Source organism: Doryrhamphus excisus, linkage group LG15 (assembly GCF_037039965.1).
Source record: "Doryrhamphus excisus strain RoL-2023G ecotype Guam linkage group LG15, RoL_Dexc_Guam_v1.1, whole genome shotgun sequence".
NCBI lineage: Eukaryota > Metazoa > Chordata > Actinopteri > Syngnathiformes > Syngnathidae > Doryrhamphus > Doryrhamphus excisus.
The window spans coordinates 18192151-18262553 of NC_136371.1; the positions used below are offsets into that span (position 1 = coordinate 18192151).

Consider the following 70403-nt stretch of genomic DNA (forward strand, 5'->3'; position numbering starts at 1 on the left):
CTTCAAATGCTCTTTTCTGGTGAACAAAACAGAGGAAACCTCACACACACTCAACAGGGGCCCCAGGAGCACCCAGAAATTGCATGAAATGCCAAAATTTTAGGGTGTCAATTTTTGAAAAAAAAGGTAAGGGGTTAGTATGTCGTTTTTTTCATTTTTTCAACTTGCTTCAAATGCACTTTTCTGGTGAAAAATATGGAGGAAACCTCACACACACTCAACAGGGGCCCCAGGAGCACCCAGAAATGGCATAAAATGCCAAAATTTTATGGTGTCAATTTTTGAAAAAAAACGTAAGGGGTTAGTATGTCGTTTTTTTCATTTTTTCAACTTGCTTCAAATGCTCTTTTCTGGTGAACAAAACAGAGGAAACCTCACACACACTCAACAGGGGCCCCAGGAGCACCCAGAAATGGCATAAAATGCCAAAATTTTAGGGTGTCAATTTTTGAAAAAAAACGTAAGGGGTTAGTATGTCGTTTTTTTCATTTTTTCAACTTGCTTCAAATGCTCTTTTCTGGTGAAAAAAACGGAGGAAACCTCACACACACTCAACAGGGGCCCCAGGAGCACCCAGAAATGGCATAAAATGCCAAAATTTTATGGTGTCAATTTTTGAAAAAAAACGTAAGGGGTTAGTATGTCGTTTTTTTCTTTTTTTCAACTTGCTTCAAATGCTCTTTTCTGGTGAAAAAAACGGAGGAAACCTCACACACACTCAACAGGGGCCCCAGGAGCACCCAGAAATGGCATAAAATGCCAAAATTTTAGGGTGTCAATTTTTGAAAAAAAACGTAAGGGGTTAGTATGTCGTTTTTTTCATTTTTTCAACTTGCTTCAAATGCTCTTTTCTGGTGAAAAAACGGAGGAAACCTCACACACACTCAACAGGGGCCCCAGGAGCACCCAGAAATGGCATAAAATGCCAAAATTTTAGGGTGTCAATTTTTGAAAAAAAACGTAAGGGGTTAGTATGTCGTTTTTTTCATTTTTTCAACTTGCTTCAAATGCTCTTTTCTGGTGAAAAAAACGGAGGAAACCTCACACACACTCAACAGGGGCCCCAGGAGCACCCAGAAATGGCATAAAATGCCAAAATTTTATGGTGTCAATTTTTGAAAAAAAACGTAAGGGGTTAGTATGTCGTTTTTTTCATTTTTTCAACTTGCTTCAAATGCTCTTTTCTGGTGAAAAAAACGGAGGAAACCTCACACACACTCAACAGGGGCCCCAGGAGCACCCAGAAATGGCATAAAATGCCAAAATTTTAGGGTGTCAATTTTTGAAAAAAAACATAAGGGGTTAGTATGTCGTTTTTTTCATTTTTTCAACTTGCTTCAAATGCTCTTTTCTGGTGAAAAAAACGGAGGAAACCTCACACACACTCAACAGGGGCCCCAGGAGCACCCAGAAATGGCATAAAATGCCAAAATTTTATGGTGTCAATTTTTGAAAAAAAACGTAAGGGGTTAGTATGTCGTTTTTTTCATTTTTTCAACTTGCTTCAAATGCTCTTTTCTGGTGAACAAAACAGAGGAAACCTCACACACACTCAACAGGGGCCCCAGGAGCACCCAGAAATGGCATAAAATGCCAAAATTTTAGGGTGTCAATTTTTGAAAAAAAACGTAAGGGGTTAGTATGTCGTTTTTTTCATTTTTTCAACTTGCTTCAAATGCTCTTTTCTGGTGAAAAACACGGAGGAAACCTCACACACACTCAACAGGGGCCCCAGGAGCACCCAGAAATGGCATAAAATGCCAAAATTTTAGGGTGTCAATTTTTGAAAAAAAACGTAAGGGGTTAGTATGTCGTTTTTTTCATTTTTTCAACTTGCTTCAAATGCTCTTTTCTGATGAAAAAAACGGAGGAAACCTCACACACACTCAACAGGGGCCCCAGGAGCACCCAGAAATGGCATAAAATGCCAAAATTTTATGGTGTCAATTTTTGGAAAAAAACGTAAGGGGTTAGTATGTCGTTTTTTTCATTTTTTCAACTTGCTTCAAATGCTCTTTTCTGGTGAACAAAACAGAGAAAAACTCACACACACTCAACAGGGGCCCCAGGAGCACCCAAAAATGGAATAAAATGACAAAATTGTAGTGCGTAAATTTTTGGAAAAAAATGGCATAAAATGCCAGAGCTTGGGGCGGTGATTTTGGAAAAAAAAAACGTAAGGGGTTAGTATGTCGTTTTTTTCATTTTTTCAACTTGCTTCAAATGCTCTTTTCTGGTGAAAAAAACGGAGGAAACCTCACACACACTCAACAGGGGCCCCAGGAGCACCCAGAAATGGCATAAAATGCCAAAATTTTAGGGTGTCAATTTTTGAAAAAAAACGTAAGGGGTTAGTATGTCGTTTTTTTCATTTTTTCAACTTGCTTCAAATGCACTTTTCTGGTGAAAAAAATGGAGGAAACCTCACACACACTAAACAGGGGCCCCAGGAGCACCCAGAAAAGGCATAAAATGCCAAAATTTTAGGGTGTCAATTTTTGAAAAAAAACGTAAGGGGTTAGTATGTCGTTTTTTTCATTTTTTCAACTTGCTTCAAATGCTCTTTTCTGGTGAAAAAAACGGAGGAAACCTCACACACACTCAACAGGGGCCCAGGAGCACCCAGAAATGGCATAAAATGCCAAAATTTTAGGGTGTCAGTTTTTGAAAAAAAACGTAAGGGGTTAGTATGTCGTTTTTTTCATTTTTTCAACTTGCTTCAAATGCTCTTTTCTGGTGAAAAAAACGGAGGAAACCTCACACACACTCAACAGGGGCCCCAGGAGCACCCAGAAATGGCATTAAATGCCAACATTTTAGGGTGTCAATTTTTGAAAAAAAACGTAAGGGGTTAGTATGTCGTTTTTTTCATTTTTTCAACTTGCTTCAAATGCTCTTTTCTGGTGAACAAAACGGAGGAAACCTCACACACACTCAACAGGGGCCCCAGGAGCACCCAGAAATGGCATAAAACGCCAAAATTTTAGGGTGTCAATTTTTGAAAAAAAACGTAAGGGGTTAGTATGTCGTTTTTTTCATTTTTTCAACTTGCTTCAAATGCACTTTTCTGGTGAAAAATATGGAGGAAACCTCACACACACTCAACAGGGGCCCCAGGAGCACCCAGAAATGGCATAAAATGCCAAAATTTTATGGTGTCAATTTTTGAAAAAAAACGTAAGGGGTTAGTATGTCGTTTTTTTCATTTTTTCAACTTGCTTCAAATGCTCTTTTCTGGTGAACAAAACAGAGGAAACCTCACACACACTCAACAGGGGCCCCAGGAGCACCCAGAAATGGCATAAAATGCCAAAATTTTAGGGTGTCAATTTTTGAAAAAAAACGTAAGGGGTTAGTATGTCGTTTTTTTCATTTTTTCAACTTGCTTCAAATGCTCTTTTCTGGTGAACAAAACGGAGGAAACCTCACACACACTCAACAGGGGCCCCAGGAGCACCCAGAAATGGCATAAAATGCCAAAATTTTATGGTGTCAATTTTTGAAAAAAAACGTAAGGGGTTAGTATGTCGTTTTTTTCATTTTTTCAACTTGCTTCAAATGCTCTTTTCTGGTGAACAAAACAGAGGAAACCTCACACACACTCAACAGGGGCCCCAGGAGCACCCAGAAATGGCATAAAATGCCAAAATTTTAGGGTGTCAATTTTTGAAAAAAAACGTAAGGGGTTAGTATGTCGTTTTTTTCATTTTTTCAACTTGCTTCAAATGCACTTTTCTGGTGAAAAATATGGAGGAAACCTCACACACACTCAACAGGGGCCCCAGGAGCACCCAGAAATGGCATAAAATGCCAAAATTTTATGGTGTCAATTTTTGAAAAAAAACGTAAGGGGTTAGTATGTCGTTTTTTTCATTTTTTCAACTTGCTTCAAATGCTCTTTTCTGGTGAACAAAACAGAGGAAACCTCACACACACTCAACAGGGGCCCCAGGAGCACCCAGAAATGGCATAAAATGCCAAAATTTTAGGGTGTCAATTTTTGAAAAAAAACGTAAGGGGTTAGTATGTCGTTTTTTTCATTTTTTCAACTTGCTTCAAATGCTCTTTTCTGGTGAAAAACACGGAGGAAACCTCACACACACTCAACAGGGGCCCCAGGAGCACCCAGAAATGGCATAAAATGCCAAAATTTTAGGGTGTAAATTTTTGAAAAAAAACGTAAGGGGTTAGTATGTCGTTTTTTTCATTTTTTCAACTTGCTTCAAATGCTCTTTTCTGGTGAACAAAACGGAGGAAACCTCACACACACTCAACAGGGGCCCCAGGAGCACCCAGAAATGGCATAAAATGCCAAAATTTTAGGGTGTCAATTTTTGAAAAAAAACGTAAGGGGTTAGTATGTCGTTTTTTTCATTTTTTCAACTTGCTTCAAATGCTCTTTTCTGGTGAAAAACACGGAGGAAACCTCACACACACTCAACAGGGGCCCCAGGAGCACCCAGAAATGGCATAAAATGCCAAAATTTTAGGGTGTAAATTTTTGAAAAAAAACGTAAGGGGTTAGTATGTCGTTTTTTTCATTTTTTCAACTTGCTTCAAATGCTCTTTTCTGGTGAACAAAACGGAGGAAACCTCACACACACTCAACAGGGGCCCCAGGAGCACCCAGAAATGGCATAAAACGCCAAAATTTTAGGGTGTCAATTTTTGAAAAAAAACGTAAGGGGTTAGTATGTCGTTTTTTTCATTTTTTCAACTTGCTTCAAATGCTCTTTTCTGGTGAAAAACACGGAGGAAACCTCACACACACTCAACAGGGGCCCCAGGAGCACCCAGAAATGGCATAAAATGCCAAAATTTTATGGTGTCAATTTTTGAAAAAAAACGTAAGGGGTTAGTATGTCGTTTTTTTCATTTTTTCAACTTGCTTCAAATGCTCTTTTCTGGTGAAAAAAACGGAGGAAACCTCACACACACTCAACAGGGGCCCCAGGAGCACCCAGAAATGGCATAAAATGCCAAAATTTTATGGTGTCAATTTTTGAAAAAAAACGTAAGGGGTTAGTATGTCGTTTTTTTCATTTTTTCAACTTGCTTCAAATGCACTTTTCTGGTGAAAAATATGGAGGAAACCTCACACACACTCAACAGGGGCCCCAGGAGCACCCAGAAATGGCATAAAATGCCAAAATTTTAGGGTGTCAATTTTTGAAAAAAAACGTAAGGGGTTAGTATGTCGTTTTTTTTCATTTTTTCAACTTGCTTCAAATGCTCTTTTCTGGTGAACAAAACGGAGGAAACCTCACACACACTCAACAGGGGCCCCAGAAGCACCCAGAAATGGCATAAAATGCCAAAATTTTAGAGTGTCAATTTTTGAAAAAAAACGTAAGGGGTTAGTATGTCGTTTTTTTCATTTTTTCAACTTGCTTCAAATGCACTTTTCTGGTGAAAAATATGGAGGAAACCTCACACACACTCAACAGGGGCCCCAGGAGCACCCAGAAATGGCATAAAATGCCAAAATTTTATGGTGTCAATTTTTGAAAAAAAACGTAAGGGGTTAGTATGTCGTTTTTTTCATTTTTTCAACTTGCTTCAAATGCTCTTTTCTGGTGAACAAAACAGAGGAAACCTCACACACACTCAACAGGGGCCCCAGGAGCACCCAGAAATGGCATAAAATGCCAAAATTTTAGGGTGTCAATTTTTGAAAAAAAACGTAAGGGGTTAGTATGTCGTTTTTTTCATTTTTTCAACTTGCTTCAAATGCTCTTTTCTGGTGAAAAACACGGAGGAAACCTCACACACACTCAACAGGGGCCCCAGGAGCACCCAGAAATGGCATAAAATGCCAAAATTTTAGGGTGTAAATTTTTGAAAAAAAACGTAAGGGGTTAGTATGTCGTTTTTTTCATTTTTTCAACTTGCTTCAAATGCTCTTTTCTGGTGAAAAAAACGGAGGAAACCTCACACACACTCAACAGGGGCCCCAGGAGCACCCAGAAATGGCATAAAATGCCAAAATTTTAGGGTGTCAATTTTTGAAAAAAAACGTAAGGGGTTAGTATGTCGTTTTTTTCATTTTTTCAACTTGCTTCAAATGCTCTTTTCTGGTGAAAAAAACGGAGGAAACCTCACACACACTCAACAGGGGCCCCAGGAGCACCCAGAAATGGCATAAAATGCCAAAATTTTAGGGTGTCAATTTTTGAAAAAAAAGGTAAGGGGTTAGTATGTCGTTTTTTTCATTTTTTCAACTTGCTTCAAATGCTCTTTTCTGGTGAACAAAACGGAGGAAACCTCACACACACTCAACAGGGGCCCCAGGAGCACCCAGAAATGGCATAAAATGCCAAAATTTTAGGGTGTCAATTTTTGAAAAAAAACGTAAGGGGTTAGTATGTCGTTTTTTTCATTTTTTCAACTTGCTTCAAATGCTCTTTTCTGGTGAACAAAACGGAGGAAACCTCACACACACTCAACAGGGGCCCCAGGAGCACCCAGAAATGGCATAAAATGCCAAAATTTTAGGGTGTCAATTTTTGAAAAAAAACGTAAGGGGTTAGTATGTCGTTTTTTTCATTTTTTCAACTTGCTTCAAATGCTCTTTTCTGGTGAACAAAACGGAGGAAACCTCACACACACTCAACAGGGGCCCCAGGAGCACCCAGAAATGGCATAAAATGCCAAAATTTTATGGTGTCAATTTTTGAAAAAAAACGTAAGGGGTTAGTATGTCGTTTTTTTCATTTTTTCAACTTGCTTCAAATGCTCTTTTCTGGTGAAAAAAACGGAGGAAACCTCACACACACTCAACAGGGGCCCCAGGAGCACCCAGAAATGGCATAAAATGCCAAAATTTTATGGTGTCAATTTTTGAAAAAAAACGTAAGGGGTTAGTATGTCGTTTTTTTCATTTTTTCAACTTGCTTCAAATGCACTTTTCTGGTGAAAAATATGGAGGAAACCTCACACACACTCAACAGGGGCCCCAGGAGCACCCAGAAATGGCATAAAATGCCAAAATTTTAGGGTGTCAATTTTTGAAAAAAAACGTAAGGGGTTAGTATGTCGTTTTTTTCATTTTTTCAACTTGCTTCAAATGCTCTTTTCTGGTGAACAAAACGGAGGAAACCTCACACACACTCAACAGGGGCCCCAGAAGCACCCAGAAATGGCATAAAATGCCAAAATTTTAGAGTGTCAATTTTTGAAAAAAAACGTAAGGGGTTAGTATGTCGTTTTTTTCATTTTTTCAACTTGCTTCAAATGCACTTTTCTGGTGAAAAATATGGAGGAAACCTCACACACACTCAACAGGGGCCCCAGGAGCACCCAGAAATGGCATAAAATGCCAAAATTTTAGGGTGTCAATTTTTGAAAAAAAACGTAAGGGGTTAGTATGTCGTTTTTTTCATTTTTTCAACTTGCTTCAAATGCTCTTTTCTGGTGAAAAAAACGGAGGAAACCTCACACACACTCAACAGGGGCCCCAGGAGCACCCAGAAATGGCATAAAATGCCAAAATTTTAGGGTGTCAATTTTTGAAAAAAAACGTAAGGGGTTAGTATGTCGTTTTTTTCATTTTTTCAACTTGCTTCAAATGCACTTTTCTGGTGAAAAATATGGAGGAAACCTCACACACACTCAACAGGGGCCCCAGGAGCACCCAGAAATGGCATAAAATGCCAAAATTTTATGGTGTCAATTTTTGAAAAAAAACGTAAGGGGTTAGTATGTCGTTTTTTTTCATTTTTTCAACTTGCTTCAAATGCTCTTTTCTGGTGAACAAAACGGAGGAAACCTCACACACACTCAACAGGGGCCCCAGAAGCACCCAGAAATGGCATAAAATGCCAAAATTTTAGAGTGTCAATTTTTGAAAAAAAACGTAAGGGGTTAGTATGTCGTTTTTTTCATTTTTTCAACTTGCTTCAAATGCACTTTTCTGGTGAAAAATATGGAGGAAACCTCACACACACTCAACAGGGGCCCCAGGAGCACCCAGAAATGGCATAAAATGCCAAAATTTTATGGTGTCAATTTTTGAAAAAAAACGTAAGGGGTTAGTATGTCGTTTTTTTCATTTTTTCAACTTGCTTCAAATGCTCTTTTCTGGTGAACAAAACAGAGGAAACCTCACACACACTCAACAGGGGCCCCAGGAGCACCCAGAAATGGCATAAAATGCCAAAATTTTAGGGTGTCAATTTTTGAAAAAAAACGTAAGGGGTTAGTATGTCGTTTTTTTCATTTTTTCAACTTGCTTCAAATGCTCTTTTCTGGTGAAAAACACGGAGGAAACCTCACACACACTCAACAGGGGCCCCAGGAGCACCCAGAAATGGCATAAAATGCCAAAATTTTAGGGTGTCAATTTTTGAAAAAAAACGTAAGGGGTTAGTATGTCGTTTTTTTCATTTTTTCAACTTGCTTCAAATGCTCTTTTCTGGTGAAAAAAACGGAGGAAACCTCACACACACTCAACAGGGGCCCCAGGAGCACCCAGAAATGGCATAAAATGCCAAAATTTTAGGGTGTCAATTTTTGGAAAAAAAAGGTAAGGGGTTAGTATGTCGTTTTTTTCATTTTTTCAACTTGCTTCAAATGCTCTTTTCTGGTGAACAAAACGGAGGAAACCTCACACACACTCAACAGGGGCCCCAGGAGCACCCAGAAATGGCATAAAATGCCAAAATTTTAGGGTGTCAATTTTTGAAAAAAAACGTAAGGGGTTAGTATGTCGTTTTTTTCATTTTTTCAACTTGCTTCAAATGCTCTTTTCTGGTGAACAAAACGGAGGAAACCTCACACACACTCAACAGGGGCCCCAGGAGCACCCAGAAATGGCATAAAACGCCAAAATTTTAGGGTGTCAATTTTTGAAAAAAAACGTAAGGGGTTAGTATGTCGTTTTTTTCATTTTTTCAACTTGCTTCAAATGCTCTTTTCTGGTGAAAAACACGGAGGAAACCTCACACACACTCAACAGGGGCCCCAGGAGCACCCAGAAATGGCATAAAATGCCAAAATTTTAGAGTGTCAATTTTTGAAAAAAAACGTAAGGGGTTAGTATGTCGTTTTTTTCATTTTTTCAACTTGCTTCAAATGCTCTTTTCTGGTGAACAAAACAGAGGAAACCTCACACACACTCAACAGGGGCCCCAGGAGCACCCAGAAATGGCATAAAATGCCAAAATTTTATGGTGTCAATTTTTGAAAAAAAACGTAAGGGGTTAGTATGTCGTTTTTTTCATTTTTTCAACTTGCTTCAAATGCTCTTTTCTGGTGAAAAAAACGGAGGGAACCTCACACACACTCAACAGGGGCCCCAGGAGCACCCAGAAATGGCATAAAATGCCAAAATTTTATGGTGTCAATTTTTGAAAAAAAACGTAAGGGGTTAGTATGTCGTTTTTTTCATTTTTTCAACTTGCTTCAAATGCTCTTTTCTGGTGAACAAAACAGAGGAAACCTCACACACACTCAACAGGGGCCCCAGGAGCACCCAGAAATGGCATGAAATGCCAAAATTTTAGGGTGTCAATTTTTGAAAAAAAAGGTAAGGGGTTAGTATGTCGTTTTTTTCATTTTTTCAACTTGCTTCAAATGCACTTTTCTGGTGAAAAATATGGAGGAAACCTCACACACACTCAACAGGGGCCCCAGGAGCACCCAGAAATGGCATAAAATGCCAAAATTTTAGGGTGTCAATTTTTGAAAAAAAACGTAAGGGGTTAGTATGTCGTTTTTTTCATTTTTTCAACTTGCTTCAAATGCTCTTTTCTGGTGAAAAAAACGGAGGAAACCTCACACACACTCAACAGGGGCCCCAGGAGCACCCAGAAATGGCATAAAATGCCAAAATTTTAGGGTGTCAATTTTTGAAAAAAAAACGTAAGGGGTTAGTATGTCGTTTTTTTCTTTTTTTCAACTTGCTTCAAATGCTCTTTTCTGGTGAAAAAAACGGAGGAAACCTCACACACACTCAACAGGGGCCCCAGGAGCACCCAGAAATGGCATAAAATGCCAAAATTTTATGGTGTCAATTTTTGAAAAAAAACGTAAGGGGTTAGTATGTCGTTTTTTTCTTTTTTTCAACTTGCTTTAAATGCTCTTTTCTGGTGAAAAAAACGGAGGAAACCTCACACACACTCAACAGGGGCCCCAGGAGCACCCAGAAATGGCATAAAATGCCAAAATTTTAGGGTGTCAATTTTTGAAAAAAAACGTAAGGGGTTAGTATGTCGTTTTTTTCATTTTTTCAACTTGCTTCAAATGCTCTTTTCTGGTGAAAAAAACGGAGGAAACCTCACACACACTCAACAGGGGCCCCAGGAGCACCCAGAAATGGCATAAAATGCCAAAATTTTAGGGTGTCAATTTTTGAAAAAAAACGTAAGGGGTTAGTATGTCGTTTTTTTCATTTTTTCAACTTGCTTCAAATGCACTTTTCTGGTGAAAAAAATGGAGGACACCTCACACACACTCAACAGGGGCCCCAGGAGCACCCAGAAATGGCATAAAATGCCAAAATTTTAGGGTGTCAATTTTTGAAAAAAAACATAAGGGGTTAGTATGTCGTTTTTTTCATTTTTTCAACTTGCTTCAAATGCTCTTTTCTGGTGAAAAAAACGGAGGAAACCTCACACACACTCAACAGGGGCCCCAGGAGCACCCAGAAATGGCATAAAATGCCAAAATTTTAGGGTGTCAATTTTTGAAAAAAAACGTAAGGGGTTAGTATGTCGTTTTTTTCATTTTTTCAACTTGCTTCAAATGCTCTTTTCTGGTGAACAAAACAGAGGAAACCTCACACACACTCAACAGGGGCCCCAGGAGCACCCAGAAATTGCATGAAATGCCAAAATTTTAGGGTGTCAATTTTTGAAAAAAAAGGTAAGGGGTTAGTATGTCGTTTTTTTCATTTTTTCAACTTGCTTCAAATGCACTTTTCTGGTGAAAAATATGGAGGAAACCTCACACACACTCAACAGGGGCCCCAGGAGCACCCAGAAATGGCATAAAATGCCAAAATTTTAGGGTGTCAATTTTTGAAAAAAAACGTAAGGGGTTAGTATGTCGTTTTTTTCATTTTTTCAACTTGCTTCAAATGCTCTTTTCTGGTGAAAAAAACGGAGGAAACCTCACACACACTCAACAGGGGCCCCAGGAGCACCCAGAAATGGCATAAAATGCCAAAATTTTATGGTGTCAATTTTTGAAAAAAAACGTAAGGGGTTAGTATGTCGTTTTTTTCATTTTTTCAACTTGCTTCAAATGCTCTTTTCTGGTGAACAAAACAGAGGAAACCTCACACACACTCAACAGGGGCCCCAGGAGCACCCAGAAATTGCATGAAATGCCAAAATTTTAGGGTGTCAATTTTTGAAAAAAAAGGTAAGGGGTTAGTATGTCGTTTTTTTCATTTTTTCAACTTGCTTCAAATGCACTTTTCTGGTGAAAAATATGGAGGAAACCTCACACACACTCAACAGGGGCCCCAGGAGCACCCAGAAATGGCATAAAATGCCAAAATTTTATGGTGTCAATTTTTGAAAAAAAACGTAAGGGGTTAGTATGTCGTTTTTTTCATTTTTTCAACTTGCTTCAAATGCTCTTTTCTGGTGAACAAAACAGAGGAAACCTCACACACACTCAACAGGGGCCCCAGGAGCACCCAGAAATGGCATAAAATGCCAAAATTTTAGGGTGTCAATTTTTGAAAAAAAACGTAAGGGGTTAGTATGTCGTTTTTTTCATTTTTTCAACTTGCTTCAAATGCTCTTTTCTGGTGAAAAAAACGGAGGAAACCTCACACACACTCAACAGGGGCCCCAGGAGCACCCAGAAATGGCATAAAATGCCAAAATTTTATGGTGTCAATTTTTGAAAAAAAACGTAAGGGGTTAGTATGTCGTTTTTTTCTTTTTTTCAACTTGCTTCAAATGCTCTTTTCTGGTGAAAAAAACGGAGGAAACCTCACACACACTCAACAGGGGCCCCAGGAGCACCCAGAAATGGCATAAAATGCCAAAATTTTAGGGTGTCAATTTTTGAAAAAAAACGTAAGGGGTTAGTATGTCGTTTTTTTCATTTTTTCAACTTGCTTCAAATGCTCTTTTCTGGTGAAAAAACGGAGGAAACCTCACACACACTCAACAGGGGCCCCAGGAGCACCCAGAAATGGCATAAAATGCCAAAATTTTAGGGTGTCAATTTTTGAAAAAAAACGTAAGGGGTTAGTATGTCGTTTTTTTCATTTTTTCAACTTGCTTCAAATGCTCTTTTCTGGTGAAAAAAACGGAGGAAACCTCACACACACTCAACAGGGGCCCCAGGAGCACCCAGAAATGGCATAAAATGCCAAAATTTTATGGTGTCAATTTTTGAAAAAAAACGTAAGGGGTTAGTATGTCGTTTTTTTCATTTTTTCAACTTGCTTCAAATGCTCTTTTCTGGTGAAAAAAACGGAGGAAACCTCACACACACTCAACAGGGGCCCCAGGAGCACCCAGAAATGGCATAAAATGCCAAAATTTTAGGGTGTCAATTTTTGAAAAAAAACATAAGGGGTTAGTATGTCGTTTTTTTCATTTTTTCAACTTGCTTCAAATGCTCTTTTCTGGTGAAAAAAACGGAGGAAACCTCACACACACTCAACAGGGGCCCCAGGAGCACCCAGAAATGGCATAAAATGCCAAAATTTTATGGTGTCAATTTTTGAAAAAAAACGTAAGGGGTTAGTATGTCGTTTTTTTCATTTTTTCAACTTGCTTCAAATGCTCTTTTCTGGTGAACAAAACAGAGGAAACCTCACACACACTCAACAGGGGCCCCAGGAGCACCCAGAAATGGCATAAAATGCCAAAATTTTAGGGTGTCAATTTTTGAAAAAAAACGTAAGGGGTTAGTATGTCGTTTTTTTCATTTTTTCAACTTGCTTCAAATGCTCTTTTCTGGTGAAAAACACGGAGGAAACCTCACACACACTCAACAGGGGCCCCAGGAGCACCCAGAAATGGCATAAAATGCCAAAATTTTAGGGTGTCAATTTTTGAAAAAAAACGTAAGGGGTTAGTATGTCGTTTTTTTCATTTTTTCAACTTGCTTCAAATGCTCTTTTCTGATGAAAAAAACGGAGGAAACCTCACACACACTCAACAGGGGCCCCAGGAGCACCCAGAAATGGCATAAAATGCCAAAATTTTATGGTGTCAATTTTTGGAAAAAAACGTAAGGGGTTAGTATGTCGTTTTTTTCATTTTTTCAACTTGCTTCAAATGCTCTTTTCTGGTGAACAAAACAGAGAAAAACTCACACACACTCAACAGGGGCCCCAGGAGCACCCAAAAATGGAATAAAATGACAAAATTGTAGTGCGTAAATTTTTGGAAAAAAATGGCATAAAATGCCAGAGCTTGGGGCGGTGATTTTGGAAAAAAAAAACGTAAGGGGTTAGTATGTCGTTTTTTTCATTTTTTCAACTTGCTTCAAATGCTCTTTTCTGGTGAAAAAAACGGAGGAAACCTCACACACACTCAACAGGGGCCCCAGGAGCACCCAGAAATGGCATAAAATGCCAAAATTTTAGGGTGTCAATTTTTGAAAAAAAACGTAAGGGGTTAGTATGTCGTTTTTTTCATTTTTTCAACTTGCTTCAAATGCACTTTTCTGGTGAAAAAAATGGAGGAAACCTCACACACACTAAACAGGGGCCCCAGGAGCACCCAGAAAAGGCATAAAATGCCAAAATTTTAGGGTGTCAATTTTTGAAAAAAAACGTAAGGGGTTAGTATGTCGTTTTTTTCATTTTTTCAACTTGCTTCAAATGCTCTTTTCTGGTGAAAAAAACGGAGGAAACCTCACACACACTCAACAGGGGCCCAGGAGCACCCAGAAATGGCATAAAATGCCAAAATTTTAGGGTGTCAGTTTTTGAAAAAAAACGTAAGGGGTTAGTATGTCGTTTTTTTCATTTTTTCAACTTGCTTCAAATGCTCTTTTCTGGTGAAAAAAACGGAGGAAACCTCACACACACTCAACAGGGGCCCCAGGAGCACCCAGAAATGGCATTAAATGCCAACATTTTAGGGTGTCAATTTTTGAAAAAAAACGTAAGGGGTTAGTATGTCGTTTTTTTCATTTTTTCAACTTGCTTCAAATGCTCTTTTCTGGTGAAAAAAACGGAGGAAACCTCACACACACTCAACAGGGGCCCCAGGAGCACCCAGAAATGGCATAAAATGCCAAAATTTTAGGGTGTCAATTTTTGAAAAAAAACGTAAGGGGTTAGTATGTCGTTTTTTTCATTTTTTCAACTTGCTTCAAATGCTCTTTTCTGGTGAAAAAAACGGAGGAAACCTCACACACACTCAACAGGGGCCCCAGGAGCACCCAGAAATGGCATAAAATGCCAAAATTTTATGGTGTCAATTTTTGAAAAAAAACGTAAGGGGTTAGTATGTCGTTTTTTTCATTTTTTCAACTTGCTTCAAATGCTCTTTTCTGGTGAAAAAAACGGAGGAAACCTCACACACACTCAACAGGGGCCCCAGGAGCACCCAGAAATGGCATAAAATGCCAACATTTTAGGGTGTCAATTTTTGAAAAAAAACGTAAGGGGTTAGTATGTCGTTTTTTTCATTTTTTCAACTTGCTTCAAATGCACTTTTCTGGTGAAAAAAATGGAGGAAACCTCACACACACTCAACAGGGGCCCCAGGAGCACCCAGAAATGGCATAAAATGCCAAAATTTTATGGTGTCAATTTTTGAAAAAAAACGTAAGGGGTTAGTATGTCGTTTTTTTCATTTTTTCAACGTGCTTCAAATGCTCTTTTCTGGTGAAAAAAACGGAGGAAACCTCACACACACTCAACAGGGGCCCCAGGAGCACCCAGAAATGGCATAAAATGCCAACATTTTAGGGTGTCAATTTTTGAAAAAAAACGTAAGGGGTTAGTATGTCGTTTTTTTCATTTTTTCAACTTGCTTCAAATGCTCTTTTCTGGTGAAAAAAACGGAGGAAACCTCACACACACTCAACAGGGGCCCCAGGAGCACCCAGAAATGGCAGAAAATGACAACATTTTATGGTGTCAATTTTTGAAAAAAAACGTAAGGGGTTAGTATGTCGTTTTTTTCATTTTTTCAACTTGCTTCAAATGCTCTTTTCTGGTGAAAAAAACGGAGGAAACCTCACACACACTCAACAGGGGCCCCAGGAGCACCCAGAAATGGCATAAAATGCCAAAATTTTAGGGTGTCAGTTTTTGAAAAAAAACGTAAGGGGTTAGTATGTCGTTTTTTTCATTTTTTCAACTTGCTTCAAATGATCTTTTCTGGTGAAAAAAACAGAGGAAACCTCACACACACTCAACAGGGGCCCCAGGAGCACCCAGAAATGGCATAAAATGCCAAAATTTTAGGGTGTCAATTTTTCGAAAAAAAACGTAAGGGGTTAGCATGTCGTTTTTTTCATTTTTTCAACTTGCTTCAAATGCTCTTTTCTGGTGAAAAAAACGGAGGAAACCTCACACACACTCAACAGGGGCCCCAGGAGCACCCAGAAATGGCATAAAATGCCAACATTTTAGGGTGTCAATTTTTGAAAAAAAACGTAAGGGGTTAGTATGTTGTTTTTTTCATTTTTTCGACTTGCTTCAAATGCTCTTTTCTGGTGAAAAAAACGGAGGAAACCTCACACACACTCAACAGGGGCCCCAGGAGCACCCAGAAATGGCATAAAATGCCAAAATTTTAGGGTGTCAATTTTTGAAAAAAAACGTAAGGGGTTAGCATGTCGTTTTTTTCATTTTTTCAACTTGCTTCAAATGCTCTTTTCTGGTGAAAAAAACGGAGGAAACCTCACACACACTCAACAGGGGCCCCAGGAGCACCCAGAAATGGCATAAAATGCCAAAATTTTATGGTGTCAATTTTTGAAAAAAAACGTAAGGGGTTAGTATGTCGTTTTTTTCATTTTTTCAACTTGCTTCAAATGCTCTTTTCTGGTGAAAAAAACGGAGGAAACCTCACACACACTCAACAGGGGCCCCAGGAGCACCCAGAAATGGCATAAAATGCTAAAATTTTAGGGTGTCAATTTTTGAAAAAAAACGTAAGGGGTTAGTATGTCGTTTTTTTCATTTTTTCAACTTGCTTCAAATGCACTTTTCTCGTGAAAAAAATGGAGGAAACCTCACACACACTCAACAGGGGCCCCAGGAGCATCCAGAAATGGCATAAAATGCCAAAATTTTAGGGTGTCAATTTTTGAAAAAAAACGTAAGGGGTTAGTATGTCGTTTTTTTCATTTTTTCAACTTGCTTCAAATGCTCTTTTCTGGTGAAAAAAACGGAGGAAACCTCACACACACTCAACAGGGGCCCCAGGACCACCCAGAAATGGCATAAAATGCCAAAATTTTAGGGTGTCAATTTTTGAAAAAAAACTTAAGGGGTTAGTATGTCGTTTTTTTCATTTTTTCAACTTGCTTCAAATGCTCTTTTCTGGTGAACAAAACAGAGAAAAACTCACACACACTCAACAGGGGCCCCAGGAGCACCCAAAAATGGAATAAAATGACAAAATTGTAGGGCGTAAATTTTTGGAAAAAAATGGCATAAAATGCCAGAGCTTGGGGCGGTGATTTTGGAAAAAAAAAAACGTAAGGGGTTAGTATGTCGTTTTTTTCATTTTTTCAACTTGCTTCTAATGCACTTTTCTGGTAAAAAAAAAACAAAACAGGGTGTCACGGTTCGGCTCGAGAGCTTTAAGGTTCGACCCCAGGATGCAGAGAGCAGGACCAATAGCAGGTAAATAATGTTTATTGCGTGCAGAAATTGCAGCAGCAGAATAAAGCAACTCATGGAACAGACAAACAAATGATAATGATCCCAACACAGGGAGAGGCACACACCTGAACTAAATAGACAGCACAAATTAGAGACAGGTGTGGGACATAACGACAACCAAGGCAGACACAGGAAAACAGGAAGTCCAATGCAAAATCAGAGTGTCTGAGAAGGAAACCAAAGCCCAGACAAGGAACATAGACAAACTGTCACACAGGGAAACCTCATACACACTCAACAGGGGCCCCAGGAGCACCCAAAAATGGCATAAAATGCCAGAGTTTGGGGGCGGTGATTTTGGAAAAAAAAAAATTTATTCCAGTATGCTAATGTTGGCATACTAACACCTGGCATGATAGCGTTAAGTGTCTGCTGAAGTTTATATTCACAAAAATTATAAAATGGTCTATTATGCTAATGTTAGCATGTTAGCATACTAACACCTGGCATGATAGCGTTAAGTGTCTGCTGAAGTTTATATTCACAAAAATTATAAAATGGTCTATTATGCTAATGTTAGCATGTTAGCATACTAACACCTGGCATGATAGCGTTAAGTGTCTGCTGAAGTTTATATTCACAAAAATTATAAAATGGTCTATTATGCTAATGTTAGCATGTTAGCATACTAACACCTGGCATGATAGCGTTAAGTGTCTGCTGAAGTTTATATTCACAAAAATTATAAAATGGTCTCGTATGCTAATGTTAGCATGCTAGCATACTAACACCTGGCATGATAGCGTTAAGTGTCTGCTGAAGTTTATATTCACAAAAATTATAAAATGGTCTCGTATGCTAATGTTAGCATGTTAGCATACTAACACCTAGCATGATAGCGTTAAGTGTCTGCTGAAGTTTATATTCACAGAAATTATAAAATGGTCTATTATGCTAATGTTAGCATGTTAGCATACTAACACCTAGCATGATAGCGCTAAGTGCCTGCTGAAGTTTGTATTCACGGAAATGATAAAATGGTCTATTATGCTAATGTTAGCATGTTAGCATACTAACACCTAGCATGATAGCGCTAAGTGTCTGCTGAAGTTTATATTCACAAAAATTATAAAATGGTCTCGTATGCTAATGTTAGCATGTTAGCATACTAACACCTAGCATGATAGCGCTAAGTGCCTGCTGAAGTTTGTATTCACGGAAATTATAAAATGGTCTATTATGCTAATGTTAGCATGTTAGCATACTAACACCTAGCATGATAGCGCTAAGTGTCTGCTGAAGTTTATATTCACAAAAATTATAAAATGGTCTATTATGCTAATGTTAGCATGTTAGCATACTAGCACCTAGCATGATAGTGCTAAGTGTCTGCTGAAGTTTATATTCACAAAAATTATAAAATGGTCTATTATGCTAATGTTAGCATGTTAGCATACTAACACCTAGCATGATAGCGCTAAGTGTCTGCTGAAGTTTATATTCACTAAAATTATAAAATGGTCTATTATGCTAATGTTAGCATGTTAGCATACTAACACCTAGCATGATAGCGCTAAGTGCCTGCTAAAGTTTGTATTCACGGAAATTATAAAATGGTCTATTATGCTAATGTTAGCATGTTAGCATACTAACACCTAGCATGATAGCGTTAAGTGTCTGCTGAAGTTTATATTCACAGAAATTATAAAACGGTCTATTATGCTAATGTTAGCATGTTAGCATACTAACACCTAGCATGATAGCGCTAAGTGTCTGCTGAAGTTTATATTCACAGAAATTATAAAATGGTCTATTATGCTAATGTTAGCATGTTAGCATACTAACACCTAGCATGATAGCGTTAAGTGTCTGCTGAAGTTTGTATTCACAAAAATTATAAAATGGTCTATTATGCTAATGTTAGCATGTTAGCATACTAACACCTAGCATGATAGCGTTAAGTGTCTGCTGAAGTTTGTATTCACAAAAATTATAAAATAGTCTATTATGCTAATGTTAGCATGTTAGCATACTAACACCTGGCATGATAACGTTACATTTCTACTAAAGTTAACGTTCATGGAAATGAAAAAAAAATGATAGTATGCTAATGTTAGCATGTTAGCACCTAGCCTGATAGTCTTAAGTGGAGATGTTAAGTGTCTGCTGAAGTTCATATTATCAATAAGTTCAATATTCATTACATGAATGGAAGCTGCCACTGGTTTTAAAAAAAAAGATATATTTTGTTAGCGTACTTTATTTGGTTTTACACACACACACACACATTGAAATGCATCCAATGAAAAGATAAAAGTAGAAGAATCCAAGTAAGAACACCAATTTAGTTCAAGCTGAGAGCCGTTTCAACAAAGGGAATTCTTGGCTTGGCGACGGACGGCGGCTCACAAAGACGTTCCGCTTCGGGATTCCTGGCGGGAGAGGACCTCGCTTTTACCGTTCTCCTGCGTCAGGTAGTTTCCGTTATCTGTGAAGAGAAGACCCCCGGGGACGGCGGCGCTCGGCCCGTCCTCGTTTTCCTCAGGAACCCCCGTCCTGCCGTCCTCCGCGTCTTCCGGAAGTGCGTCCCGTGCCGGTTGCGTGTCGACGAGGGCTTTCTCTTCTCTGGGGGGGTCGTCGTCACGCTGCACACACGCCTCAACGCAGCCCTGTGGACGCCACGCACGCACTGTGGATCTGCCACACATGGATAGACGCGTTCACGGTGTGGGGAACCGTTTTACCTTTCCTGTGGCCCCCACTTTTCCACCTGGCAAACACAAAGTAAAAGTTAGCATTTGAAAGAAAAAGCTTTCATGGTTCTCAAAATTGATGTGGATTGATGTTTTTTAAATATTTTCTCCATAATATTCACCCGTACATTAATAAATAGCGTCAGTCTCGGAAATGTATGATTTGTTTTTGGAAAATAACTTATCACAACTTCAAGGAATATTAGAAAGAAAATTGAGGAAAATGTATAACCTTACACATTTTTTATTAAATGGATTTTTTCCTGAAAATACTTTTTGAGAAAATATTAATTTCTAGAAAATAAATAGCAAAAAAAAACATTCAATATTATGTTTTTTTTATTTTTCAAGTATTTCAAGAAAATACATAAATACCATAAATGTTTTTACAATAAAAAAAATAATATTTGTGAATTTTTTTCAAGAAAAATGTTCTTGAAAACATTCTTGAAAAATATGACCTTTTATGTGAAAATGCTTATTTTGGAAAACATGACAATGTAGATGACATCATAACATCCGAAGGTTGCGAGTTCGATCCTCACACGGGGCAGCTGTGTTTTTGGTATTCTATTCAACTTCAAGTTCAGTTTTTGGGTGGTAAAAACGGTGTGTTCAGGAGCACCAAGAAGAAGGAGACGTACCTCTTGAGATCCAGATCGTGGCTGCGGCTACCAAGGCCACCCCAACCACAAGTAGACCACCAAAGATGGCGATGACGACGTGCTGACGTTGCCTCCTCTCTGCAACACAGCCGAGGAGGGAGGACTCAACCACACGGCAGGTCCGTCCAATCACGACGCGAGCGCATGCGGAGGGTGACCGCGCTTAGCTAGCAGAGAAGCGTCAGAGCGAGCGCTCGTCAGGGCGATGTGTAACGTGCGGCTGAAAGGTGACGATGCCACAGAAACCACACCGAGTGACGCGTCTCACGGCGGAGAGGAGCTGCGGGTGGAAACGAAGGAAGGAAGGAAGGAAGCAAGCAAGCAAGCAAGCATCGCCGGCGGCAAACACTCACCGCACACCACGTCTGATTTGTCCGACCCGCTTCGCCCGACCTGGTACCCGCTGTCACACCTGCACCCCGAATAAATAAACCCCCCAAAAAATATGACTTAAGTAAGGAAACGAAAAACTTAGAACTGATACTACATGATACTACATAATACTACGTATTCAAGCCAAACTACTAAGAGTCGTAGTTCGTACTCGGTCCATGGCGTACAGACGGCGTCCCACGAGGTCCGGTTGGAAAAGGATCCTACGGGACATCGATGGCACACGGTGTCGTGGGTTTGATTCCCTGGCAAGAAGTGAAATAAAACGTTGAAAGTTGATGACAAGAGAACACCCCAGAAGCATCCAAAAATGGCATCAAATGCCAGAGTTGGGATTTTTGACAAAAAACGTAAGGGGTTAGTATGTCGGGGTTTTTTTTCATTTTTTTTCAACTTGCTTCAAATGCTCTTTTCTGGTGAAAAAAACGGAGGAAACCTCACACACACTCAACAGGGGCCCCAGGAGCACCCAGAAAAGGCATAAAATGCCAAAATTTTAGGGTGTCAATTTTTGAAAAAAAACGTAAGGGGTTAGTATGTCGTTTTTTTCATTTTTTCAACTTGCTTCAAATGCTCTTTTCTGGTGAAAAAAACGGAGGAAACCTCACACACACTCAACAGGGGCCCCAGAAGCACCCAAAAATGGCATAAAATGACAAAATTTTAGGTTGTCAATTTTTGAAAAAAAACGTAAGGGGTTAGTATGTCGTTTTTTTCATTTTTTCAACTTGCTTCTAATGCACTTTTCTGGTGAAAAAAAAACAGGGAAACCTCACACACACTCAACAGGGGCCCCAGGAGCATCCAAAAATGGCATTAAATGCCAGAGTTTGGGGGCGTCAATTTTTGACAAAAAACGTAAGGGGTTAGTTAGTATGTCGGGTTTTTTTTCATTTTTTTCAACTTGCTTCAAATGCACTTTTCTGGTGAAAAAAACGGAGGAAACCTCACACACACTCAACAGGGGCCCCAGGAGCACCCAAAAATGGCATAAAATGACAAAATTTTAGGTCGTCAATTTTTGACATTAGTATGTCGTTTTTTTCATTTTGTCAACTTGCTTCTAATGCTCTTTTCTGGCGAAAAAAAACAGGGAAACCTCACACACACTCAACAGGGGCCCCAGGAGCACCCAAAAATGGCATCAAATGCCAGAGTTTGGGGCGTCAATTTTTGACAAAAAACGTAAGGGGTTAGTATGTCGTTTTTTTCAGTTTTTCAACTTGCTTCAAATGCACTTTTCTGGTGAAAAAAACGGAGGAAACCTCACACACACTCAACAGGGGCCCCAGGAGCACCCAGAAATGGCATAAAATGCCAAAATTTTAGGGCATCAATTTTTGACAAAAAACAAAGATATGTCGTTTTTTTTCATTTTTTTCAACTTGCTTCAAATGCTCTTTTCTGGTGAAAAAATGGAGGAAACCTCACACACACTCAACAGGGGCCCCAGGAGCATCCAAAAATGGCATAAAATGACAAAATTTTAGGGCATCAATTTTTTACAAAAAACAAAGATATGTCGTTTTTTTTCATTTTTTTCAACTTGCTTCAAATGCTCTTTTCTGGTGAAAAAAATGGAGGAAACCTCACACACACTCAACAGGGGCCCCAGAAGCATAAAAAAATGGCATAAAATGCCAGAGTTTGGGGGCGTTAATTTTTGACAAAAAACGTAAGGGGTTAGTATGTCGTTTTTTTCATTTTTTCAACTTGCTTCAAATGCTCTTTTCTGGTAAAAAAAAAACAGGGAAACCTCACAAACACTCAACAGGGGCCCCAGGAGCACCCAAAAATCCCAGACTGGGAGGGCGGTCACCTGGAAGCAGCGCCCCCCACCCGGGCCCACAGGAGCCGTGGGGGACGCAGGTGAGGCAGGCGTCGCTGGAGCAGTGGAATCCACGTTGGCAAACGCATGCGCTCTTTTCCCGTTTGCTCTTCTGCTTTTCCGACTCCAAGTTTTTATCTGTCCGATGGAAAAACACACATTGGAGAGGAGCGTTTTTGCGTTTTTTTTTATCGCTTTTGCCAGCCGGGAGGTCTCACTCGGGTCGCAGTACGGTTGTCGTTTACACTTGGCCTCGGTGGTGAACGCGTCCTGATACTCGTCCTGGTCGCAGGGGGGGCACAGAGGCTCCGCACACGTTCCCAACGACGACATGCTGGTGCCTGCAATCACAATCACGTTAGCTTAGCCGCACGGCACATCCATTCATCCATTCATCCATTCATCCATTCATCCATTCATCCATTCATCCACTCATCCATTCATCCATTCATCCATTCATCCACTCATCCACTCATCCATTCATCCATCCATCCATGTGTAGCTGCCCGCACTTCTGACTCCGGACAGGAGATGGCAGCGTTCCTCATCCCGAGCCAACTTAGCACCTCGTTATCCCTTTTTGAGGGATATTTATTTGGAAGAATGATCATTACAAATATTTTGCAGCTTAGCATAACATGAAATGAAAAAAAATTTTTTTTTTTTTTAATATTGTATATTTTAATCAATCTATTTGTAAAAATGATTATAAAAAATGTATATCATCAAAAACGGTCATACTGTTTATATGTGCCTGGGCCTCTCTGCAGTTGAGCAATAAAATGAATTAAAAAAATAAAAATGGTTAGTATTTTTTTTAACTGCATTTTAAATCAATTTGCAAAATGATCATAAAAAATATAAAAGATCTAAACAAAAAAAAAGCTGAGAAACAAATTATAAAAAAATAAGACTGATCCAAAAACGGCCGGATTGTGAATAGATGCCTGGGTCTCTCTGCAGTTTAGTAGCAACATGAAATGGAATTATTATTTATAGCTGTGACATATGGTACATAAAGATATAAATGTTATGAAATGATATCATTCATGAATTGAAAAGGGAAATAAATGCAGTCGGAGGTTGAAGAACTCGGTTGGGATATTTTAACGGGAAAACAGCATTCCTTTTGGGATGGGATCAGAATGGCATCATGGACTGAGCCGTGCATGACGGCTAGCGCAACAACGAAAAAAAGATCTGCTGTGTTCTTACCTGGCGGACACATCTGGCAACACTCGCCGTTGCGTCGTTTCTGAGTTAGCGGGTCGCACAGAGGCTGAGCCGCCGTCACGCCCTGAACCACAAACATGGACGTGATTGGTCGGGGGCGGCTCGGGGGACCACGGCTAATTTCAACATGGGGGCAGGTGGGGCAGTGCCCCACGCTCATTCAAAAAGTGCCCCAACGAGCCACCCGGGCTTTTAGCTCCATGGCCAATCAATGCTAACATTCTTGGGTTGGTCAATATGTGATGTGCTCGTTAGCTTATCAAACAGTTATTTAGAATACGCCCAATTATAACTAGCTAGCTAGCTACGTAGCCAGCTAACAAAGATCTGTACAGTACATGTACAGTATGTTGTATAGCTTCACCTAATAATACATCATGAGCCAACGAGCTAGCTGTATCGTAGCTTAGCTAGATGAGCTAGCTGTGTTGTAGCTTAGCTTGATGAGATAGCTGTGTCGTAGCTTAGCTTGACGAGCTAGCTGTGTCGTAGGTTAGCTTGACGAGCTAGCTGTATCGTAGCTTAGCTTGACAAGCTAGCTGTATCGTAGCTTAGTTTGACGAGCTAGCTGTATCGTAGCTTAGCTTGATGAGCTAGCTGTATCGTAGCTTAGTTTGACAAGCTAGCTGTATCGTAGCTTAGCTTGACGAGCTAGCTGTATCGTAGCTTAGCTTGACGAGCTAGCTGTATCGTAGCTTAGCTTGACGAACTAGCTGTATCGTAGCTTAGTTTGACGAGCTAGCTGTATCGTAGCTTAGTTTGACAAGCTAGCTGTATCGTAGCTTAGTTTGACAAGCTAGCTGTATCGTAGCTTAGCTTGACGAGCTAGCTGTATCATAGCTTAGCTTGACAAGCAAGCTATATCGTAGCTTAGCTATACAAGCTAGCTGTATCGTAGCTTAGCTATACAAGCTAGCTGTATCGTAGCTTAGCTTGATGAGCTAGCTGTATCGTAGCTTAGTTTGACGAGCTAGCTGTATCGTAGCTTAGTTTGACAAGCTAGCTGTATCGTAGCTTAGTTTGACAAGCTAGCTGTGTCGTAGCTTAGCTTGACGAGCGAGCTGTGTCGGTTAGCTTGACAAGCAAGCTGTATCGTAGCTTAGCTATACAAGCTAGCTGTATTGTAGCTTAGCTTGATGAGCTAGCTGTATCCTAGGTTAGCTTGATGAGCTAGCTGTATCATAGCTTAGCTATACAAGCTAGCTGTATCGTAGCTTAGCTTGACGAGCCAGCTGTATCGTAGCTTAGCTTGACGAGCTAGCTGTGTCGTAGCTTAGCTTGATGAGCTAGCTGTATCGTAGCTTAGCTTGACGAGCAAGCTATATCGTAGCTTAGCTATACAAGCTAGCTGTATCGTAGCTTAGCTTGATGAGCTAGCTGTATCGTAGCTTAGCTTGATGAGCTAGCTGTATCCTAGGTTAGCTTGATGAGCTAGCTGTATCATAGCTTAGCTATACAAGCTAGCTGTATCGTAGCTTAGCTTGATGAACTAGCTGTATCGTAGCTTAGCTTGACGAGCCAGCTGTATCGTAGCTTAGCTTGACGAGCTAGCTGTATTATAGGTTAGCTTGACGAGCTAGCTGTATCGTAGCTTAGCTTGATGAGCTAGCTGTATCATAGGTTAGCTTGACGAGCTAGCTGTATCATAGGTTAGCTTGACGAGCTAGCTGTATCGTAGCTTAGCTTGACGAGCTAGCTGTATCATAGGTTAGCTTGACAAGCTAGCTGTATCATAGCTTAGCTTGACAAGCTAGCAGATAGATACAGCTATAAAGGGATAAATACACGCTCAGGCTAACTAGTCTAGCTACCAAAGATGAATAAATATATAAACATATTGACTGTGTTGTTTTGCTAAAGGTGTATGTTACTATTTAACTAGCATACTTCGAATCCTTTAGGACGGACTAATGTTGTCTAACACAAGACGGAGACCAAGATGAGATTCCCACTGAGAAGTGAACAGCGACAGTCAAAGTGAAAGTGGAGTCAAAGTGAAAGTAAAAACAGACGATGGCAAATTTGGGAATAACCAAGTTTGCTACTCGCTGTCAAAGGATCGTCAAGGGATCGTGTTTCATTGACAAGTTTGCAACAATTAAGATGTGCGTCTTTTGTAGGAATAAAGAGAGAGCTAACTGCTAAATAACTAGTAAGCGTAGTTAATCTAGTTAGCCTGGTTAGCCTGGTTAGTGTAGTTAGTGTAGTTAGTGTAGTTAGCGAACTCACCGCGAGCGTCCCCATGACGATCATAACCACCGTCATTGTTTCCTTGGTGGTCAGGGATCCAATTCCACTGCTTCCCATTTAGCGTCGGTCCCTAGAATGAAAAGCAGACCGGACGCGCCTTTGAGAAGGAGGACGGCGAGCCAATCAGAGGAGGCGTCACAGTCACGTGACCACTGCCCGAGCATGCGGGACCATTTTCCGGAAAGGAAGGGAAATTCCTTGAATATAATACTACTATTAATAATACGTAGTGTATTACCATATGCAGCATATTTATAATGCCGTTATGATGAATGTCATTGCCATGATGGGCAATTCTAACCATTTCTTCTGTTGGTTATATTTTTGCTACAACATCAGTAGAAAATGTACATTTTGTAAGGTTAAAATAATTGTTAATTATTGGAATTGTTTTAAAATGATTGAATAAAATAGCAGGAAAGAAAAGCAATGAGTTGGGTAAATGCAATATTAGATATTTGAAGGAATAAATAGTGCATAAGAGCGTATGTAAAAAGGAGGAAGTGCTACTCTTGTTTCCATCCCAGGACTGTTGCAGGGATTCCCCCAAAAGTTAAAAGCGGGGATTTCTTGTCTTTTTCAAGCTGCGGCTGTAGAAAAGCGTCCATCCACAATCCCTGGGTCACATGGCAATAAAATATGTCAATCAAAAGCAGTTTCCCAGGAGAATAGGACCATATGAGGAAAAAGGCCAAAGGTAGGGATGAGCCGGGGAAAACACTTCTCAGGATGTGGGAATATCAAGCTTTTCCATGCGTTGTTTGCGGGACACGGACTCGTTTCTACGGAAGTATGTTGTTAATTAAGTCTGCACATAATTAAATAAACAAGTATGTAGGCCAATGGATAAGTAAGTAAATAAGCGAGTTAGCAGGTGAGCTAGCAACCAGGTGCAGTACAAGTAGGCAAGTAAGTAAATAAATACATAAGTATGTGGGTAATTAAGTCAATAAGTCAGTCAGTAAATATGAAAGTAAATGTGCTGGTAAGTGAGTGAGAAAGTACATAAATACACAAGTTAATAAATAGGTGAGTAAGTAAAAAAGCAATGAGTTAGTAAGTATGTCGGGAATTAAGTAAGTAAATAAATACATAAGTAAGTAAGTCGGTAGGAAGTAAGTAAAAAAGCAATAAGTTAGTAAGTAAGTATGTAGGGAATTAAGCAAGTACAAAAGTAAGTGAGTGAGTAAGTAAGTAAATAAATACATAAGTAAGTAAGTAAGTAGGAAGTAAGTAAAAAAGCAATAAGTTAGTAAGTAAGTATGTAGGGAATTAAGCAAGTACAAAAGTAAGTGAGTGAGTAAGTAAGTAAATAAATACATAAGTAAGTAAGTAAGTAAGTAGGAAGTAAGTAAAAAAGCAATAAGTTAGTAAGTAAGTATGTAGGGAATTAAGCAAGTACAAAAGTAAGTGAGTGAGTAAGTAAGTAAATAAATACATAAGTAAGTAAGTAAGTAGGAAGTAAGTAAAAAAGCAATAAGTTAGTAACTAAGTATGTAGGGAATTAAGCAAGTACAAAAGTAAGTGAGTGAGTAAGTAAGTGAATAAATACATAAGTAAGTAAGTAAGTAGGAAGTAAGTAAAAAAGCAATAAGTTAGTAAGTAAGTATGTAGGGAATTAAGCAAGTACAAAAGTAAGTGAGTGAGTAAGTAAGTAAATAAATACATAAGTAAGTAAGTAAGTAAGTAAGTAGGAAGTAAGTAAAAAAGCAATAAGTTAGTAAGTAAGTATGTAGGGAATTAAGCAAGTACAAAAGTAAGTGAGTGAGTAAGTAAGTAAATAAATACATAAGTAAGTAAGTAAGTAAGTAAGTAGGAAGTAAGTAAAAAAGCAATAAGTTAGTAAGTAAGTATGTAGGGAATTAAGCAAGTACAAAAGTAAGTGAGTGAGTAAGTAACTAAATAAATACATAAGTAAGTAAGTAAGTAAGTAGGAAGTAAGTAAAAAAGCAATAAGTTAGTAAGTAAGTATGTAGGGAATTAAGCAAGTACAAAAGTAAGTGAGTGAGTAAGTAAGTAAATAAATACATAAGTAAGTAAGTAAGTAGGAAGTAAGTAAAAAAGCAATAAGTTAGTAACTAAGTATGTAGGGAATTAAGCAAGTACAAAAGTAAGTGAGTGAGTAAGTAAGTAAATAAATACATAAGTAAGTAAGTAAGTAGGAAGTAAGTAAAAAAGCAATAAGTTAGTAAGTAAGTATGTAGGGAATTAAGCAAGTACAAAAGTAAGTGAGTGAGTAAGTAAGTAAATAAATACATAAGTAAGTAAGTAAGTAAGTAAGTAGGAAGTAAGTAAAAAAGCAATAAGTTAGTAAGTATGTAGGGAATTAAGCAAGTACAAAAGTAAGTGAGTGAGTAAGTAAGTAAATAAATACATAAGTAAGTAAGTAAGTAGGAAGTAAGTAAAAAAGCAATAAGTTAGTAAGTAAGTATGTAGGGAATTAAGCAAGTACAAAAGTAAGTGAGTGAGTAAGTAAGTAAATAAATACATAAGTAAGTAAGTAAGTAAGTAAGTAGGAAGTAAGTAAAAAAGCAATAAGTTAGTAAGTATGTAGGGAATTAAGCAAGTACAAAAGTAAGTGAGTGAGTAAGTAAGTAAATAAATACATAAGTAAGTAAGTAAGTAGGAAGTAAGTAAAAAAGCAATGAGTTAGTAAGTAAGTATGTAGGGAATGAAGTAGGTAGAAAAGTAAGTGAGTAGGTAAATAAGTCAATACATGAGTAAGTATGTACAGTAAATAAGTAAGTAGGTAGGTATGTACATAAGTAAGTAAATAAGTAAGTAGGTATTTCATTTTATTTTCATGTGCTGAATTCAGATGTAAAACTTTTAGTAAGAAGTCAAAGGTAGTATTTCTCCCAAATACTGTAAGGAAATACTGCATGTCTAAATGTGTTGGTGAGGATTCATGACACCCCCCCACCCCCCGTCCCCCCGTCCCGCCCCCGAGGGGAAAACTAAAAGGTAGAGAGAAGGGAGGGGCCTGACATACCTGAGCACAAAGTGGGCGTGGCCTTGCCACACACACACCAACTAGGTTGCAACACCTTGCCTGAGCGAGAGGATCAGACCAGGCAGGAAATTCCAGGCAGGAAAAGGGTCTTCCAGGCAGGAAAAGGGTCTTCCAGGCGGGCGGACCCGGACCAGAGGATGGCCGATTTAGGACCCAAGAAGAAGGAGAGCGTGGGCGGCGTGGACAGATTCATGGAGGACCTCCCTCAGGTGAGACAAAGACCAAGTTGGGCAGCAACCTTTGGCCTAAAGATGAAAGGTCGGGATCTGTTCGTGGAAGCCTCGCCGACGTTCCTCACTTCCTCCTTTCAAAGTTCCCCGCGTGTCTTCCGGTTTGGAATGGCCAACTTTCACACGTCCACTGAAGCGTCATGTTCCATTTTTACAGAACGCAGCACTTCCTGTTTTGATTCTTACACTTCCTTCTCGTCTCCTCACTCCTTGTTCCCTCCCTAAGCCGCCCAACACGAGGAAGGAACGTTTGGATCTTTTTATTTGGAATTGGAAGAGGAATGTTCTATTGGAGCTTTTTAGCTAGCCAGCAGGCTAGCTAGCTATGAAACAAGCGTAGCCATTTTAGCTATATCACCATGGTTACGAGACCAAAGTTGCTCATTTTCTCATCAACATTATTAACATTATGAATATTATGAACATTATGATCATTATGAACATTATGTACATATGTACATTATGATAATTATGTACATTATGATCATTATGTACATTATGAACATTAATTACATTATGATCATGTACATTATGATCATTATGTACATGATGATCATTATGTACATTATGAACATTATGAGCATTATGTACATTATGATCATTACGTACATTATGATCATTATGAACATTATGGACATTATGATCATTATGATCATTATGATCATTATGAGCATTATATACATAATGATCATTATGATCATTATGATCATTATGAGCATTATATACATAATGATCATTATGAACGTTATGAACATTATGTACATTATGAACATTATGAGATGACGGTCATTCCAACACAGGCCTGACTTTTCTGGGTGTTATAATAACTATGATAATAACTCTAATAATAATTATGATAATAACTCTAATAATAACTATGATAATAACTCTAATAATAACTATGATAATAACTCTAATAATAACTATGATAATAACTCTAATAATAACTATGATGATAACCATGATGATAACTATACTAACTGTAATAATGAAAGAAATAATAATAATAATAATAATAATCCTACTAAATGACTAATGCAGCCTTCTGTTGTTCGCTAACTGATTTGGGAACGATGCATTCCACGGATTGGGAACGTCAGCTGAGCAACGAGATGCAGCTGAGCATCCTGAACAAGGTGAAGAAAGGAGAGCTGTCCATCGACGACGCTCTGAAGGAGGCCCGCAAGGACCGCCCGCATCCCACGGGCCCCCGGGGGGGCCCCGAGCAGGTAACCATTACGCTTTCTCAACATGGCCGCCGTGCCTGACGCTCCTCTCGGACGCAGGAGCAGCTTCCCTCGCACTGCAACTTCAGCGTCCACAAGCACGGACGCTACAGGTGGAAGAAGAGAGTCCTTCAGGTGAGTCCACCATCGGCGACGACGCCCGTCACCCCGTCACCCCGTCACCCCGTTACCCCGTCACCCGGCTCCACCAAACCCGCTCATTCGTACTGCGACTGGCATCCAGACGGGAAAAAAAGCAGTGAAAGCATCTGCTGATAAGACCACACCTCTATAGAGGATCTTTGGCAGGGGACCCTTAAAAACAGCACAACACTCCTGTCATATGTCATGTAAAGGATCTTTGATCTTTAGCATATTTGCAATACTAGATTCCTAAAAACAGCAGAGTGCTCCTGTCTTACAAAGGATCTTTGATCTTTAACACATTTGCAATACTAGATTCCTAAAAACAGCAGTGCTCCTGTCTTACAAAGGATCTTTGATCTTTAACACATTTGCAATACTAGATTCCTAAAAACAGCAGAGTGCTCCTGTCTTACAAAGGATCTTTGATCTTTAACACATTTGCAATACTAGATTCCTAAAAACAGCAGAGTGCTCCTGTCTTACAAAGGATCTTTGATCTTTAGCACATTTGCAATACTAGATTCCTAAAAACAGCAGAGTGCTCCTGTCATACAAAGGATCTTTGATCTTTAGCATATTTGCAATACTAGATTCCTAAAAACAGCAGAGTGCTCCTGTCATACAAAAGATCTTTGACTACTTTTTTTGCATTTGCAGTACATTCTTAAAAACAGCAAAGCACTCCTGTCACACAAAGGATCTTTGACTCGTATTGTTGCAATAAGTTCTTAAAAACAGCAAAGGATGTCATACAAAGGATCTTTGATGAGCATTTTTGGCACAAGACCTTAATGTCCCATAATAGATCTCTGACTCAGGTACTTGTACTACATGCTCAAAAACAGCAAAGCGCTCCCGTTACATAAACAACCTTTGACTTGTGTTTTTGCACCAAGTTCTTAAAAACAGCAGAGCTCTCGTTTGTTGAGGATTTTTGACAGTTTTTTTGCATTTACAGTAAATTCTCAAAAACAACAGCGGATCTTTGATTAGCATATTTGATTAGATTCTTAAAAACGGCAAAGCACCTTTGTCGTATGGAGGATCTTTGACTAGCATATTTGTAGTACGTCCTTAAAAACAGCAGAGAACTCCTGTCATGTAGATGATCTTTGACGAGCATATTTGCAATCGATTCTTAAAAACGGTAAAAATGGCAAAGCACTCGCATCATATAGAGGATCTTTGACTACTTGTATGTCAAATAGAAGATCTTTGGTTGTGTAAATAAGTGAGAGAGGACATTCCAAGGCTCACAAGCTAGCATGCAGCATGATGCTAACTCCGTCTTTAGCATGACGCTAGCTGCTACCATCCGTCCAGTTTGACGTCAACAACCAAATGCTGTGCACCATCGAGAAAGGCCTCATCAAGCGCCAACTTCCCTTCGCCATCGTCAACGGCTGCGACGACAACATGGGCTCCCGCTTCTCCATCTCCTTCAAAGGTCACCACGACTACGAGCTGGAGGCCATGTCCGTGCACGACAAGAACAAGGTCAGCCATCTTGATGCGACCACGCCTCTTCTTGATTTCATTTTTCAAAATGGCGTCTTGTCTGTGCTTGCTTTGCCGCAGATCATGCAGCTCGTCAACCAGATCATTTACCGCAACATTTACAGCCATCCTGAAGGGGGCGCCGTGGGGGCGGCCCAGCAGCCTGCACCCTCACCAAGCCTACGTGAAGGGGTCCTCCTGTTGCACCGAGGCGGACTGGCGTCATTCCGATGGGTCAAGTACGACGTTATTCGCTCCATTTGCCGTGTGAAAGGCAGCCATTTTTGATGATCGGGTATGAAAAGGCCGGGTTCCCCCCAGGTATGAGGTCCAGCTGCACCACGGCCAGATGACCCTGGTGCCCTTCAGTCAACGAGGCCCCGGCGAGGCAACGTCCCGGACGCCCGTGAACGTTGTGATCCATCTGTCGGATGGCGACACCAGCGTCAAAAAGCCTCACGGCGCCGACGCCTTCGTCCTCGCCACACGCAAAAACCAATACCAGTGAGTGAAGACCACGGCGCCCATGAAGGGAAGTCCATCCATCGTTGATGGCCAACGTTTGTTGGCTTGTTGCAGTTTCAGAGTGCCGCCCTCATGCCAGTCCGATCCTGGCGGTGCACAATCCGAGCGGGACGCGTGGGTCCAGGCTGTCGACAAGCTGTGTCGGGAATGGAAAAGGAGGTCAATGCATGGAGGGGGGGGGTGCCCCATCGGGGGCCGCCAGAGCCTGCGACATCTTAGCATCGCGGAAGACGCAGGGGAGGACGCCAACGAGGACGCCAACGAGGACGCCAACGAGGACGCCAATGACTCCGAGTCTGATTCTGACCCCAACCCCCCGGACCCCGCTGCCCTCCCACCTGCTGGCACCCTCCCCGAGCCCCCGAGCCATGAAGCAGCCTCGCCAGGTGAACCGGTTCCGTCCCCCAAGAGAATCCCACCCCCTCCGCCTTTACCCCTCAAGTTCATGATCGGCCCGAGAAAGTTCCGCACCAAGGCCTTCCATTGGGACCCAGTCGGCCCCCAGAAGGTAGCGCACCTCGGCGCCCCCGAACCTCCACAGTCAAACACAGGCTGGAAATTTGTCAGTTGCCAGCGACCCGTTTCTCTGTTTGCAGATTGCAAAGTCCTTCTGGGGGAAAGAACGCCACCGGGGGATCGAAGTGGACACCACGCGGTTGGACCACCAGTTTGCCGTGAACGAGCCGGGGTCCTTAGCGCCGCCCGAGCCCAGCAGCACGCAACACATCATGCTCAACCAGAAGATTGCACACAACTTCAGTAAGTAACCACCGAGGCAAAGGAGACATTCAGTGAGTGACCACCAGGTGGAGACAAAGGAGACAAAGCATGGCAGCCCAGCCCAGATTTGCAAAACAACATTTTTACTCATTTTTATCATAAGTTTGCCATTTTTGTCTTGTTAAAATATCACCTTTTCTCTTCATATTTATTACTTTTGTCTTTTTTAATGGCAGACATTTCTTCCATTTTGCTGCTTTTGTTGCCTTTTCCAAGTATTTCAAGGTTCCTCAAGCAGATTTTATTGTCATTATTATGGCTTTGTTCCCGTAATATTTTGACTTTGTTACTGTGATATTTTGACTTTATTCCCATAATATTTTGGCTTTATTCTGGTGATATTTTGACTTTATTCACCTAATATTTAGACTTTATTCCTGTAATATTTTGGCTATATTCACGTAATATTTTGACTTTATTCCTGTAATATTTTGACTTTATTCACCAAATAGTTTGACTTTATTCCTGTAATATTTTGACTTTATTCACCAAATAGTTTGGCTTTATTCCTGTAATATTTTGACTTTATCCACCTAATATTTTGGCTTTATTCCTATAGTATTTTGACTTTATTCGCCAAATATTTTGGCTTTATTCCTGTAATATTTTGACTTTATTTGCCAAATATTTTGGCTTTATTCCTGTAATATTTTGACTTTATCTACCTAATATTTTGGCTTTATTCCTGTAATATTTTGACTTTATTCACTTAATATTTTGGCTTTATTCCTATAGTATTTTGACCTTATTCGCCAAATATTTGGGCTTTATTCCTGTAATATTTTGACTTTATTCACCTAATATTCTGGCTTTATTCCTGTAATATTTTGACTTTATTCACCTAATATTCTGGCTTTATTCCTGTAATATTTTGACTTTATCCACCTAATATTTTGGCTTTATTCCTGTAATATTTTGACTTTATTCACCTAATATTTTGGCTTTATTCCTGTAATATTTTGACATTATTCATGTAATATTTTGGCTTTATTCCGGTGATATTTTGACTTTATTCCCGTAACTTTATGACTTTCTTCACAACCTAATTTTCCCAAAACTTTATTTGTTGTTGTTTGTTTGTTTGTCATAATATGAGGGCGTTTTTTTCTTTAATACTTTAACTTTATGCTACTAAAATTTTTAATTTTTCTCATAATATTATTATTATTATAAAATGCCAACTATTTATTGTAAGAATACATTTTTTTTTTCCATTTCTGTTTTCCTTCCAAATGATTTCAACTTTATTGTGGTAATTATGGTAGTATTGTCTGGTAGTATTACCAGACTTTACTGCGAGCTTTTGTTCATTTTTAAACTATTTCAACTTTCTTTTTTTATTCTTCTAATAGTGACTATTTCCAAACAAGCAACTTTATTTCTTGTTTAGTTTTTTTCTCATATTATTATGACGTCATGTTCGGCCTTTATTTTTGTAAAATTACTTCCTGGTTTCTCCATTTTTGCAACGGAAAGAAAGGGAGATGTAGTTACCGACTTTGGCCAGCAGGGAGCACTGTGGTGTCAGCAGAGCCGTCACCTGCAGAGGAAGTGGGGCATTATTGTCTTTTTTTGTTCCTCTTCAGAAGCTTTTCTCCTCTGATTAGCTGCACTGGCGTGCCCTGCTTGTACATTCCAAGATTCCAAGACAGAGAACATTCCTCTCAAGTAGGACACGTCACCCATCCGGCCCTGGCTGGCCTGCTAAATGACATCAGCACCAACATTACTGGATACATATATAATATTCATAAATGACGTCCCAGACAGCCATGACCCCCCCCCCCAACTACGATGCTTTGGAATTGTCAGCTTCTCCTTGGGCGTCCTGGGAATGCTGGAACAACTTTTTATGTACAACGCAATGAAATCACCCCCCCCCCCCCCCCGCCCCCCCACACGCATCAGAGTAAAAACTAAATAATAAAGCGGAACTCCCCCCGGATTCAACTTTCATTGATGCAAATGGAAAAAAAAAACAATTTTTAATGGAATTTTTCCCCTCTCCGCCTTTGCACTTGGCATCACGCACACACACACACACACACACACACACACACACACACACACACACACACACACACTCAGCACTTATTTGCATGTTTATCCCTGGAAAACATTGTTGCTTTTTATTCCCCTCATATCTCATTCCGTGCTAGGCCACGTAATGCTAGCATGACATTACACTGTGTGTGTGTGTGTCTGTGTGTGTGTGTGTGTGTGTGTGTGTGTTTGTGCGGCACCACTCTTGACATGTCGGCTTTTATTATGGAGACATATTTCTTTTATGAGAACATGGTCAAGTCAACGCTAGGCTGGGCTCTTAAGACGCGTGCGTATGTATATGATAAATGTCACCAATAATAATAATAATCATAATGAACTAGACGCCCCACAGGCTTCTAAGGTGTGTCTGTCCCATTAGGGGGCCACATTTGTCCCTTACAGACTTTGCTTAAAGCTGCAAGCAGCATTGACCGGACCCTCGCAAACCTCTGCGGGTTTCACACTAGTCACCGGGCAGGCGGGATGCTGAGGCTGCAGACTTCTACGTAGGGTGAGGACTCCCATCAGGCATACCGTCCTGTAAGGAATTTACCCCCATTAGGGGGCTAAATCAGCTAAAGCTGCAAGCAGCTAAAATATGTTTCTACCAGAATAATGACGTATTATGAGGAAAAAACTATTTCTATGCAGACCTTTAAGGATTTCATCCTTCAAGAAATGTGCCTCAATTTCTAGGCTATATTTGTCACTTGTGGACTTTGCTTAAAGCTGCAAGCAGCACACTCCTCACACTCCTATGCAACTCGAGGTTTCACACAAGTCGGCTAGCAGGTGGGGAGCCCACAGACCTCTAGGATGAGGAGCCCCGTCAGACATACTACCTGTCCTTTAAGTAGTTTTCCCCCACGAGGGAGCTACAGAATATTTCTTCTTATGGACTTTGATTAAAGCCGCAAGCAGCATAGAATAGGCCTCGGCACCCCGACCAAAGTGGCGTCCTTCACTGCTCGGCCTGTCATAAATACATGTTTGCATGCGGGCTGGTGTGCGACAGACGCCATCAAGGGTTCACGTCTGTTTCAAGGTTCAAATCCAAAAGAAAGCAAACATCCGGAAAAGCTGGGATGAATGGTCGCCTGTCACCTTGGATGACATCACCGCCAGCAGGAAGTATTCACGTTCGAAGCCGCTTGTTTTGATGGTTGTGGCTATTATTAATACCAGGCTGTATGTACAAATGACACAAATAGAAATACACAAAAAATATTTCTCTATTAAAATAAATGTGGATATAAATCTTTAAAATAAATATAATATTATAAAAATATATAAAATATATATTTAAAAAAAAGAATAAAAGTGTTAGATTTAGCAAAGAAATGATGCAAATGAGTTTTTTGCTTTTGTTCTTGCAGACATTTTCATCAAAAGTTTTGCGGTGAAGCCAACAGAGCTGAAGGACAAACTATTGGTGGTCAACCAGGAGGACGGGGGCCTGTCCGAGGAGCACATCACCTCCTTGAGGAGGTACGGAACTCCATCGCCGGGCCTTCCTGGCATGCTTGCATTCAGCCCTCACGCTGACATCCATGCTCAATCATATTCCGCATTCATATTCCGCATTTATGTTCTGCATTCCTATTCCACATTCATGTTCCACATTCATGTTCCACATTCATATTCCACATTCCTATTCCACATTCATATTCCACATTCATGTTCCACATTCCTATTCCACATTCATGTTCCACATTCCTATTCCACATTCATGTTCCACATTCATGTTCCACATTCCTATTCCACATTCATATTCCACATTCATATTCAACATTCCTATTCCACATTCATATTCCACATTCATGTTCCACATTCATGTTCCACATTCATGTTCCACATTCCTATTCCACATTCATATTCCACATTCATGTTCCACATTCATATTCCACATTCATGTTCCACATTCCTATTCCACATTCATATTCCACATTCCTATTCCACATTCATATTCCACATTCATGTTCCACATTCATGTTCCACATTCATGTTCCACATTCATGTTCCACATTCCTATTGCAGACATTTTCATCAAAAGTTTTGCGGTGAAGCCAACAGAGCTGAAGGACAAACTATTGGTGGTCAACCAGGAGGACGGGGGCCTGTCCGAGGAGCACATCACCTCACATTCATGGTCCACATTCCTATTCCACATTCATATTCTGCATTCCTATTCCACATTCCTATTCCGCATTCATATTCAGCATTCCTATTCCACATTCTTATTCTACATTCCTATTCCACATTCCTCATTGGTTTGCCACGTTCAGATGGAACACATTGGCTTGTGAGCTTCACAAGTTTGAAGGACTCTTCTTTTTCTTGTTAGAGTGAGACTTTGCTGTAAAAAAAATCTCATCCTTCCAAATTTGATGGATTTTTTTTTTCGTATTTTTCGTCCAACTTTATTGTCCAGCTTTTTGCCGTGGTTATTTCCTGTTTGTTACGCCTGTTTCGGATGGTTGGCATTCAGGCTTCCGCGGATTCCTCGGCCGTGGACTACGGTTACGTTCTCCTCTGATTTGGTGGGCCTCCCGTGTTAGCGGCGAGGAGGAGGAGCCAGTCGGGACTTCGCTCTAATACGAAAGAGCAGCGGAGAAGAAGTTTTTACCGGGACGGCGCGCTAATGAAATTTTTATCCGAGGATATTTGCGGAGATGGAAACGATTGACACGCCCTCAGAAAGGTCGCGGCCAAAGTGGCTTCTTACCGGCAGTTAACTCGCCGCATGCCGATACTGCCTGGGGGGCTGCGGAGGTCAGGAGGTCACTGATCTGACGTAGCACGGTCGCGGGACGATTTTATTTATTCTATGAAAAGGTAATATATATTTTAATACGGCTCTGCGTGCGCCTGAGGAATACAATCTTAAAAAGAAGCTCTCCCAACAGGTGCTGCAATATTCATGGCTGGTTGGGGGGGGCGGGGGACGGGGGGGGGGGGGGGGGGCAGGAGCCGCCTCATAAAAAGTTCACCAAGCCAGCAAAGGACAAGATGAGGAAGTCCGCCTGCAAAAAAACTATGTCAACAAAACTTACTTGCTAACCTAAATTAGGCTGGGGAAAATGTTAGCATATTTTGGGAGTTAAAAGGTATCATACTGTGGGAGTTAAAATGGATCATATTATGGGAGGTAAAAGGTATCATATTGTCAGAGTTAAAAGGTATCATACTGTGGGAGTTAAAAGGTACCATATTATGGGAGTTAAAAGGTACCATATTATGGGAGTTAAAAGGTATCATATTGTGAGAGTTAAAAGGTACCATACTGTGGGAGTTAAAAGGTATCATATGTGAGAGTTAAAATGGACCATATTATGGGAGTTAAAAGTGATCATACTGTGGGAGTGAAAAGGTATCATATTATGGGAGTTAAAAGTATCATATTGTGGGAGTTAAAGTGTATCATATGTGGGAGTTAAGAGTTGACATATTATGGGAGTTAAAAGGTATCATATTGTGGGAGTTAAAAGGTATCATATTGTGGGAGTTAAAAGGTATCATATTGTGTGAGTTAAAGTGTATCACACGTGGGAGTTAGAAGGTATCATGTTGTGGGAGTTAAAATGTATCATATTATGGGAGCTAAGAGTTAACATATTATGGGAGTTAAAAGGTATCATATTATGGGAGTTAAGAGTTAACATATTATGGGAGTTAAAAGGTATATTGTGGGAGTTAAAATGTATCATATGTGGGAGTTAAGAAGTATCATAATTATGGGAGTTAAAAGGTATATTGTGGGAGTTAAAATGTATCATATGTGGGAGTTAAGAGGTATCATTATGGGAGTTAAAAGGTATATTGTAGGAGTTAAAAGGTATCATATGTGGGAGTTAAAATGTATCATATTATGGGAGTTAAAAGGTATCATGTTGTGGGAGTTAAAATGTATCATATTATGGGAGTTAAGAGTTAACATTATGGGAGTTAAAAGGTATCATGTTGTGGGAGTTAAAATGTATCATATTATGGGAGTTAAGAGTGAACATATTATGGGAGTTAAAATGTATCATATTATGGGAGTTAAGAGTGAACATATTATGGGAGTTAAAAAGTATCATATTATGGGAGTTAAGAGTTAACATATTATGGGAGTTAAAAGGTATCATGTTGTGGGAGTTAAAAAGTATCATATTATGGGAGTTAAGAGTTAACATTATGGGAGTTAAAAGGTATCATGTTGTGGGAGTTAAAATGTATCATATTATGGGAGTTAAGAGTGAACATATTATGGGAGTTAAAATGTATCATATTATGGGAGTTAAGAGTGAACATATTATGGGAGTTAAAAAGTATCATATTATGGGAGTTAAGAGTTAACATATTATGGGAGTTAAAAGGTATCATGTTGTGGGAGTTAAAATGTATCATATTATGGGAGTTAAGAGTTAACATTATGGGAGTTAAAAGGTATCATGTTGTGGGAGTTAAAATGTATCATATTATGGGAGTTAAGAGTGAACATATTATGGGAGTTAAAATGTATCATATTGTGGGAGTTAAGAGTGAACATATTATGGGAGTTAAAAAGTATCATATTATGGGAGTTAAGAGTTAACATATTATGGGAGTTAAAAGGTATCATGTTGTGGGAGTTAAAAAGTATCATATTATGGGAGTTAAGAGTTAACATTATGGGAGTTAAAAGGTATCATGTTGTGGGAGTTAAAATGTATCATATTATGGGAGTTAAGAGTTAACATATTATGGGAGTTAAAATGTAAAAAACCAATAATAAATCCCCATCACCAGCAGAAAGGCCCAGGTGTACTTTTAGAAGAATGAAGAATACGAAGAGAGGAAGTTGTACTCCTGGGGAAATACTGTCATTTTAGTATGGTAGAGTTGAAATACTCAGGAAAGTAATACAGTACAGTATTCTTTTTCCAAATTTAGGAAGGTAATTTAAGAAGAAAGTTGAAATATTAGCAAATGTAAAAGCGTTTAGTCAGCAAAACGCCAAAGTCTACTGTAGCTACCATTTGCTAGCTTAGCTACACGTGTTGCTTTCGTGGTAACCTTTGACCTTCTGCCACCAGCGTGATGTACATGTATGTATATAGTATGTATATATGTATATAGTATGTATATATGTATGTATATATGTATGTATAACGTTTACCGTGCATGACCATGTCTGGCAGGTACGTTCCCACCCAGGAGGACGTGGAGATGTACGAGGCCTACAAAGGAGCCGTGAGTGAGCTGCACATCGTGGACCAGTACATGATGGAGGTAGAACACGCGTCCACGTGTCATGTGACCTCGGCATCCTTTCTTCACGCCAAAGCACGTGAAGGGATGCCAGGCCACGAAAGGCACCAACATCCCACAGCGTCTTTCAGGGTTTCAAACGCCACATAAAGGCGCCGACGCCTCCGCGGGCGAAGGTGACCTATGACGAGCCGCAGGCCGGCAGCGGAAATCAAACATTCCAATCACCACGTCGGAATCTTCCACAACGACACGGAGCTTTAAAAATGCAGCGTGTCGTGGAAATATTTTCACCTGGAACGTCCATGGAAACCATGGCAACCAGGACTTTGTCAGCACGTTTGAAAAACAACAACAAAAGAAGCAGGATGGGAAAACAGGACATGTCCCGGGAAAACAGGACATGTCCCGGGAAAACAGGACATGTCCCGGGAAAACAGGACATGTCCCGGGAAAACAGGACGTGTAGTCAGCCACATTTGTATCCCCTGCCAATCCAATAAGATTCCTGTCCTGGTTTTCCAGGACAGGAATCTGTCAGGCTGTCAGGCCGTGAGTGACAGGCGTGTGATAGCGATGCTACGCCAGCAGGGGGCGTCCTTCATCGAGTAAAGGCGGCTGTGTTGCAGATGTGCGCCATCCCCGACCTGAGCCCCCGGCTGGACCTCCTGCTGACCCTCAGAGAGCTTCCCACCAGCATGGCCGACCTGGAGCCGGTAAGTGCCGAGGAACAGAAGGAGCTCGAGCGTTGGCCTGGGATCCTAGAAGATCCTCGGCAGGAATAACGGATGAATAAATGTTGGTGTTGGTTTTGTAGCCGGAGTGAGGATCAATATTTCATCATTAGAGGATCTTTGCTTATTGCCTTTGAAGACTGCAGGCCGTGAAGATATTGAACGCCTCCCAGCTCCTCTTCTTGGAGTCTCATTCCTCGCTAACTTCCCTCGCCGTGGCGGCCCACGGTGGACATGTCCATGATCATATCCATGGTCCATATCATCATATCCATGATCCATATCATAGTAGATCCATATCATGGTAGATCCATATCATAGTAGATCCATATCATGGTAGATCCATATCATGGTAGATCCATATCATAGTAGATCCATATCATAATAGATCCAGATCATAGTAGATCCATATCATAGTAGATTCATCAGAAACATTAAATTGGGGTTGAATGAAGGAATGAATGATTGTCAACATCTTGTTCATAATAATAAGTTCCTTCAAATTGTTCCCCATCAAATTCCTTGGATAAGTCCATCTGACGGAAATAGTCTTCATCAAAAGTCAGTGGAAACCACAGTGAAACTTGGAAACACTCCATTGGAGGTTGGAGATGTTTCAGATGTTGGAGGTGTTTCAGATGTTGGAGATGTTTCAGATGTTGGACATGTTTCAGAGGTTGGAGATGTTTCAGAGGTTGAAGATGTTTCAGATGTTGGAGATGTTTCAGATGTTGGAGATGTTTCAGAGGTTGGAGATGTTTCAGAGGTTGGAGATGTTTCAGAGGTTGGAGATGTTTCAGAGGTTGGAGATGTTTCAGAGGTTGAAGATGTTTCAGAGGTTGGAGATGTTTCAGAGGTTGGAGATGTTTCAGAGGTTGGACATGTTTCAGAGAAGATGTTTCAGATGTTGGAGATGTTTCAGATGTTGGAGATGTTTCAGAGGTTGGACATGTTTCAGAGGTTGGACATGTTTCAGAGGTTGGAGGTGTTTCAGAGAAGATGTTTCAGAGGTTGGAGATGTTTCAGATGTTGGAGATGTTTCAGAGGAGATGTTTCAGAGGTTGGAGGTGTTTCAGAGGTTAGAGGTTTCAGATGTTGGCGATGTTTCAGAGGAGATGTTTCAGAGGTTGGAGTTTTCAGATGTTGGAGATGTTTCAGATGTTGGAGATGTTTCAGATGTTGGACATGTTTCAGAGGTTGGAGGTGTTTCAGAGGAGATGTTTCAGATGTTGGCGATGTTTCAGATGTTGGAGGTGTTTCAGAGGAGATGTTTCAGAGGTTGGACATGTTTCAGAGGTTGGACATGTTTCAGAGGTTGGAGGTTTCAGATGTTGGAGATGCTTCAGATAGATGTTTCACAGGTTGGAGGTTTCAGATGTTGGAGATGCTTCAGATAGATGTTTCACAGGTTGGAGGTTTCAGATGTTGGAGATGCTTCAGATAGATGTTTCAGAGGTTGGAGGTTTCAGATGTTGGAGATGCTTCAGATAGATGTTTCAGAGGTTGGAGGTTTCAGATGTTGGAGATGCTTCAGATAGATGTTTCACAGGTTGGAGGTTTCAGATGTTGGAGATGCTTCAGATAGATGTTTCACAGGTTGGAGGTTTCAGATGTTGGAGATGTTTCAGATGTTGGAGATGTTTCAGATGTTGGAGATGTTTCACAGGTTGGAGATGTTTCAGAGGTTGCATCCTGGAGAGGAAGACATTTAACGGTAGAAAGCGGCTGTGACGTGAACAACTCCAATTCCCATCTCCTCCATCCTTCTGCAGCTCTTTCCAGAAGTCCTACTTTCCAGTCCGGACCCGAGCCGGTTAATCCCAGATTGTGTTTTTTCCAGAGGGACATTAGCGCTTGACACAATTCCAAGGCAAATAATCAGGCGGGCCAACAACGGGGCTGATTATTCATCTCCTCGGGTCACAGGAGGAGATGTTTAGCATGTTGGTTATTTTGGTCCGAGCCGTCCTCTCGCTTGTTTTCCATCGTCTCGGAATTCATTTGAGCGGGAAATAACCACGCCCTCTTTGTTTGTCCGCCAGCTGATTGGCCAGCAGACGCGAATGTGCGCCCAGCTGCACGCCTGCGCCTCGCTGGAGGCGGTCATGCACTTCCTGTTGGCCGTCGGGAATCACCTCAACCGGAACGCCGGAAGGGAAAAGGCCCGGGGATTCCGACTCTCCTCCTTGACCAAAGTACGTCTCGCACCACCTTGGAACGCTGACACTGCAGGGCCTCCTCGTTGGGAGCCTCCTTCCTCATTTCTCCTCCCTCATTTCTCCTCCTCCTTCCTCCTTTCTCCTCCTCCTTCCTCCTCTCTCCTTTCTCCTCCTCCTTCCTCCTTTCTCCTTTCTCCTCCTCCTTCCTCCTCTCTCCTTTCTCCTCCTCCTTCCTCCTTTCTCCTCCTCCTTCCTCCTTTCTCCTCCTCCTTCCTCCTTTCTCCTCCTCCTTCCTCTTTTCTCCTCTTCCTTCCTCATTTCTCCTCCCTCCTTTCTCCTCTTCCTTCCTCCTTTCTCCTCCTCCTCTCTCCTTCCTCCTCCCTCCTCTTTCCTTTCTTCTTAGAAAATGAAAATTTTCCTTTTAATATTTTGACATTATTTTTTTTAATCGACACAATTGACAGAAAAATCAATTTTCTTCTCATAAAAATGACTTTATTCCGATCATAATTTCACTTTTTACTCATAACCTTAAAAGCTTTTTCTGTAGTCTAATTTGCCAAAAACTTATGCATAGCATAGCATAGCATAGCATAGCATAGCATAGCATAGCATAGCATAGGAGAGCATAGCAGAGCATAATGTAGCATAGCATAGCATAGCATAGCATGGGATAACAGCATAGCATAGCATAGTATAGCATACCATAACATAGCATAGCATAGGATAACATAGAGCATAGCATAGTGTAGCATAGCATTGCAGAGCATAGCATAGCATAGCATTGCAGAACATAGCATAGCATAGCATAACATAGTATAGCATGGCATAGGATAGCATAGCAGAGCATAGCAGAGTATGGCGTAGCATAGCATAGCATAGGATAACATAGCATTGCAGAGCATAGCATTGCAGAGCATAGCATCGCAGAGCATAGCATAGCATACAATAGCATAGCATAGCATAGCATAGCATAGCATAGGATAACATAGCATAGCATAGCATAGCATAGCAGAGCATAGCACAGCATAGCATAGCATAGCATAGCGTAGGATAACATAGAGCATAGCATAGTGTAGCATAGCATTGCAGAGCATAGCATAGCATAGCATTGCAGAACATAGCATAGCATAGCATAACATAGTATGGCATAGCATAGCATAGCATAGCATAGCATAGCATAGCATAGCATAGCGTAGCATAGCATAGCATAGCATAGCATAGCATAGCATAGCATAGCATAGCATAGCATAGCATAGCACAGGATAACATAGCAGAGCATAGCATTGTGTAGCGTAGCGTAGCGTAGCGTAGCATAGCGTAGCATAGTAATGTATCACATACAGTATATCCCAGAATAGCATTGCAGTATTATCAACACATAACACTTCCATCCTTGCCTTCTTTGCTGCAAAGTTTGAAGTCAAAAATGAAACTTCATGTCACCCCCCCCTCCCCCTCCACCCCCCCCCCCCCCCCAGCTTCTGTTCAGATCCTCAGAGCCTAAATTGCTTTGTGCTGCAGCTCCTAACCACGATTAGCGTAACGCTGCCCAATTTCATTTCAACCGCTGACCAGTGTCTTCCCCACCCGGGGGGGGGGGGGCTAAGTACCCCCCCCCATGTCCTCGAGCTGTTTTAATGAAGCTCAGGCCTGCCTGGTGCTACTGATGATGAAGATGAGGAGGTTTAAAGACCACAACATTAGGTACACCTGCCATTGAAATCCAATGGATGGATCCATCACACCAGCGTGTTGATGATGGTGATGATGGTGATGATGGTGATGATGATGATATGATTCAATCACCCGGTAGCTTCCTGTCCCAGGACCCAATGAGGTCGGGTTAGGATATGATGGCGCTCAAGTGAAGATGTTATGGAATAAAGTGATCATTATGAGAAGAAGATGAGGCCCAAACTAAGAAAAGCTCATCCAATGAGAAGAAGGCTGATGTTTGCGTGGCGGACGCCGCCGCCCGTTGTGAGCGTGTGGCTGACGCCAACGTTTGTGCGTCCTCAGCTGTCGCGGCTGCACGGGCGAGAGCGCTCCTTCACGTTGCTCCACGCCCTGGCGGAGCAGATCCTGCTTCAGCGGCCGGCCTTGGCCAACTTCACCGACCAGCTGACCCAATTTGAGTCGGTCCCCGGAGGTACTGATGGAGCAGCTAGCATGGCCGCCGTGACCAGGAGGGAGGAGTGACCATGTCTAATGTGTTTTAGCGTCGGTCAAAGGTCTGACTGCAGAGGTGGATGGTGAGTAGATCCTTGGGAGGAAGGCTAGCTACGTATGCTAAGCTACGCGATAAGCTGAGGGGCGGATCCAAAGGTGGCTTTGCTCCCCCAGTGCTGAAGGACGAGCTGCAGAAGGTCGTCCGCTACGCAAAAAGCTCAGAGAAGAAGAAGCTCGCAGCTGACCAGGCAAACTTCTACCGAGACCTCAAGGTGACGTCATCTCCTCCAATTAAAGGTTCCTTACGATACGACTCGGCTTGGGATGTCCCATAATGATTCGGACTCGGCGGCCTGAAGACAGATGCTAATTGTTGAAATGCTATCATTAGCGCCACCTCAGGCTAAAATGACAGCAAACGTGTCTCCTCCCCAGGCGGCCGTGGACAGATACCAGACGGATCTCTCGGCCTTGACAAAGTCTTGCGAGACCATGAAGAAGCTCTACGCCGCCATCCTGGTAATCCCCGACCTCATGCTAAGAACCCGCTAAGAACCCGCTAAGAACCCACTAGGAACCCACTAAGAACCCGCTAAGAACCCACTAGGAACCCACTAAGAACCCACTAAGAACCCGCTAAGAACCTGCTAAGAACCCGCTCTTATCATCGGGTGCCACGTCACATTCTACCAACACTGTACAGCAGGGGTGGCCAAAGTGCGGCCCGGGGCCTTGGGTGGCCCATGGCAGCAGAAATTAGCAGTAATTTCACAAAAACATAAAGAGAAAAAAATGTTGGAGTGGTACCTCATTTTATGTTGTAATACTAATGTAATAATATATACTAAAATAATACATTTTCAAATAAATATCTGATAAAATAATAATAATTTATTATATATGTAATGAATAATAATTCCAATTATTATTAATGACTAATAATGATAATTATTATATTTTTATCATTATCTTTCAAAAGTTGATATTACGACAAACAAAACAACAAATACAGTTGCAATTTGGGGAAAATTAGGTTGCGAAACAACCAATATTACATAATGGATATTATGAGAATATTGTCAAAATATTACAGTAAGAAAGTCATATTCAACAATTGTTGGCATAGGTAGAAAAATATGATTATATTATTATTAATAATATTTAAGTGGGAATATTATATTTGTTGAAATGTTGCATATTGGCTGAGCCAATATGGCGCCTGGGATTGTCATGGATGCCCACCTTGTCTCCTCAGGTTAAAGTCCACCCCCCCCAAAAGTCCCACGGTGCCCTAGCTCCATTATGCGGCCCGTCAGCAAGCGGGGCTCATGCGTACGGACAGAAATATCCAAGAGAATTATTCTATATTTAGTCTTCCACTAAATGTCTAATGTAATGTAAGGTAATGTAAGGTAATGTAATGTAAGGTAGTGTTATGTAGTGTTATGTAATGTAATGTAATGTAAGGTAATGTAATGTAAGGTAATGTAAGGTAATGTCATGAAGTGTAGTGTAGTGTAATGTAATGTAAGGTAATGTAAGGTAAGGTAAGGTAAGGTAAGGTAGTGTAATGCTGATGTAATGTATGACATAGCCCTGCAGGCCTGTGCTGGGTAGGGGGTCATGGGTCAGGGGGGTCAGACGTAGGACAGACGTAGGACAAATGTAGGACAGACAGGACAGATGTAGGACAGACTGTTAATAGGACAGACATAGGACAGACATAAGACAGATGTAGGACAGACGTAAGACAGACATAAGACAGACATAGGACAGACATAAGAGACGTAGGACAGATGTAGGACAGATGTAGGACAGATGTAGGACAGACGTAAGACAGACATAAGACAGACATAGGACAGACATAAGAGACGTAGGACAGATGTAGGACAGACGTAGGACAGACGTAAGACAGACATAGGACAGACATAAGACAGCTGTAGGACAGACGTAAGACAGACGTAAGACAGACATAAGGCAGATGTAGGACAGACGTAGGACAGATGTAGGACAGACGTAAGACAGACAGGACAGACATAAGACAGAGGTAGGACAGACGTAAGACAGACGTAAGACAGACATAGGACAGATGTAGGAAAGACTGTTAATAGTACAGACGTAGGGACAGACGTAGGGACAGATGTAAGACAGATGTAAGACAGACATAGGACAGATGTAGGACAGACGTAAGACAGACGGGTTCTATCCATCATCCGTGTGGCCTTATGGTGGTCCGTCCATAGAAGAAGGAAATAAAAGCCTGTCGTGGTATTTTAGTCTGAACGGCGGCGTTCACTGCCCGGCATGCGCCCCGCTGATTAGCCCACTTAACCCCCGTCAACCTTTGGAAAAGTTGAAAATTCAATATGGCCGACCCCTGACCGGCCATGTGAGCACGGAATAATCTCTCCACGTCCGAGTCGCTGCTGAAGCCCAGCAGAGGGAGCGGGCGACGTGCTGCCGCACTCCCTCACGTCATTAGATGGAGGCCGCCCTTGTTGGGACCACGCATGCAGGACACGCTAACACACGCTAACACGACCATGATTAGCACAAACACCCCCGCTAATGTCACATAATGTGCTCTCCTACACGTGTGTGTGCGTGTTTTCCGTGTGCCAGGTGAAGTTCGGCGAGGCGTCTGACCAAGACTCCCAGGAGCTCTTTGGCTTCATCTGCCAGTTCCTCCACGACTTCAAGAGGGCGCGAGCTGACGTGATGTGGAGCAGCGGACCCAGCGGCACCCCCCAGTGACAAAATGGAGGACATTTTTTGGGACATATTGTCCTGCCACCCCACCAGGCGGCTTATTAGGATGGGTGCTGTGATAAATGAGGGATTGGCGTACATGCGGCATGTCGGTGGAACGTGGCGTGGAACGTGGCGTGGACCCACGGAACCCACGCAAGCACGGGGAGAACAGAGATTGGGAGCCCCCCCCACCTCCCACGTGAGTTGGGGGACTAAAGTTAGGGGCCACCCTCTCACCCGGTCACTCCCCAAACATAAGAACCAATTTGGGCTCGGGTGACACGTCTTCCACCCTGACCAAAAAGTCCAAAAAGTGGTGGGCGGGGCCTAACGTTGGGTAAGAACTCCAGATGCAACATGGCTGTCTCTGCCCCCCCCCCCGGCCACTTGGGGGTGGTTGATGTCACGTGACCCAGCAGCGACCAAACCCCGCCCACCACTACCTGTGCTAATAATAAATCTAAAGTATTTACCCATAAAGTCTGCCTGACTCTTTCTCGGTTTGAGTCGTTCATCATCTAAAAGTCCAATCGCAAAAAGTCATCAAACTGATCCAGATGTAGAGCGATAACGCAAGTATTGATATGGATATCGGCGATACCGTATTGGCCCTGCCCGCACTTCCCTGGCCTGGCACTCTCTGCAGGTGAGTAAAGGAGCGTCCCATTGATGACGAGGATGAAGTCACGTCAGTCATTTATCATAAAAGAGCCGCCAGATGAATTCCGTATCAGCCAAAGTCCCGGCCACGTTCATGCGCACGCTTCATTAAAGGCGCGTGCGCGCAGAGGGGCTGGCCGCAGGGGCGCGCGCACCGCACCGAGGCTTCACACATCAGCGCGCGGATCCAAGCGCGGCGGCGGGTCCCTGCTGCGTGACGGCCGGCCGGATGCGATCGGAAGAGAAAGGCTCGCTCGGATTCGGTTTCTTTGAACGACTCCCGCCGTGTTTCGCCGCGGGGGGACCGCGGACCGGACGGGGGCGTCGCGCGAGGTGAGGGTGCCCGTGGCGGACGTGGCGCCGGCGCGCGTGCGGAGCCGCTCGGAGACCACCATGGGGGTCCTGGGCTGGACCGCGCTCCTGTGGGCCGTGATGGCGGCGCCGCTGGGGGCCCACGACAACGACACGGAGCCCGTCGTGCTGGAGGGCAAGTGTCTGGTGGTGTGCGACTCCAACCCGGCCGCCGACTGGAGGGCGTCCAACTCGCCGCTCGGCATCTCCGTGCGCGCCGCCAACTCCAAGGTGGCCTTCTCGGCCGTGCGGAGCAACAACCACGAACCCTCCGAGATGAGCAACAAGACCAGGATCATCTACTTCGATCAGGTACAGGGCTCTAATCGTGTTAGAAAGTGGATTTAGAAGCTTTTCTATGTCTTATTTGCTCTTATTATGTCTAATTTATTCATAAGAGTCTATAGGGGTGCTATTTCAGGTTTAGAGGGCTCTAATCATGTTTAAAAGTGTATTTAGAAGGTTTTATATGTCTTATTTTCTCTTATTATGTCTTATATATTATTAATGGGAGTGTAAAGGTAGCTATAGGGGTGTTATTTCAGGTTTAGAGGGCTCTAATCATGTTTAAAAGTGTATTTAGAATGTTTTATATGTCTTATTTTCTCTTATGTCTTATATATTATTAATGGGAGTGTAAAGGTAGCTATAGGGGTGTTATTTCAGGTTTAGAGGGCTCTAATCATGTTTAAAAGTGTATTTAGAAGGTTTTATATGTCTTATTTTCTCTTATTATGTCTTATATATTATTAATGGGAGTGTAAAGGTAGCTATAGGGGTGCTATTTCAGGTTTAGAGGGCTCTAATCATGTTAGAAAGTGTATTTAGAAGGTTTTCTATGTCTTATTTTCTCTTATTATGTCTAATATATTGTTCATAGGAGTGTAAAGGTAGCTATAGGTGTGTTATTTCAGATTTAGAGGGCTCTAATCATGTTAGAAAGTGTATTTAGAAGATTTTCTATGTCTTATTTTCTCTTATTATGTCTAATATATTGTTAATGGGCGTGTAAAGGTGGCTGTAGGGGTGTTATTTCATGTCTAGTGGGCTCTAATGTGAAAAAGTGTATTTAGCAGGTTCTAGTTACTACCAAATATTCCGTTTATGAATAAGGAATCCTACATTGGGGAGTCGGCGTGGGAGGGATTAAGGGATGACAAAGACGTACGTCCACTTTGTGACGGTTCTGATGTTTGCTCTCTTTGACGCGACGGCGGTGCCGGTGTTGGTCTTGCAGGTTCTGGTAAACGTCGGAAACTTCTTCACGTTGGAGTCGGTGTTTTTGTCCCCGAGGAAGGGAGTGTACAGTTTTAACTTCCACGTCATCAAAGTGTACCAGAGTCAAACCATACAGGTACGTCTCGCTTTCAGTGCCTGCTATTAGTTGGCATGCTCACACTTTTAACAATCATAATAATCCTCATAATCAGATCTACGTGGGATCCAGGTGTGTCCAAAGTGCGGCCCTTTACTAAGGGACACAAGCAGAAATGTAAAAAAAACAGCTATTTGTACTAGATGTATATATATATATATATATATATATATATATATATATATACATATAGAGTCCAAATATTAGGAGGCATAAAGTCCTAATAGAATTGAAAAATGAAAAATGTCATAATATGATGACACAAACAAAAAATGAAGTGTTTTTAAAAAATTGGTTGCCATAACGACTTTACAAGAAGAAAATTAAAATAACTGTAAAATTTAAAACGAGCAAAAATGGAGAAAAACAAATTTTACAATAAAGCCAAGAGATAAAACTCCTATTCCGTAGGATGAACTCATGAGAAATAGTTCATAGTCATTTTAGGAGCATCCATTTCAAAAGTGCTAATATTATGAGGAACAAACAAAACAAATAAAGTTGTCATTTTGGAAATAGTAAAAAAAAAAAAAAAACGGCTATAATTTTACAATAAAGTCAAAATATTAAGAGAAAACATGGTTTTCTACAGAGGAAAAAAGTCACCATTTTCTGAGAATAGCATGAGAAAAAAGGTCATTTAGTCATTGGAATATCAAGAAAAAATGCCTCACTTAAAGTCGGAATATAAGGAGAAGTATGAGGGAATTATTGGGAATAAATAAAGTCCAAATCGACAAAAAGAAAAGAGTATAAAAAAGTAAAAAAGTATATTCATACTGAGAATAATTTTGCTTTTTACGGACCCAAGTGGGGTGAAAGGGCATATTTGGGGGGGGGGGTGCCATGGCGTTTGACTACGGAAAACGGAGCCAAGACGCTGAGCGGCTGAGCTTTGGGGATTGTGTGCTTCCAGGTGAACCTGATGCTGAACGGGCGGCCGGTCATCTCGGCCTTCGCGGGGGACAAGGACGTGACCCGCGAGGCGGCCACCAACGGGGTCCTGCTGTACCTGGAAAAGGAGGACAAAGTCTACCTGAAGCTGGAGAAGGGCAACCTGGTGGGCGGGTGGCAGTACTCCACCTTCTCCGGCTTCCTCGTCTTTCCGCTGTAGGAGGAAAGACGAGGACAGGAAGGAGGAAAAGGGGACACCAGAGATCTCTGACATGTCGGTGCTGTTCCGCCAAAACAACATGGCTGCCACCGCTTCGCCAAAGCGGGATGGACAAAAGCCTTTTCTTTTGGAGGACGTCCGGCCAGCATGTTGTCACGGCAACCGCCATTCAGCTACGTTTCATCAACGTGGACTATCGGCGGATGTCACGGTTCTACGCTCCTTTCTGTACAGCCCCCCCCCCCCCTCCCCAACAATAGATCCATACGGCCTGGCATCCATATATGGAATGGCGTTGAGAAGACGCACTGAAAGACGCTGTGATGTGTGGTATTCTCCACTGGCCACTAGGTGTCACTAAGGTCACATTAGCCACAGTCCAAATATGTATTTGTATATGTACGTATGTACTTTGACACAAATGTACTATTCTATACCATAACATCATTTATTTACAAATATAACACCAACAACTATTTCCATGCGTGTACAAGTGTGTACTAGCGTGTACAAGCGTGTACTAGCCTTACAACTTCACCTCACGGATGCCAGCCCCCTCCACACGTCCACCCCCTCCCCGCCCAGCTCCTATAAATGCACTCCTGCCACCTGGTGGCCATTTTTATGGCTTAAAATGACCCTGAAGCCAATGCATTAGCGGGGAGTTGCACCATCACCTCTTTTAGCCGCACACCTATATGTAAATATTTGGTATATGGTATTGAGTCAGTAAATAATAATACGCTTTCTCACTGATATGACAAAGCTTAAAAGCACGTTTGACTTGAAATATATGATATGAAATATACACGCTAATATCACGCTAATATCATACATGGAGGGAATACGGCGCCGGCAGGATGACAATATGGCGACCAGGATGTTGTGGTTGGATGGTGAGGATGCTGTCCACGCTTCCTTGCATCCTTGCATCCTTGGGACATTTGCCCTTCACACTCGACGGCGCCGTTCCAAAGGCCTGCTGGGACTGCTATGATATGCTGTGATGAGCTGGGGTGGGAGGGATGGAATTTTTGGTATGTTAATATTCCAAAGAAGCTGATTCCAAGCATCATTTCATGTCTGAATATTCCTTGGTGTTCCCTGGATGTGATGTAATAATAAATGCAAACGGAGTCTTGAATGCTGAACGTATCATGGCTGTGCTTGTTTCAAAGTATGGGGGCCAGGGATAACCAGGAAGTTAGCCCGGGCTACCAGGAAGTTAGCAAAGATACCAGCTACCAGGAAGTTAGCCCGGGCTACCAGGAAGTTAGCAAAGATACCAGCTACCAGGAAGTTATCCCGGGCTACCAGGAAGTTAGCCCGGGCTACCAGGAAGTTAGCCCTGCTACCAGGAAGTTAGCCCTGCTACCAGGAAGTTAGCCCTGCTACCAGGAAGTTAGCCCTGCTACCAGGAAGTTAGCCCTGCTACCAGGAAGTTAGCCTTGCTACCGGGAAGTTAGCCCTGCTACCGGGAAGTTAGCCTTGCTACCGGGAAGTTAGCCCGGCTACCGGGAAGTTAGCCCGGCTACCATGAAGTTAGCCCGGCTACCATGAAGTTAGCCCGGCTACCGGGAAGTTAGCCCGGGCTACCGGGAAGTTAGCCCGGGCTACCGGGAAGTTAGCCCGGCTACCAGGAAGTTAGCCTAGCTACCAGGAAGTTAGCCTAGCTACCAGGAAGTTAGCCTGGCTACCAGAAAGTTAGCTTTGCTACCAGGAAGTTAGCCCGGGTACCAGGAAGTTAGCCCGGCTACCAGGAAGTTAGCCTTGCTACCAGGAAGTTAGCTTTGCTACCAGGAAGTTAGCCCGGGTACCAGGAAGTTAGCCCGGGTACCAGGAAGTTAGCCCGGCTACCAGGAAGTTAGCCCAGCTACCAGGAAGTTAGCCTTGCTACTGGGAAGTTAGCCTTGCTACCGGGAAGTTAGCCTGGCACCTTTGCTAAATTCCAGGCATCATTGATAACTTCCTGTTAGCTTGGCTAACTTCCTGGTACCCTAGCAAATTTCCTGGCAGCATTGCTAACTTCCTGTTAGCCTGGCTATCTTTACTGGTACTTTTGCTAACTTCCTGGCAGCATTGCTAACTTCCTGTTAGCCTGACTAACTTCCTGTTACCTTAGCTAATTTCCTGGCAGCATTGCTAACTTCCTGTTAACCTGGCTATCTTTACTGGTACTTTTGCTAACTTCCTGGCAGCATTGCTAACTTCCTGTTAGCCTGGCTATCTTTGCTGGTACTTTTGCTAACTTCCTGGCAGCATTGCTAACTTCCAGTTAGCCTGGCTATATTTGCTGGTACTTTTGATAATTTCCTGGCAGCATTGCTAACTTCCAGTTAGCCTGGCTATATTTGCTGGTACCTTGGATAATTTCCTGGCAGCATTGCTAACTTCCTGTTAGCCTGGCTATCTTTGCTGGTACTTTTGATGACTTCCTGGCAGCATTGCTAACTTCCTGTTAGCCTGGCTATCTTTGCTGGTACCTTTGCTAACCTCCTGAGAGCATGGATAACTTCCTGGTAGCCCTGTGAACCTCCGGGTAACCAAGCTAACTTCTGGTGGCCTGTCCCAACGTTGTGCTAGCCCGGGTAACTTTATAGTAGCGTGGCTAAATTCCCGTGATTTCAGCGTTTATGCGACGGCAGCATTTTCATATGCAGCATTTTCCTGATGCGTGTGTTGCAGGTTTTGGATCATTTCTGCGCTTGCCCCCGTGGGCCAGCATACTTGACCCCCCCAAAGTGAAGTGTCACACAGCATCGGAGGCGTGTGAATTTAATGATCAAGCGTCTTTTTTCTCTGTGCTCGCGTCCTCGTGGAAAAAGAAACTATTCAAACCCAAAACCTTCAAGTGGGTCGTGGGTGCTTTCATTGCCGTGGAAGGTTGCTCGGTGGGGGCCATAAACGACGCCCCCGACTGACCCAGAGGCTTTGCCTTAGCAACTGTTGCTAGGCACAACATTTTGCTTTTTTTTCCACCAACAAAAGGACATTGACACCACGGCAACTCTGGATTCAAACACGAAATTGAGGTTTTGACACCGTTTTCATTCTCATTCACTGCAGAAACTGGAAAAAAAACTGCTGTTAAAAACGGAGACACACAAACGCAACACTTGGAAGGTGACGTCAGCGACTCATCGCAAATCACGCGATGATCCATCTTTTCATCGTGTCAGGAAAAGCACTACGCTGCCGTCTAACTGTTAGCACACTTTTAATAACTAAATGACATATTTAATACACTTTTACAATATACATGTTCCTACATTACAATTCATTCATCGTCAAAAAGACGCTAATTCATACATTAAACGTATGATTAATGACGTATTTCTTTATGATTTCAACTCTATGCTATACAAAAATTGACATCACTTTCCCTCAAAATATGAAATCTCGTTAGAACCCGACTTTTTCCCCATAAGAGGACCTACTCTGCTCATTTTCCACCCTTTGGATTGAGTGGTCAGCTACACGCTTTCTAGATCTTCCACAATCTGCACCTATTCAGATGGATTTCTTTGGATTCCAAACTCTTGTAATTTTTTTTGTAATTCTTATTTCCATAACATTTTATCTTCCTTCTCATAACAATATAACATTTCCATAACCTCATAACATTACATTTCTTTACAATTTCAACGTTATGCTCCTAAAATGTTATTATTGTTCCTTTTCTTGTTAGATTATGTTTGCTGATTTTCCCATTTTTGCTGTTTTTTTAAGTTTTCATGTTAATTTCTATTTTTACCACGTGCTTTGTGACAATAAAAAAAGCCACAGACTGCAAATGGCCCCCGGGCCGCACTTTGCGTGCCAACTAATACTCGACAGCATTGATAAGGAAATAGAATTCTTGTGTTTGAGGAGAAGGATCCCAGATGAAAGCAGCTCGCTGCTGCCATGACGCTAACCGCTCACGACACGCCGGCTCTCAGCGTATCCATCAAAAAAGAATAATGCTACCTTTGGATGTTTTCCTGAGCGAGCTGCGTTACGTCAGGTTGATGCTAGCTGGCGTGGACATCCCCAAGACATGGAACCGCCGTCGTCTCATCTTTGGCGAAGGATGGCGGCGGTCTACTTCCTGTCGTGGCGGATCCCATAACAGAAAACACATTAGTCACGTTGATGCACAATGACAGGGAAGAAGAGAAATGCATTGGCCAATCACCTTTTAGCGCCACAGGAAGTGAAGTCTGGCGTGTCCTCAGATGGACCTCCAGGTGGACCTTCAGCTTCAGAAAAACACAGATGGGATGTTTGTGTTGCCTTGTTAGCTAGAAAGCTACTTCCTGGTTCATGGAGGCTTATGACCGTGCTGCATTTGAAAATACTGGAAATCAGAGATCTTCCACTTGTAGCATACACAAGAAGCTCATATTTGATTTTCAAAGACAGAATTTAACTTGTAATATTTTTGGCAGCCTCCATCATCCAAAAAAATAACTGAAAACGACATACTAAGATGATAGGGGATTAGCGTTGTTTGTTAGCTATCAAGCTAACCCCTGCTGCTCACATTGGACTAGGACTGTACCTAAGAAGCTCAAATTTGGTTTGTTTTGAAAAAAATACTTAACTATTCATCTTTTAGGAGGACTCCGTCATTTTAAAAGTATTCTACTTAACTGAAACAACTTACTAAGATGATAAGCCAACACAAATTGGTCTGTTTGTTAGCTAGCGAGCTAACCCCTGCTGCACACATTGGACTAGGACTGGACCTAAGAGGCTCAAATTTGGTTTGTTTTGAAAAAAATACTTAACTATTCATCTTTTAGGAGGACTCCGTCCTTTTAAAAGTATTCTACTTAACTGAAACAACTTACTTAGATGGTAGACGAATTTGTGTTGGTTTGTTTGTTAGTTAGCGAGCTACTCTCTGGTTCATGGACGAGGTGACTCCTGCTGCATTCGGGGCTGCTGGGAAATAAGAGACATTACACTTGCAGTGTAAACAAGCAAATATTTGTTTTGTTTGTGAAAAAAACAAACAATTACCTGTTAACTGTTTGGGTAGACCCAATCAATCATCACCCAATCAAGCTATATTTAGCTAAAAGCTACATGCTAAGATGGGAATGAGTGGCGCCTCCTGCTGGTTTTGTTTGTCCCTGCCTGTGGCTCCTGTATGTGTTATTATAAAAGCTATATTTATGTGTATCGGCTGTTATCGGCATTCTTGGTGACGTCAAAAGGGGGCGTGGCCGGCCCGCAACCGCTAACGAAGCTCAACCAGGCTTTCCGGCGTAAAATGAAGACGCGCGTTAGCATCCGCCACAGGCCTCCCCACGCGGGACCGCAGGAGCGGGATTTTTAATTAGCCAAGTCTGATTTGTAAATGAGCTTTCATGTGCCAGAAGTAATAAGAAGGGAAGTTAGTGACGAGAGAGACCAAACACGCTGCTGAGGAAACACGATGTTCTACCCCCCCACCCCCCCCGAGATTACCCGGCCCGACTTAGCATGCTAATAAAAACACTGGTGAGATAATTCAACGGCGCCGTCACATCAAAGTGGTTCTAATTATTGCTGACAGGAGGAGCCTGGCTGATTATGCCCATATTAGGAAATGGCTTCACTTCCTTTTTGAAGGACTTTAATATATTCACAGCCAGAAGCCAAAAAAAACTCCATCATAAAGTAGAATGCTGCTTATAATAATAATAATGATGATAATGCATAATAAAAACATAAACAAACAACTATTTATTGCTATTGCCTACTTTGAAAAACAATACATCAAAATAGCGATTAGTCATTATTTTCACTATGTAAATATATTATCATTTTAATAAATAAAACTAATTAGTTTTTTATCATTTTCATATTGCATATGTATGATACAATGAATACATAAAATAAAGCCATATATGACAATGAATTGAATCATATTTACATATGGGTCCCTTCTGGTGTGGGGTGTGGCCTCTTACCGGGGGGCGGGGGGTCCTCTCATGCCCCCGTTTCTGGTCAGGATTGCTCGTGGTGGCTCGGCCTGGCTGCGTAGGTCGGGGTCCTGGATGTAGCCGCCCGTCACTTGGGAAACCGGAACCAGTTTTTCACTGAAGCTTTCCACGCTTTTCACGCCGCATTCGCAGGCTCGTTGTTGACTAGCTCAAAGGTGCCTTCACTGCAGCGGGCGAGCTCGGTTACGCAGAAAAACATAGACAGATGATAGCATTTAGCATCACGCCACTCTCACCCGACACCAACTCTATACAGGAGCTCACTAAAGCCGTTTGGTCCGAACCGGGCCCTGATTGGTCACCTCGTAGGTTACGGCATTGACCTGCATAGACACCTAGCTACATGCTGCTATTAGCCAATATGGCGCACACACACACACACGCACACACACACACACACAGTCACATGAATGGTTCTTTTGTTTGCTCTTGCGTCTAATCGGACTTATTTGGCCGGCATTCACATGGCGGGAGAATGTACTCTTTATCGTCTTAGCGTGGCACACACACACACACACACATGCACACACGCACACACACACACACACACACACACAGTCTTCTCAGCTGCCAAGAATTAGAACGTTCCAAGATCCAAGATCCTGACACTGTTGCATTTTTCATTGGCATTTGAAGCCAAGAGTGTTGAGGTCTTGGAAGTCAGCCGGCATGAATTCCTCCGAGGTAGACGGATTCCGCTCGTGCCTGGAAAGAGGCTTACCTCCAAATCCCCCTCCTTCCTCACACCTTCAGGAACAATGGCTGGGAATATTCCCATTCATCCCGACGGTTACTCGAGCGTCTTCTTCTAGCGGCCACTGCACTCAATCCACGGCAAGACGTTTGGCCACTCATCCGACTGTCCTATCCAGTCTTGGAATTGGAGAACAATAGCCCCGGGATTAGTCCCACATTAGTCCCTCTCCAATGACGAGTTAAACCATTCATTCATTTTCTGCCGCTTTTCCTCACCAGGGTCGCGGTGCTGGAGCCTATCCCAGCTGTCTTCGGGCGAGAGGCGGGGTACACCCTGGACTGGTGGCCAGCCAATCACAGGGTACATATAGACAAACAACCATTCACACTCACATTCATACCTATGGACAATTTGGAGTGGCTAATTAACCTAGCATGTTTTTGGAATGTGGGAGGAAGAGATGGCCGAGGGTGAAGGGTGGAATTGAACCCTGGTCTCCTAGCTGTGAGGTCTGCGCCGTAACCACTCGACTGCCGTGCCGCCCTTAAACCATACAATTGATGTTTGATGTTAATGTTTTTTTTCTTTTCTATGTACTTCAAAAATTGATAGAAAAAATTTTAATTAAAAAAAAATTTTGAAGTTGAAATGAAAATTAAATTTAAAAAACAAATCAAAATTTTTTGCACATTTTGTGAGAGTAAAATCCTAATATTTTTTGGTGAGTAAATGGAAGATTGCAACCTTTTTGGTCATATTAAGCGTTTTTAAGATTTGTTCTATGAAATAAAAATATTTCCAAATAAAAATGTGATATATTTGTATTATTCCCTTACTGGTGTGACGATGTCATTCCCATCCCAGTAATAAAGAGGAAGTTCCCGTGTGGCTGCGTCTTGTCCGGGGCAAGAAAGGAGGCGGCTATTTGAGGTGTGGCGTTTATTTCTCCAGGCGGAGCCTGCCATTCATGGGGGCGCGGTGTCAATCAGAGCGGAGAACAGTCAACGTGCGCCAACAGGAAGTGGCGGTCGTGCGACGCGGTCAGAGGACTTTCTCCATGCGGGTCACGGTGATCCTGGCCAGGCTGGCGATCCAGCGGTTGGCGTGCGTGACGCCGTGCGACGCCGTTTGAACGAAGCCCATCTTCCGAAGCAGGGAGGCGGCCCCCGCCTGCGGCGAGCTGACGTCCAGGACAAGGCGAGCGAAGCCCCGATCCTTGCAGAAGTCAAAAGCGCGCTGGGTCAGCCGGGAGCCTGTGTTCCTGCGACGCCACGGGAACGCCACCACCACGTGGGACAGCTCGCCGCCGGCCCCGCTTCCGTCCTCCACCGCCCCCATCGCGACGCCGCCGTTGGCGTTGTCCCCCCCCCTTCGCCCCACCACGGCAACCACGCCCACCAGCCTGGGAGGCTGGCTCCCGTCCGCCTCCGCCTCCGCCACCCAGAATCCGTTATCCGGGATGTCCAGGTAGTTGGCGGGGATGTCGGCCATGTCTGCGCCCAGCCTCCTTCCCAGGTAGCCCTCGTAGATCTCGTGGCAGCAGAAGTAGATGAGCCCCGCCCATGCCGCCCCGAAGAGCAGCGCCTGGAAGTAGGAGCTTCCCCCGAGCACGTAGCCCGCCACGGAGAGGCTCAGGGCCACGCCCATGTGGTCCGGGTGGCTCATGGCCTGGAAGAAGGCCGGGTAGATGTTCTCGCGGACACCGTCACGGAACAGCTCGGCGACGGCACGCTGATCCGAGGGTCGGTACTCCCGAATGGAGAGCTGGACTGGGGGGGGAGCAGAGAGGCTTTAACTCACGGCGCTCCAGACGCTTCCGAGACGTCGGCCTTCCCAAGCGGAGCAGGCCGGTTGGAAAAGCAACTTACCCTCCTTTTTCTGGGCCATGACCATTCCTTCCTCCTTCTTCCTCCTTCTTCCTCCTTCTTCGTCTTCTGTGCAACTTCACATTCTCCACACTGTGCCCCCCCTCCCCCCCTGACCCCCCCCAACTTAAGCTCGGGATAATCAGCCAATCACGGACGGGGTCAGATGGAATGTCACGCCAGCCCAGGAAGGCCGAGGTCTGCTCTCATAACCTCCTTTATTTGAAATATTCTACTTTAGGCAACTCACAATTAGGATTATTATTTTGCCTCATAATATTCATATTTATATATTATTTATTATTTATTATTCTCAGCAAATTGAGACTTCCTTCCTGTCAAATGACTGCAGGCCGGACGTTGGATGGAAAACTAAAAGTTCATTCTTTTTTCTTGTGGAATTCCAGCTGGGGGTTTTCCATATCTGCTGCTGTTGTGTTTTTGGATTTTCCAATTAGTTCAACTTTGTTTTTCTCCTAACGATGACGTTATTCCCGTAATACTTGAACTTCCCGTAGCAGAACTTTTTCCACAAGCTAGTTTTCCAAAAATGACAACTTTATTTGCCGTTTTGTGCGCCTCCCATATTAGACGTATTCCAACTTGGGGACACGAAATTAAGAAGATTTATTTTCACAGTATGATTCCCGTTTCCGTTCCGCGGGCCAATCAGATACCAGCCCCGGGCCGCACTTTGGACACCCCCACGCCAGAGGAGAGAGGACTCCCGTTGATGGAAGCCAAGCGGAGAAATAAAAGGTTAGTGTTTGCACCACGGCTGCCCAAACTTCAATTACCTCGGCTCACCAACTCTGCCGTCGAGGAGGATGAGCACAAATCCGGGATGCATTTAAATGTCACGGGAATTCACGCTTTCAGCAAACCTTTTTTTTGTCACCCGCAGGAAGACCTTGTCTCTCATGTGATCTCATTAAACCTGAACACCCACTTAAAGCAGCAAAGTCCTTCATGAATGAATGAACGAGTGCTGCTTAAAGCACCTCCCACTATCCCCACGCTGACGGATGGCACCTGAACACACCGCAACGCTCTCTATGCTCTCTCTCGCACCGTGGTTCAATATGGGCCCGGGTTCTGCTTCACCATGTCACAAAACATCTTTATGAACCACAGCAGTCCAGTGCTGGATGCACTCGTGCCTCAACCCCAGACCACCTCCACGCACGCACGCACGCACGACGGCAGCTGAGGCTCAATTATGTTGCTGCTCACTTTGTTTTCCCCTCAGTGAACCGCAGCTCCCCAATGCTGGCGGCACTCGTGCACTCTATCACCACCATTCATGGCAGCAGAGCCGTTTTGTTTTGTGGTGTCAGTGTTCATGCTAGCATTCATGTTTCCCTCTATGAACCACAACTCCCCAATGCTGGCAGCACTCGTGCACTCTACTATCACCACCATTCTTGGCAGCAGAGCCGTTTTGTTTTGCAGTGTCAGAATTCAGGCTAGCATTCATGTTTCCCCTCTATGAACCACAACTCCCCAATGCTGGCGGCACTCGTGCACTCTACTATCACCACCATTCTTGGCAGCAGAGCCGTTTTGTTTTGCGGTGTCAAGAGTTCATGCTAGCATTCATTTTCCCTCTATGAACCACAACTCCCCAATGCTGGCGGCACTCGTGCACCCTACTATCACCACCATTCTTGGCAGCAGCCCAGTTTTGTTTTGCAGTGTCAGAGTTCATGCTAGCATTCATGTTTCCCTCTATGAACCACAACTCCTCAATGCTGGCGGCACTCGTGCACCCTACTATCACCACCATTCTTGGCAGCAGCCCAGTTTTGTTTTGCAGTGTCAAGAGTTCATGCTAGCATTCATTTTCCCTCTATGAACCACAACTCCCCAATGCTGGTGGCACTCGTGCACCCTACTATCACCACCATTCTTGGCAGCAGCCCAGTTTTGTTTTGCGGTGTCAGAGTTCATGCTAGCATTCATGTTTCCCTCCATGAACCACAACTCTACAGGGTCCAGAGAAGGAACATGTGACTTTGCCACTCGGGATGGATCCGGCATGCTGGGAAACTCCACTCGGTATCAAATGAACTACTTGAGCAAACGTTATATATGGTTAATTTCTTCCGGGACCGCTTGAAAGCTGATTGGCCATCACGGGGAAAGGAGAGTCGGAGGAGGTTGCCACAGAAACGAGTGCGGCGCGTCCGCATCCCGACTGCTTGCTATGCTCGTCACACGGCCGCCGCATTAAGAGCATTAAATCCTCCTGGTATGCAGGCGTCATTTAAAAACACTCCAACTTTTTAACTCCGGTCCCCAAAATCAACAACTTTCCTTCCGAAGCGGCCGTGAGGTGCAAAAGCCTCCATAAATGCACCGGTGGTCCATTACCTTTATGAACGTGCACAAGCAACGTCTCCGGCTGATGGAGTGCTCTCAGAGCTCATTAAAGCCTGGAGCCGTTCGCTGAGGTCGCCTGTCATATTTGGATTATTAGTCTTTGGATTTCAAGGACCGTCTCTCCGCTGCTTCTGTCGAGCCTGAAAAAGGACGCAAAATCTCAGCTAATCGTCATCCTGGAAATAAGAGGATTTCTCTCCTCCTCTCTCCCGCTAAAGATGCTCCACTTTGGGATTCCACTGAATAGAATTAGAACACCAGCCGAGGCTGCTGACAAAAGCCCAGGAAACTCTAAAGGTGAACGCAACCACTGCAAGGAGAACTCGTGTACAATAATAACAATAATCCCTCGTTTATCACGCTTAATTGGTTCCAGACCCAACTGTGATGAGTGAATTTAGGACTCGCCTGTGGAATATTTTGGTAGTCAGAGCATGAAATACAGTTTACAACCTTCTAAATATGCTTTTCAACATGATTAGAGCCCTCTAAATATGAAATAACACCCCTATAGTCACCTTGGCACTCCTATTACCCAATATGGTAGACTAAAAAGGGGAAAATAAGACAGAAAACCTGTTTACAACCTTCTAAATATGCTTTTCAACATGTTTAGAGCCCTGTAAATATGAAATAATGCCACATAGTCACCTTGGCACTCCTATTACCCAACATGGTAGACTAAATAAGAGAAAATAAGACATAAAAACCTGTTTACAACCTTCTAAATATGCTTTTCAACATGATTGGAGCCCTCTAAATATGAAATAACACCCCATAGTCACCTTGGAACTCCTATTACCCAACATGGTAGACTAAATAAGAGAAAATAAGACATAAAAACCTGTTTACAACCTTCTAAATATGCTTTTCAACATGATTGGAGCCCTCTAAATATGAAATAACACCCCATAGTCACCTTGGAACTCCTATTACCCAACATGGTAGACTAAATAAGAGAAAATAAGACATAAAAACCTGTTTACAACCTTCTAAATATGCTTTTCAACATGATTGGAGCCCTCTAAACATGAAATAACACCCCATAGTCACCTTGGCACTCCTATTACCCAACATGGTAGACTAAATAAGAGAAAATAAGACCTAAAAACCTGTTTACAACCTTCTAAATATGCTTTTCAACATGATTAGAGCCCTCTAAATATAAAATAACACCCCATAGTCACCTTGGCACTCCTATTACCCAACATGGTAGACTAAATAAGAGAAAATAAGACATAAAAACCTGTTTACAACCTTCTAAATATGCTTTTCAACATGATTGGAGCCCTCTAAATATGAAATAATGCCACATAGTCACCTTGGCACTCCTATTACCCAATATGGTAGACTAAATAAGAGAAAATAAGACATAGCAAACCTGTTTACAACCTTCTAAATATGCTTTTCAACATGATTAGAGCCCTCTAAATATGAAATAACACCCCATAGTCACCTTGGAACTCCTATTACCCAACATGGTAGACTAAATAAGAGAAAATAAGACATAAAAACCTGTTTACAACCTTCTAAATATGCTTTTCAACATGATTAGAGCCCTCTAAATATGAAATAACACCCCATAGTCACCTTGGAACTACTATTACCCAACATGGTAGACTAAATAAGAGAAAATAAGACATAAAAACCTGTTTACAACCTTCTAAATATGCTTTTCAACATGATTGGAGCCCTCTAAATATGAAATAACACCCCATAGTCACCTTGGCACTCCTATTACCCAACATGGTAGACTAAATAAGAGAAAATAAGACATAAAAACCTGTTTACAACCTTCTAAATATGCTTTTCAACATGATTAGAGCCCTCTAAACATGAAATAACACCCCATAGTCACCTTGGCACTCCTATTACCCAACATGGTAGACTAAATAAGAGAAAATAAGACCTAAAAACCTGTTTACAACCTTCTAAATATGCTTTTCAACATGATTAGAGCCCTCTAAATATAAAATAACACCCCATCGTCACCTTGGCACTCCTATTACCCAACATGGTAGACTAAATAAGAGAAAATAAGACATAAAAACCTGTTTACAACCTTCTAAATATGCTTTTCAACATGATTGGAGCCCTCTAAATATGAAATAATGCCACATAGTCACCTTGGCACTCCTATTACCCAATATGGTAGACTAAATAAGAGAAAATAAGACATAGCAAACCTGTTTACAACCTTCTAAATATGCTTTTCAACATGATTAGAGCCCTCTAAATATGAAATAACACCCCATAGTCACCTTGGAACTCCTATTACCCAACATGGTAGACTAAATAAGAGAAAATAAGACATAAAAACCTGTTTACAACCTTCTAAATATGCTTTTCAACATGATTGGAGCCCTCTAAATATGAAATAACACCCCATAGTCACCTTGGCACTCCTATTACCCAACATGGTAGACTAAATAAGAGAAAATAAGACATAAAAACCTGTTTACAACCTTCTAAATATGCTTTTCAACATGATTAGAGCCCTCTAAACATGAAATAACACCGCATAGTCACCTTGGCACTCCTATTACCCAACATGGTAGACTAAATAAGAGAAAATAAGACATAAAAACCTGTTTACAACCTTCTAAATATGCTTTTCAACATGATCGGAGCCCTCGGCAGGTGACTAACGTGCTGTAAAACATAAAAAATGCAGGACTTTTGCCAGAATTGACTTTCATTTCCACAAGATAACAGGGCTAACATGGTGGGATAAATAAACAATAGAATACTATCAATCAAAAAATATAAAGCGAAGGCTTTTCACTTTAAAAATCAACACGGTCCAACTTGATGTGGCAAACTGTTCCCAAGAAATAGCATTAAATGCAGACAAGAGTGAGGTGCAAAGTGTTTTTTGGTGCATTTAAAGTCATTACGTCGACTGCACTCTGCATAAAAGCGAGAGAGAGAGCGAGAGAGAGAGAGAGAGAGAGAGGTGACATATCGGAGAATACAAATAAGGATGGAAGGGATGTGAAAATAAGGACATTTTCATCCGCCCGAGTTTGGAAAAAAAAAAAGCGGTGCACAATTGTCCTGGCTGCTCAGTACAATACGGCTTGGGGGCCATTTGTGGCCCGGGGCCAATACATAAGGACATAATCACAGGGCATGAAGTCCAAATATTAAGAGAACTGCAATGCTTTGAAAAGTTGCGAAAATCTAAATTTTGTCATTTGGAAGCTGAAGCTGGACTGAAATGCTGTGGAAATATGCTCAAATATAGAATGAAAGTAAGAGTAAATTGGCTCAAATCGGGAATTGAACCAACCATACTTTGACGCCATTGGGGTAGCAGTAGGTATGCCGAATCAGTCTCCTACAATGTCCCATCATGCTTTGCAGCACAGTTAATATTAGGTGTTTATGTTGAGTTTTTTGGTTATTCTATATAGTACATAAGTAAGGCTCCACCCTGGACTTTAGTCTTGTATTGCAATACTTGCTGGAGGAATGAGTACTCTGAGACGTCAATCTTAGCTTATTTGGCATTCAGCAGTCAAATAGTTGAATTATAGTTGAAATAGAATAGAATAGAGTTGAAATATTATGTCAAAAATGTACTTTCTCAAAGTAGTAATATTATGAGAAACAAACAAAAAAATAAAGTTGACATTTTTGGAAAATTAGGTTGGGGAAAAAGTTTGAATATGATGGGAATCAAGTCCGAATAATCTGGGAATAATATGACAAGAAGTACTTTTGGAAGGTAAGTGTAAATATTTGAGGAAAACACAGTAAAAATCACCAAAGATGAAATATCGTATATGATGTGAAAGCTCTAGTACTAGTAGTACTAGTACTACCAATAATAATGTTTTGTGGCTAGCAAGCAGACGCGGCGGTACCAAATCCCTGGTCTGCATGAAATAGAGTGGACATTTAAACCTTGTACGCCACTTCTTTTCTTTTGTGTCCCAACGAGGACTGGAAAAAGTGATTTTAGAAGACAAAAGGACAAGTTATAATTCCTCCTGGTTATCCCGTCGCAGCAGCAAACTTGCGCTGTGAAGGAGCGTGTGTCGCAACATCAATTGAAGCTAATTGGCTGACGGCAGCGCTGAGTCGACACGCCGCTTTTCCAGATCTTTCTCCCCAACATAATCCCGCCTGGGTGAATGGAAAGTATTCATCCGTCTTACGTAAAGGCCGCCAAAGGAATGTCGCGTGACCGCACGTAGACTTTTAGCTTGGATCGCCAGCGTATATACGATGCGGCCCGGTCGGACCTTTGGGACGGCCCGACTGGTTGTTGTCCGGCGTAAGTGACACCTCGCGGCTAACGTGCTCCCCTCCCCGCCCGCTAATGGATGAGGCATCGCTCACGTCCACCGGAGGGAAAAGGCCAAAGGGAACGTCGGTTGGCACTAAGCTAGCGGCCCTGACGTACGACTCCAGCCAGCATGCTAAAGCTAATAAGACAAAAATATTGGAGGTGATTTGCGTGCGCCCTGACTTGGCTCCTCAGAGTGTTGCAAGCAGACACGGTAATCATATTCATAGAAATATTTGAAGCTCTTTCACACAACTTTGGACAATTGTTTGGTGGCCAAAATGGAAGTGGGAAAGATGGACAGAGATGGACAAAGATAGAGAAAGATAAACAAAGACAGACAAAGATGGACAAAGACGGACAAAGACAGACAAAGATGGACAAAGACAGACAAAGATGGACAAAGACAGACAAAGACGGACAAAGACGGACAAAGATAGAGAAAGATAAACAAAGACAGACAAAGATGGACAAAGACGGACAAAGATGGACAAAGACAGACAAAGACGGACAAAGACAGACAAAGATGGACAAAGACAGACAAAGACGGACAAAGACAGACAAAGATGGACAAAGACAGACAAAGATGGACAAAGACGGACAAAGACGGACAAAGACGGACAAAGACAGACAAAGACAGAGAAAGATAAACAAAGATAGACAAAAGATAAACAAAGATGGACAAAGACAGACAAAGATAGAGAAAGATAGACAAAGATAGACAAAGATGGACAGAGATAGACAAAGACGGACAAAGACAGACAAAGATGGACAAAGACAGACAAAGACAGACAAAGATAAACAAAGATGGACAAAGATGGACAGAGACAGACAAAGATAGAGAAAGATAGACAAAGATAGACAAAGATGGACAAAGATAGAGAAAGATAGACAAAGATAGACAAAGATGGACAGAGATAGACAAAGACGGACAAAGAGACAATGACAGACAAAGACAGACAAAGACGGACAAAGATGGACAAAGTTGGACAAAGATGGACAAAGTTGGACAAAGTCAAAGATAGAGAAAGATAAACAAAGATGGACAAAGATAGACAAAGATGGACAAAGACAGACAAAGATGGACAAAGACAGACAAAGATGGACAAAGACAGACAAAGATGGACAAAGACAGACAAAGATGGACAAAGACAGACAAAGATGGACAAAGACAGACAAAGATGGACAAAGACAGACAAAGATGGACAAAGACAGACAAAGACAGACAAAGACAGACAAAGACAGACAAAGATGGACAAAGATAGACAAAGATGGACAGAGACAGACAAAGATAGAGAAAGATAGACAAAGATAGACAAAGATGGACAGAGATAGACAAAAACGGACAGAGATAGACAAAGACGGACAAAGGGACAATGACAGACAAAGACAGACAAAGACGGACAAAGACGGACAAAGTTGGACAAAGTTGGACAAAGTCAAAGATAGAGAAAGATAAACAAAGATGGACAAAGATAGACAAAGACGGACAAAGAGACAATGACAGACAAAGACAGTCAAAGATGGACAAAGTTGGACAAAGACAGAGAAAGCTAGACAAAGATAGAGAAAGACAGACGTACATGGTGGTGCGACACGTACACAAGAGGCCTGGACGGCGGTAGAGGACTATTGTGGGAATTCCGAGCTCCGACTTGTCTTCCGGTCTAAATGAAGATAAACAAATGTTTAACTAAAGCGCAGGCTGCCAGCTAGGGGACAGCACGGCGTTCCCAAAGAAGTCGGCGTTCTTTATTGCAAGCAAACACGTACGGAGGAGGTGTGGTCTTTTACGGCTGCCGCAGTGTTGTGTTTCTTTATTGCTCGGCCCCATCAACTTGACAGACGCTAAGGAAATGAACGACGAGGCGGCGTAGGAAGCAAAGGGATGGAATTCATTACAGGCGGATTAATAAAAGCCTCACACTCCACGCCGCATCCAGACTGTGAAGGGCCTGGCCTTTACTAAATGGCGGCGAGCGAGGAGAGCGAGGAGAGCGTGGAGAGCGTGGCGGGCGGCCCGCCGTTTCTTCGCGTCCCTTGACGCAACACAAACACTCTGCCGGCTGAACTTTGGCGCCTCGTGCGTCACACCTCGCCCGGCGAGGCCTGACACCCTCCCGCTCTCGGGCGACTGTGGGCTCAGTGCAATAAGCCAGGAAACAGCAGCAACTCTTTCCATAACACGACTCATTCCATGTCCCACTGGCTGCTGGGACAACCTCAGGACCGGAAAACTTTGTTCCAGCTACCGCGGTTTGGACAACTTTGTTGGACTTTATATGAGGGGCCTCTTATATATATATATATATATATATATATATATATATATATATATATATATATATGTAGGACATGACACCACCTGTACACTATGGGTACACCACAAGTACACCACAGGTACACCCCAGCTACTCCACAGGTATACCACAACTAAAAATAAACAATATGTACAACAAAATTATACCATTTTATTACAACTATGTGCCCTGGGATTGGCTGGCCACCGGTCCAGCTGGGATAGGCTCCAGCACCCCCACCCTGGTGAGGATAAGCGGTAGAAAATGAATAATAGATATATGTATAATAATTGAAATTATCGTATTGACACAAATACACAAAAACACAACCCATCCTGATCCTCGTTATGAGACCAGCCAAAGGTTGGCCACGAGCAGGCAGGAACGCCGCCGATAAAAAAACTAAACAGCATCTTAGGACTTTCCAAGTCCACGTGGATAAGACCTCCAAGACCTGACACTAGAGGAGTCTGTGTACGCCAGCGAAAAGAATACACCTATTCTTTTGCCACTGTGGCACCCGTGCACACATCATAGTCTAAAGTTCCATTCCAGGGTATTTCCAGCATATCTGTCCTTCAGAAAGCACCCGGATATCCCCCTGCCGACCACCCTGCTCTGCTTGCAATGCTGGGGAGACAGCGACACCCTGTGGTCAGCCTATGCAGGTACAACGGTGAGAAATAACACTGCAGGTACAAGATCTGACAAAAATGGAAAAATCAGCAATCATTTACGAGAATACGACAATTTTACGTTTTCTAAAAAGACGAAATGACATAATATTAGCATAAAGTATTGACATGAAATACATATTTACAAGTTATGAGAATAAAGTCAAAATTAGGAATGTGGCTTGTTTGCCATAAACCGATATGCCGATATTTTCCAACTCTCAATTTCCGATACCGATAAGCAACATGACATATCAACCGATATCGCATTTTTATGCTGATATCAGGCCGATAATTATCAATACCGGTATTATTGGACA

General features: G+C 42.1%; 4 protein-coding genes across 8 annotated transcripts; 2 read left to right on the forward strand and 2 right to left on the reverse strand.

Moving 5' to 3' along the window:
* Window positions 1-18988: 18988 nt before the first annotated feature.
* On the reverse strand, window positions 18989-58161 carry cd40 (CD40 molecule, TNF receptor superfamily member 5). Of its 4 annotated transcripts, XM_078796505.1 has the most exons (12): window positions 57839-58161; window positions 56074-56137; window positions 55866-55986; window positions 25864-25954; window positions 23617-23698; window positions 22620-22742; window positions 22393-22539; window positions 20725-20818; window positions 20534-20592; window positions 20160-20258; window positions 19507-19532; window positions 18989-19431 (listed from the first exon to the last, which is right to left on the reverse strand). In XM_078796505.1, exons 4-12 carry the CDS (start codon window positions 25939-25941, stop codon window positions 19168-19170), a joined length of 972 nt encoding a protein of 323 aa, XP_078652631.1. In that variant the 5' UTR covers window positions 25942-25954; window positions 55866-55986; window positions 56074-56137; window positions 57839-58161; the 3' UTR covers window positions 18989-19167. The 4 variants fall into 4 exon arrangements, with proteins under 4 accessions (XP_078652631.1, XP_078652632.1, XP_057907640.2 ...); XM_078796506.1 differs by lacking the exon at window positions 23617-23698 and having other exon boundaries at window positions 57839-58156; XM_058051657.2 differs by lacking the exons at window positions 55866-55986; window positions 56074-56137; window positions 57839-58161 and adding an exon at window positions 28877-29295.
* LOC131104361 (uncharacterized) lies at window positions 30372-48877 on the forward strand. Of its 2 annotated transcripts, XM_058051448.2 has the most exons (15): window positions 30372-30488; window positions 31824-31997; window positions 32079-32236; window positions 32319-32501; window positions 32577-33030; window positions 33119-33281; window positions 36725-36836; window positions 40511-40601; window positions 41210-41296; window positions 43357-43509; window positions 45496-45625; window positions 45696-45728; window positions 45820-45917; window positions 46081-46164; window positions 48268-48877. In XM_058051448.2, the coding sequence occupies exons 2-15, from the start codon at window positions 31842-31844 to the stop codon at window positions 48397-48399; spliced, it is 2034 nt and encodes a 677-aa protein (XP_057907431.2). In that variant the 5' UTR covers window positions 30372-30488; window positions 31824-31841; the 3' UTR covers window positions 48400-48877. The 2 variants fall into 2 exon arrangements, with proteins under 2 accessions (XP_057907431.2, XP_078652630.1); XM_078796504.1 differs by lacking the exon at window positions 30372-30488 and having other exon boundaries at window positions 31736-31997.
* cbln4 (cerebellin 4 precursor) lies at window positions 49156-53040 on the forward strand. Its single transcript, XM_058051455.2, has 3 exons — window positions 49156-49719; window positions 50645-50761; window positions 51699-53040. The coding sequence occupies exons 1-3, from the start codon at window positions 49450-49452 to the stop codon at window positions 51894-51896; spliced, it is 585 nt and encodes a 194-aa protein (XP_057907438.2). The 5' UTR covers window positions 49156-49449; the 3' UTR covers window positions 51897-53040.
* Window positions 58162-59259: 1098 nt separating the features above from the next.
* On the reverse strand, window positions 59260-60491 carry LOC131104362 (N-acetyltransferase 8B). The gene is made up of 2 exons (XM_078796704.1): window positions 60437-60491; window positions 59260-60337 (listed from the first exon to the last, which is right to left on the reverse strand). The coding sequence occupies exons 1-2, from the start codon at window positions 60459-60461 to the stop codon at window positions 59610-59612; spliced, it is 753 nt and encodes a 250-aa protein (XP_078652830.1). The 5' UTR covers window positions 60462-60491; the 3' UTR covers window positions 59260-59609.
* Window positions 60492-70403: the final 9912 nt, after the last annotated feature.

What these genes read in the sequence shown, in the direction of transcription:
- cd40 (XM_078796505.1), bottom strand. Translation starts at nt 25,941, where the DNA reads ATGGGAAGCAGTGGAATTGGATCCCTGACCACCAAGGAAACAATGACG. An exon ending in ACAACCGTACTGCGACCCGA is followed by an intron (nt 22,540 to 22,619) that starts GTGAGACCTCCC and finishes TCCATCGGACAG; the next exon opens with ATAAAAACTTGGAGTCGGAA. An exon ending in CAAATCAGACGTGGTGTGCG is followed by an intron (nt 20,259 to 20,533) that starts GTGAGTGTTTGC and finishes GCTGTGTTGCAG; the next exon opens with AGAGGAGGCAACGTCAGCAC.
- LOC131104361 (XM_058051448.2), top strand. Translation starts at nt 31,842, where the DNA reads ATGCTGTGCACCATCGAGAAAGGCCTCATCAAGCGCCAACTTCCCTTC. An exon ending in GCGTCATTCCGATGGGTCAA is followed by an intron (nt 32,237 to 32,318) that starts GTACGACGTTAT and finishes GGTTCCCCCCAG; the next exon opens with GTATGAGGTCCAGCTGCACC. An exon ending in TCTGACTGCAGAGGTGGATG is followed by an intron (nt 45,729 to 45,819) that starts GTGAGTAGATCC and finishes TTGCTCCCCCAG; the next exon opens with TGCTGAAGGACGAGCTGCAG.
- cbln4 (XM_058051455.2), top strand. Translation starts at nt 49,450, where the DNA reads ATGGGGGTCCTGGGCTGGACCGCGCTCCTGTGGGCCGTGATGGCGGCG. An exon ending in GGATCATCTACTTCGATCAG is followed by an intron (nt 49,720 to 50,644) that starts GTACAGGGCTCT and finishes TTGGTCTTGCAG; the next exon opens with GTTCTGGTAAACGTCGGAAA. An exon ending in ACCAGAGTCAAACCATACAG is followed by an intron (nt 50,762 to 51,698) that starts GTACGTCTCGCT and finishes GTGTGCTTCCAG; the next exon opens with GTGAACCTGATGCTGAACGG.
- LOC131104362 (XM_078796704.1), bottom strand. Translation starts at nt 60,461, where the DNA reads ATGGTCATGGCCCAGAAAAAGGAGG. An exon ending in CATGGCCCAGAAAAAGGAGG is followed by an intron (nt 60,338 to 60,436) that starts GTAAGTTGCTTT and finishes CTCCCCCCCCAG; the next exon opens with TCCAGCTCTCCATTCGGGAG.